The following is a 72,089-nucleotide window of genomic DNA, read 5'->3' as shown; positions in this document are numbered from 1 at the left end:
GCTCATAGTGAAAACAGTGATACTTTTGATTAATTGTTACAACTGGTGCAAAAGATAAATAATTCCTTATTAATTCTTGAGCAAAGTCACTTTTTTTCGTGCTGCTTTCAGATGCCTTTCACAAGTATGAAAACCTAAAAAAGATGACGTGACTTTCAGTTTTTCATTGCCGTCTGCATGCTCTACCTTTTATTCTGTTGTGTGACGTATAACAGCAGTGTTCCGAGGGATTGATATCTCCTCAAGCAAGGATGGAGCAAAATTTCATTAATTATGTAATACATAGCAATTACATATTCTTTGGTAAGTAGACTAAAACCCTAAAGAATATGGAAGTGGGACACATGCTGTAACATAAAGCCATACACAGTTTTTTAATGAGCCAATCCTTGATTAATGACCGTGGCACAATTGATCGCTATTTACAAGGGACAATCCCACTGCAGCAATGAAGCTTCTGTGTTCAGCTTTAATTGTGAAAATGAGACCTCAAGTAATTTTTTACTCCATCTACAATATGATATAAAATGCTATAATGTAGGGGGGAATCCTACTCTTATGTTTCAACTTCCCAGAGTAATCAATAAAAATAAAATAAAATAAAAAAGGCTGAAGGCTGAGAGGCTGAGCAGTTATCTAATCACTTGATTAACGGAGCTCAAGATCACAGTGAACTCACAGCCCCATCAACACAACAGCAACACACTTATTTGATTTATCTTGCCTTTTTATTTCTCCACTGTAGATGTTTCTTCATGTCCCTGTAAATTCTGGAGTTTTAAATTAATTGTCTCTCGCTTGTCAAAAAGTCTACCCTGTGTTTAGTGTTCTGTGTTCTGTGTTATGTGTGTGTGTTATGTTGTTATATATTTGCTTATTAATGTTGAGTCATGTTTGTGTGCATATTAACCTACATTTATATGAGGTTTCACAAATGTGTGTGTGTGTGTGTGTGTGTGTGTGTGTGTGTGTGTGAGGGAGAGAGAGAGAGAGAGAGAGTGTACTGTATGTACATGAGCAAGTTTTCCAAGAAGTGTGGGTGCCCTTGCTTGCATAAGTGTGTTTAATGGTCTCTTAGTCTCTGAGCAACAGCCGATAGAGTTTGTTATGTACTGCGTAGAAACTAAAAGGCGGGAGGTAAGTGAGGACAAGTTCATTAGTGATTTCTTTTCAGCCTTCTGATGTCAGATGCAATTGGCCAATCAAAGGACTCACACATTGCCCTGACAGATGTCTCTGAACTAGTTAAAACTCTGCTGTGGGAAGGCGCTGGACATTATTTTAAAAAGATTCTGAAGGCAATAAATTGTTACACTGTTGTACTGAAGTTTGGCATTAACATCATTATCATGCTGCAGTTTTTTACTAATATTAGGAACGCCATTTGGAAATGGCTGTACTGGAAGGAATGTGCAGCAAAACAGCAAAAGAAACTTTTTCATGCCCTATACTATACTATTTTTGACATGATGAAGCTTTAGCAAGGATCTGACTTAAGCTTAATTAAGATTAGTTGCCTAAACATGTGGGAGAATGGACATTATTTAAAGGTTTGCTATGCAGGATTGATGGTAAGTGGAAACACACGCATCAGCAAAAGTGAAAGAAAAGAAGAGTTGGTCGTGAGAATGTGTTGACCTGGTTGCTACCTTTTTAAAAAAGCCCTGACTTCACCTGAGCTTTTTGGAGGTACATGCCCATAAATGTCCGGATCACTGAAAATAAGAAAAAATTAAGAAAATACAGGCAGAGGGCAAAATCTCTGCTAAAAAAATGCTCCGCCACACATTTTTAGTTGGTCATAAATAGTGATTAAGAGGGATTATTTCTGTATTAATCTATACATATTTTTTAGGTAAAATACAGCTTCATATATATTTACAACATTTCCACTAATTCCAAGAATTATGAAGGCCATAATTGAATTATAGCAACACTTAGAGGGCTTTTAAGCCAGCAGCTACTCCCATCAATTTCCTTTTTATCACAAAGTCTTGTTTGATGAGACAAATTATTATTTTCCATCCTCAAATTGCAGTATGTTTTATTTAAAAAAAAAAAAAACACACAAATTATCACCATCCCCACAGACAACAGCGTAAGCCTCTATTTTCACCCTTTTAGCCCAGTACTATTCAATTCAGATATTAGTCAAGCACTGACTAAAGCCACTCTACGTTGATAAATTTGAAAGTGCTTTTCACGCGTCAAAAGCTTTCAGGCCAGACTTAGCGCATAAAACAGTGGTTTGATTGAGGGTCATAAATGCTACCTGCCAACAAAGACCAGTCATTTCTGGCCTATTAGTGCCCAAACCCTTAATCAAAAAGCTTTTTTAATGCCTGTACTGTGTAAAGCAGCCATTCTGACATTCAAAATAAAGTGACTTCCTGCTTTTTGGCAGTGTACCTTTTTTTTAGGAAACCAAGCAGTACATAATTTTAAGGACATGGTGTGTGATTAATAGGAAAAAAAGAAATATGGTTTCAGGTGATATGAGTGGGTGGAAGTATGAACCACATGGAACTCACGACTTGCATGTCAGAGAAAGCTGTATAATTAAAGATAGCACTAGAATGCTAAAATGGGAAATTGTTCAAAAATGTTGTTTTGATTTATGCATGCCAGTAAGGGGTTCACTAGAATAGACACGATGCAACTCTGAGATTGACATTATATCCAGGACATGCATAATGGCAACTGACTAGTAGTTCTCTAATATGAAACAGTTCATTTGTACCCAACTGGTGACCAATGTGCTCAGTGTAAGCTATAGCACTGGCATTGCCCTGCATTCAAAATCTCATTTACCCATTCTTATTCTGAGCAGGCAGGTTGGAGCCTCTCTCAGTACATCCTGGTCTGGCTGCTAGTCCAACACAGAGACAAACACAATGCCAATCACACCTACAGGCAAGTTATTATAGAGTTTTCACTTCACTTATGAGAGGAAGCAAGAGCACCTGGAGGAAACTGACACCAACATAGGGAGAGCATGCTAATTCCGAACCCGATAAAGATCCAGATGGGCAATGGATTTGAGCCAAAGAACATCTTTTGCTGAACACTAAGCCCCACTAATCATCTCAACGCTGCAGTCTGTATCGTTGTTAAGAAAAGCTAGGCCTAAACTGGTATCCTGCTGGTATTAGTTGCTTGGCTGTACATTAGATGCAAAGGGCATAGGATCCTAGATTATTAAAGTTCACTTCCTGAATGACTATCTGTCTGTTAATCACTTACCCAGTGTCACATTGAATTTGTGAAGAAAACTTTGTTTTTATCTTCAATAATTGACAAATCCAAAAAATATAGAAAATTCTTGATGAATTGAAGTCCTAGGCACCTGCATTTAAAAAGAGCAAAACTATATTAAAACATCCATTTACAAACTCTTACTCAAATCATGCAGTAAATCCATGCCATATTTATCCATTCACTGAGTGCTTTACAAACAGACAGTCTGCCTATCTCTGCTGTCTTCAAAGCAAAACAAATAAAAACAGTCAATCTTTCTTGATGAATGCCTGAGCTGCTGGTTGAACACTCCCTCCATCAGTCATTTGTTTGTGTTATTGTGTTACTTGGCTGTTTTTGATCAAACCCTTTCAAGCAGCAAAGTTTCATGATAACACAAACAAACTCATTTTGTAAAGAGCTTCTACATTTGTAAGAGGATGCTTGATATTGTTTTGCTGTTGTTAAACATGGACCCCTATAAAAAAATTCATCAAGAACTTTTTCCGGTGTAGGATTCTTAGTTCACCAAAGGCATGCAGCTACATAACAATTTTTCTTGATAAATTCAATGCAACGCAGGGTGAGACACTACAACTAAGGAAATCTATATGGCGGCCCCTGGCCCTGTCAGTGCTGAGTCAAGCTGTCGCTTGTTTTCACTTTGCAGGCTGCCTGCAGGTGGAGATAGGTGGAGCCATTTACTTAATCATTTCCACCTGGGCACACTGGGCCGAGGTTGTTTTGACTGGCTCCTTATTTTGTGTTTCTCTTGCAATACTTACTACCCTTTTTGTTTGGTTTCCTTACTTGTTTTGCATTCACAACACTACATATACATTCTACATGACAAAAACCGCTGACTTACAGATTCAGTTTCCATCTTATGGTTTTAAGTTTCAAATAAAAAATATTGCTTAAATTACTTTTATCTTGTGTGATCTCCCGCTTTATCAAGCTCATAGAGCCTTGGCTGTGACAAAATGAGATTTTGGATGAACAACCATTTTGTCAAAGCCCACGCTCAATGGAAAAGAAGCAGCACCAGCCTGCATGAGGAGCACTGACAGGGTCAGGGACTGTCTCACCTACTTTCAAGTCACGCTGTGTAAACTCTGTGGGATCATGTTGAGAGTTAGTGCAAGTAATAAGGGCTTCAGGGTTCCCGCAGTCCCTGAAAGGTATTTAAAGGCACTGAATTCATTTCTCTAAAAATAAGGCCTTAATTAGTACTAAACTGTCTTAAATCAATTTATCAAATGGCTTTAAAATGCGAAGACATTGGAAGTACAATTTAGTATTTTATAAATGTAATTTACGGAATCCCTTGTCTTGGAATTAAAGCAGTGGAAGTGGGACACACAAAATCGATAATAACACTCAACTTTCTGACTGGACCAAAAATGTAATTGTTTATGTTACAGTAACTGTTTGGGTAAAATTGTCCTTAATCCTATGTAAAAAAATTTTAAAAATGAATAAGAAAAAAAAAGTAGTATTCAGACTTCAAACTTACTTGAGAATATGAAAAACACAGTGGAAGCCATGTTTTGTTTGCATTGAACATCTTTGCTGTGTGTGTCAGTGTCTAACTACGTATGTTGTCTAAATATGGTTAATGCTTTCCTACATGCAATATTAACAAAGCCTTGAATGTTTTGAACCTTTTTAATTCCATTGTTTATAACCTGTGTTGTTACAGTTTCAGTCTGCTTGTATTAACATTGCGGGACTAAATCCAAACTCAGGTTTCAGTCATGTAGAGAGACGAAGCATCTAGGTGTTCTCACTCTGTCTTTTTACTTTCTCCTTCACTCCTCACTGCTTTCATGGACTATTCTACCACCTCAGCTCTGATGCAAAGGTCAGCCAAACAACTCCATTCCAAACAGTGGAAAATAACTCCACTACTGCATCTTCTGGCCAGTGCACCTCAGCAGAAGGCACTATCAGAGTCATGGTAACAAGGATGGGTTGTACGTATAGGTTTTGTTTGACAGTAGTATCTAAGACCTAAGATTTTCATTCCAATCTCATTAGATAATGATGAATGAAAATGTGTTACTATTTCTGTTTTAGCAATATTTCAAACTCATCCTCTGGAAATTGGCTTATAATGACTGAAATATGGTTGCCAGTACAGGAGCAAGAATGGCAATTAAACTGAGCTTGTCGTCAGCCAGCACCGTGCCAACTCACACCTCTCGTGTGGATTTCGTTGTGACTCCTGGCCTTACCACCTGAGCTAAATCATGCATTATGCAGCAGGAATTCTCACTGGCTCATTGTGTTTACAGTTGTGTCTTGTTGAGGCAGCTTAAGTGGAAGGCTTAGATTGTGAGTTTGTAGCAGTTAATGAAGCAACTGCGATTAAAACCACTGAACACTTAGTAGCAGGATTAAAACACTGAAGCATCAACAAAACAAGAATGGACGGGTACAAATTGGTCCGCAATTTTAAATGCCAGTGGTCGGGCACACATGCCTATTGTCCACAGTTGTTAAGAAAGACTTAATTCAGGCTGTTTTCTTGACATATGCAGGCACACACCCATTGTTTGTTGCAGAATATAATTCCAGTTCACTGTCCTTCAGTTTGCGTATAATTACATCAAGCATCAAAATGTTTCCTTAGATTTTTTCCCTGCGCATTATGCTGCTCTCTTGATGCTTTTGCTGGCATAAACACACAAGTATATGAACACATCAAATAGCTTCGTCTCAGCCATGTTATGTTGTTCCCAGGAGTGGAGGTGAGATATTGCATCTGAGCTTGCATCTGTCCTGGGACATAAACATTGATAGATCCACCCCCAGGATGACAGACGGACAAAAACGCACTCACGCACACACACACACACACACCTGGTTTACCCTTTTAACACTCCCTGTTTACCCACAGAGGTTCTTAACTCCTGCAAACAGAGAGGGCACCGTCTAGACTAAAACTAAACAGGCGTACAGAGCACTGAACACAAATCCCCCTCTGAGAATAACAAAAAGACGCTGATGACTTAGAGAGATCTAGGTAAGTAGCCTGCTCATTAACAGATATCCTTCAACTGTTCTGTTTACTGTTCCTGGCATCCACTACGGCACCAAAGGCTATGGTAAACACAAATAAACAAGTGGGCAGTTGGCAGTGGTGCAATCTAATTTAAGAGAAAGCAGATAGCTTTCCCTGGACAAAGCTCTCTTTAAACTTTTCTGGGTATCACAACGTTGGCTTTAATAAGTGTCCCTGAAACGCGTGCAAAGCTGTTAGCTATTTTAATCTGGTGATAGTCATATTTCTTTAAGACAGGCCTTGGTAAAAGCTGTATGTGATAAAGCTATTCCAGTAAAAGAACAGGGATTGTATGATTTCTTTGTGATTTAAGATGGATTTCTACTTCTGATGTGCCAAGGCTCCATCGCTCTGCAGGAGGTTAACAGCATAGATATTGTTTCCTTCTACTTATTTCCAGTGCTCAATATCACTTGTAGTACAGTTGGCACAATTTAAAGACAGTTTCATTTTCTACTTTTTTTCTACTGCTCCAGTTACGAAAAAGACACATTTACAGCAATTTATTGTAATCAAGCAAACAAAATTGCTTTGAGCATATAGTGATCGACTGCTCATCAATCATCTCCTTTGAAATTGCTTGAAAGAAATTGTGTTTTGGGATCACAGCAAACACATTTCTATTGCAAACAAGCCTTATGTCACAAAGTGAATGAAAGAATGTAAACACAATTACTTTAGGTATGTAATCAAGAAAAGCAAGACATGACCTGACAACATGTGCAACATCCATTTATGATGGAGGTGATGTTGTGATGGCATCAACAGGCTAAATCCAGAGATTAGAATTCAATTGTTATGCCATCTGTGGCACGACTGACAGAAGACCTCCGCAGAGACACATAAATTACACAAACAACACCAACAGCAAGTAGAGTAGTCTCAAACTCCTTTTTATTCCCTTTCATTGTTTTTCAGTTAAAATGTCAATCTGCTGATCACCCTCTAAAGTCTGTTATCATAGGTGAAGAATGGAAGAGAGAATGATCATTAAGCCAGACATTTTGCTTTATGACTCTGGATTTACAACATTTGCAGGTAAAAAGGCAATTTATCTTACAACATGTTTAATCTGCATCTGTGTGTAAGACCATAAAACACTTTAACTCCTCTACGTGGGAAAGTTTTGCAACCAGAGCTGGCAATGACCAAATATTTGAGAGAGCATAACTGTACATGTAGATGATGGTGAATTGTAATATAAAGTATTTTGATATAAAGGTGAATTTTATAGAAAGAATTGTGATATGATTTCTTCTTTTTTCAAAAACATTAATTAAGATATGTTTGATGTTTTGTAATATGGCCTTGGCATCTTTCTCTATATACATCTTATCGGTATTCCCTATGTAATTTATAAGTTAATGTGGTCAAGATGGTTAACCACACCTGCCACCATAGAGCTCTTCAGCCTGTTGGTGTACAGTATGTATAAATATAGTTGGGGTTTAATCTTTTCAAACATTTTGACATGACAAAGGTCTAAGTAGGATCGAAACATTGTCTTCATTAAACTTGTGTGCAGACATTACTTTATTCCTCATTAACCAAATACTTTCCATCACTGAATCAAACTTTTTAACAATTTTGGCAAAATATGAAGGTCATCCATTATTTTGACAGATATGAACACCGAGGACAACCTACCATAACGCATTCGCAACTCTACCCAAGTGGCGGCATATGCATTCTATTTAGCTATTGTCTGATTTTGTCCTATGTCCTCTAGGCGTTTTTAGCCATTGCATTAGTCGCTTAACTTACTACATATTATGGCAACCTATTCTCATAGAACAGTTCGTATGATATCCAACGAAAATACACACTCAACAGTTCAAATTATATTGGAATTGGCACCTCACAAATGATATTGCATCCTTAATGCACAGTCACATAAATAATACTATTACAGAGGTAAGGTTTTTCTCTGTCCATCAAAATGACGGACAATAAGACAGTCTAACACAACCTGTGGTCACGCCTTACCTTAAGGGCATAACGTTTGGAGAACCACTAACCATTTCAAAGTGATCATTTTATCCAAGCAGTGTCACCCTCTAAAGCACTATCAAGGTCACAATTCAGTCACACCAAAAGCATCATTGTCTTTTGCACAGTGAAAGAACTCAGTGTCATTAAGCGATATACACTCCAGGTATTGGAGATCCTTTTCCGGGATTCAGCACTTTAAATTTGACACAGTGCCAAGAATGTTACTGTACTCATTACGAGTGTAACGGGCCCATATGGCTCGCAGCGGCGGCAATGGCACCCTCACCTCCTGAATGATACCTTGAGGAATGCAGTCATAGTCATGGAGAACTGACTGATCAACTTTACAATGCCTAAATTACAGCGCCTCAGAGAGTGTAATAGGAGGTTGTTTAAATGTTTGAAAAAGTAGTTTCCCTCTCATTCTGAACATCAGCTCAGAAGGCAGAAAATGATTTCACACATAAACGTCTCTGAATATATCAAATACATGTGCAAGTTTTGTTGACAGTTAAACCACTCACCAATCAGCCCCCAGCAGCTGGATTGCTTTAATTAATCACCTCAGAGTTTAAGCTGAAAGACTTGCAACACCTCCCAGAGATACATTCAATTTTGCCTGAAGCATAAGTAATTGATTTCTTGCAGGAAAGACATAACTCTCTCTTATGGATGTTCTGTCTAAAACTTGCTTCATCTTCAGTGCTCACATGGGGCCTTTTAAGTACACACAGAGAAGCAAATCATCACAGTAGTACCTTTCATATTGCTAATGCCTCAACACAGCAGCGATTGAACCTAAAGCGAAATGTGAATTCATCATGTCTTCAGACCGCAGAGCACAACAAAGAATGTGAGTCTGAACATTTCTGTCACATAACCGATTTGTGTACATTACATATATATAGAAGTGGCATGTATTGCCTAAACGGGAGTGCCACCTTAGGTAATACATGGATCCCCTACGGCCACTCATTATATAATCAAAGCAGATATTTCATATTCAATTTCATATTGTCATTTAACCCTTTGAAAGATGAGCAAGTTGGCTTGATTTATTTTAAAAACATGGGAAGAAGGCAATGAGCAACGAAAGAAGAAATGACCTCAAAATTTGCAAGAAATTAGTAAAACGTACAAAGAAAATCTCCCCCAAAAATCATAAATATATATTTTTCCTAGCTTTTTTGTCCTTTTTTCCCCAGACATTTTCTTTATCTTTTTTGAGTATTTTTCTAAATCTAGTAAGTTCTTGCAATTTGTTGAACATAACTTACCAAGTTGCTCATTGCCTTTTTTTCCATGTTTCTGAAAGAAATCCCATCATTTTTGCTCAGGGTTCAATGGTTTCAATACTTGAGAAGGGCATCTAAAAGCAGTTCAAGCAAAGTGATGCAGCTCCAGGTTTCAAGGGGTAAAGGGGAAAAGCCTTTAATGTAACAGGTGAAACCCATTTATTCAAGCAATGTTTCTTTTTGAGTTCATGATTTAATTTTGCCAGATAATCCGGACAATTGAACAAGTCCCCTTTCAAATTATTTTTTCTCTATCTTAATTGACCCTGTAAGTTTAACCTCAAACAGTCCAAGACTCACCATTCAACTTAAGCACCGATACAGTAGCAAATTAACTCACATTTGATGCAATGTCACATCCAAGTAGAATACCCCTTTAGTTTCAGTTCCAGTTCAGTATCTCGCTTTAATTAGCTCAGCTCTAAGAGAAAGGAAAAAGTCAAAAGTCAAACTGTACAATTAACCAAAGAAGTATACCATTTCACTCTGCTTTACTCTCCACTTTAAAAAGTTCACTTAAAATGGCGGGTGTGGGGCTTTTTTTTCCCCCTTCTGCCTTCTACAGGCTCTTTAAAGGCCCAGACACACCACACTAACAGCCAACTAGCATGCATGCTCTCTGCCTGCTCTCTATACCAGCAGGCTGTTTTTATCATTCAAAAAAAGGAAGCTTGAAGACCAACTGGATGGATTCATGACACTATTTAGCACATTAACAGATAATTTCAATGTTGATAGAGCAAAGCATATTTATTGTGTGCCAGCACACAATAACACAATTACAAACCATAAGTTATAAGTTTGTTTTCAATTTCATGCCCTCTTGACTTTAGCTGTGTGTTTGCTTTCCTCACTTCTGTGTCCCATCTCATGCACTGAGCTAAAACGCCAATCTTTATAGTTAGTCAATTTATGCAAATAAACTCATAAAATGTCAAGAAATGAAAATATTCTAACACCTATTTTCCATAAGGAAAAGTTTTGTTAGAACAGGTAGGCAAAATCTGAGCAAAATGTCTTGATTTCTCTTATAAACATGGGAACCCCCCCAATAAAAAAATATTACCTGAAAAAAAAGAGGAAAGAAGTTTAGAAAACAACAAAGATAAAAAAGTAAAAAAAAAATTGGACTTTTTTTAATGTCTACTAATTTCTTGCAATTTGCAGAACATAGCCTAACCTTTTCCCTATAATTTCAAAAGAAAGCAAACCAGCTTGCTCTGGATCAAGAGGTTTAAATATTTGTGAGAGGTATCTGAATGCAACACAAGAAAAGTGATGCGGCTCCAGGTTTCAAATGGTTAAATAAAATAATACAACTTTATTAACTTTCTTAAGTTTCTCTCTTTTCCCTTTTTCTAACCTATTGTAAAACTTGAGTATAACCAACAGAATGATTAGTGATTTTATCATGGAATAAATATTTTTTTCTATTTATTGTTATTTCAATCTCTGTTGCTCTTTTGTTGTCTGGGTTATACAAGTAGTCATGTATTTTGTTCATTCATTAATTTTTCGATGCACTGGTGGGACCTCAACAATGGTCATGCTTTTCAAGAAAACCATCAACCGTGTCAGAAGAGAAACTCGCCTCTGCTTTATTTTATATTTTAATGAAAGCTGCTCCCATAAGGAGGTGAAGCCAGAGTTCAAGACAACGCAGTAATTATTGCACTCCACTTATTTCCAGAATGACACTTCTGTGTGGTTTTTTTGTGTTTTAAAGTCTGAATTTCAAGAAACAAGCAGCGAAAACTGATCCCATGTCTAGGGAAGAAAGGCTATTGTTTCTCTTCTTCATTTAATTCTTATTCATTCGGGGCCTCATTAGTTGCTGATAATAGCAAAACACAAGTATCCAAACTACAAGTCTCTAATTAAAACTTTTACTACAACAACTTTCTCAAATAGTAACAAGAAATGATGACAAATACAACCATACATTTATGACTTTGTTCATGGCAAAGTGTTGCTCCCTCAGTCTAAGGTTTGGTAAACTCATGAGCCTATTTAATGACCTTATCCACAAGAGTCTGGTTTAACCAACCAGCACGTTCTCATCCCAACTCGTCACATATTACAAGTTAAGTATTCTTCTGTGTCTACTATTTCCGATATTTATATGCACATGGGGAGATGACGCTGCATGTGCTCATGTTTAAGCAACAACAGCACGTGGCAATGCCTCACACACACACACACAGACGCACACAAACACAAAACAGAAAGTTAAAAACACACAAACAAACAAAAAATAACAACAAAATTGCTAGTAAAAAAAGAGTGCTAAAAAAGTAATATTCTGGTAGCATAATTTAAAATACGACTATGATAATTATTAACAAACATTTTTTGGACATTTTTCCCTAGCTTTTTAGATATAACTTTCTTTATCAAGTAATTTCTTTCGGTTTGTGGTTAATTCTTTGGCAAGTTGCTCTTTGCCTTTTTTTTTCCCCTAATTTTTTCAAAAGGATTCAAACCAAATTTGCTCAGGGTTCAAATGTTTTGGTTTAAATATCTGTGAAAGTGTGTCAATCCAGGTTTCAAAGGGTTAATCAGAGACAGGGCTTACATCTTCCAACCTGTCTATACAGTATGATAACCTCATTTTATGTGTCTGAAGTTTCATACTTAGGTCAAGTGCTGACAACTGGGCCATCTCTACAACATTCGCAAGACAGTGACATGGGATTGAAAGTTCCAGGAACAAATCAGAAATGGACCACTAACATAACTGTTTTCAGAGTGAATTTTTATGCTATAAAACACATGTCACTGTGCCTCCCCAGCCAAGAATATGGCATAGATTACTTTCTTTATTGTAATTGATAGATAATACTTCTGCTCTCTGTCTGAATATTTTCAACAGATGTGTTAGTGTGTTCTAGAAAACCCTGTGAGTATATTTATATGATCTAAAGAAACAAGAAAACAAGAAAAATATTTGATTACATGCAAAGGAGCATTTACAGGTAGACATCACTTTACAACAAAATACGCCTCTCAATTTACTTCCCCCCTTTTATTGCTGTGCTTCATGCTGCACATTAAACCTCCATGGCAGCAACATCATTAAATCAAAAGTCTACCAGGGACTGAGGGGGAGGCGAATAACCTGAAACAAGAAAAGGCAATTTCACAACCTTCACAGACAGAGTGTCCTGATACAAGGTTACTAGTAGAAGCTTCAAGCAGAGAGCCAACATACCCAGGAACAATAAGAAGAGAAAGAGAAAACAGCAACAACTTGGGGTGCTCTTAAGTAATGGATTCCATTACCCGCACTACATTGGGTGACATGTCATTGTTTGAACGTGTTGAATAATTTAAGTGTGTTCAGAGGAGCTGTGTGATGAGGTGGGCGGGATGTGCTGATGGATCGTGGTCTGGGGTGGCTGATTTGGCTCCCCAGAGATAACCTAGATATAAAACAGATCTGTCACTCTGTGACAATGATGAAGCGCTTCTTTAAAGTCGCATATTGAAGCAGATTCATATATATTAGCATGTGAGTTGATTGAAAGGAGGGTCACCTCTTGTGGATGTAAAGCTTTTCACCAAACGTGTACTGTTACTATCTTTTAGTTAAAAGCAAAGGTTTACCTCTTCATTACATGCATATGTGATATTTACAAAAGAACACATTTTATCACATTTTAAATGTGCATAAGCCTGCTGGCAGCCTGCTAAATTGTCAAATACCCTCGCTTGGTCAGTGAATTTGGACATCAGACACTGACACAAAAAGGCAACTTTTGTGGCAGTATGATATACCACCGATTATCATAACTTTATAACGCCGCCCGAACAACATCAGTTTGATATTGACATGTCTGGTCAAGTTACTATAATGTTTTTTTTTTCTAGTTTTCATTATTTAGTTTTATTTCCTGTTTCATTCACTCACCCCTCCTCTTGTTTCAGTTCCCCACTTCCTGCCCTGTTTTTTCCCACTTCTGTGATTGTCTGCCCCACCCTAATGTGTTTCACCTGTGCCCAATTACCCCACCCTCCTATTTAGTCAGTGTGCATCCTGCTCTCTGTGCCAGTTTGCCTTGGTGCTTTGTGTTTAGCATTCTAGTTTTCTTCCTTGTGTTAGTTTTCCTGTTATTTAGATCCTCGCTCATGTTTTTAGATGACACATTTTTCCCAGCCTTTTTTGCCTACCTGTATACCAAACCATAGAGTACAGATTTTTGATTTTGTATTGAACCTGTCCCCTGTGTAATGCACTTGAGTCCACATCTCTGTGAACCAGTCTTGTCATGTATAGGAACTGAAAAGTCCCTACAGGATGGGTGGGAGTGGATGTGGATGGGTCCAACAAACCTTGGACTTTCACCCGGGAGCCTGTGGTTTGCTTCCTGTACGATTGTTGAGCCAAACCATGTGCTTTTGTTGCACAAGGAAATAAATATGAACATTATAATTTTATTTTGAAAAAAAAACTGAATGCATCCAACAAGCATAAACTGCCATGGTATCCCAGAACGTCAACAACAGAAGCAGGAATATACCTATCACGTATATGTATATGTGAAAGTCCACAGACAAGTGGCAATATTTAGGACAACTTGGGATGAGAATGTATTGCCCCTGGGTATTCATCTCAAGCACCCAACTTCTTCAAAAAAGTTTTCACACTTGCTATTGAGACAGTACGTTGTTGTGTTTTGTCTAGTCGTATTGGTGTAACTTGGCATATTTCAAGATGTTGCAGACCAGGGCACTGCAAGTAGCTGCAACTTCCATCTTATCTCACTGAAAATCTTAAATCTGAAAAGGGTAGCAACATTTTTGTTAGAAAAAAGTTGCAGAACCAAGTGAGACAGTGATTTTTGAGAATATTTTAGAACTATCAACCCACAAAGGTCAAAATTAACCTACAGAAAATATGAATTACACGTTTTTTCAAAACAGTTTTATACAAATACACTTTTTTCCCCAAAAAGTCAGAGACTTATAATTCCAACGAAATGAGATTTCCACAATCAGTAATTACCTTTATTAAATCAAAAATTGGCTTAAATCTCTTAAATCAGTACAAAGTGATAGAGACATGGAGTGTGCTGATATAAGGATCGTCTCATTTGTATCAGCCTTAAATACCCTATGTAGTTTGAATATGCTAATGATTTATGGAAATGAAAACAAGTTTCAGATTGGCCTAAAACAGTCTACGATCAAAACTCCTCAATCCCTTTTAGCATACAAATCCCCCACGGTGATTTGGTAATTAAAACTTTAATTAATTCAATATGATTGTAGGGGTCTTGTATAAACGCATTGAGCTCATTATGCAGTAATTACGTGCAATTTGAAGTCTATTTCACAGTTGAGCAGGCTACTGAACTTTGTCTCTCTGCTTGCTGTTAGCTGTTTACAGCATGGTGGAGAGCACTGAAGTCTGGGTAAAACTGAGTGGGACTGGCGCAAATGTTCATTACCAGGTCCGACTTTAGTTTAGCTGGAGGGATGAGGGGTGCCCAGGTCTGAGTTTGGCCTGGGCCGTTTGCTATATATCATTTTCTTTTCTCTCCTGCCTTTACTCTCTCTCTCTCTCTCTCTCTCTCTCTCTCTCTCTCTCCCTCTGTTATACCAAACAAAATCTCGGTGGAGAGAGTTTAAAGTCTAAATATGTGCTCTGTTAAACATCAGCTGCCTGTTGCAATGACTACAACGTCATAAGCAACAGGTTAATTCTTCTCTGTATCAGATGGTGTATTTCAATACTAAGTAAAATAATGAAGAGGAGGGAAAACAACATGGTATTTTTAAGGTGAAGGTGACAGACACAGTGTTTGTAATCAAACATAAATTGAAATGGCATCCGTAATAACCTTGTGCAGGAGGGCGTATATGGCTGTTTTTGTGTGTGAATGCTTTGAATGTGTGTACACTGTGCAGATGAGCGTACACGTGTGACGAATTGATGAAAGGTGGTGCTGTCATTTTAGATTAAGTGGAGTGGCAGGCCTCGATGCTTCATCTTACAGGAGATCCCATTTGATCAAAACTCCCACATACCTGCCAATTTTATACCTCAGTGCCTTTCAAACCGTGCAGAGATGTGTTTTACAGCATTCTGTGGTTTTACAGCCTATATTGAAATTTGGTTTTTTTCCCCAATATAATTTACACAAAATAAATGATCTCTGCAAACTGATAACATAGTTTTATAAATGTTTTTTTTTTGCCTGTATTAAAAGTCAAATAATGTTAATATAATACCATAACATCACTCATGTTGTATAAAAAGCTCAAAAAGCATTTTTTTATTATGAAAAATAAAGCAGGCTACCAGAATACATGTATTTAATTCCACCTTTCCTGTCTTTGTGTATTTTCTTGCCTTACTGTTTATCTGTCCTGCTCTCATCAGTTTTACCTGCCCCTCATTAGTTCAACAGTCCACTCACCTGGGCTGCGTTCAGCCAAAACAAATGCAGCAAAGCATTTAGATAAACACTCTTTTGTGGTTATGTCAGTGCATGCTTTTTAATAGTGTTGGGTTTATTCTATTAATTTTAAAAGGGCTTTATCTGCATGAGAAAAGTTAAATCTACACTACCAAAGCAAGTGTGAAATAAAAACAAAAAAATCCATGTACAATTAGTAAAGACACTATTTTGAGGAAACATGTTGTTGAATTCAGAATCCGTAGAAAACAATGCAAAATGTTTTGAGACTGAGCATCCCCCCGTCCTCACTTTCCCTCATGGTTTTTCCTTTGTTCTTAGTTCTTCCTGCCTGTGTCTGTTTCGCTCCTGTTTTCTGTCTCACCTGTCTTTTATATGTCTCATTTGTCCCTCCCTGATCCCAGAGTCTTCCTGCACCTGTTCTGTTTCAGTCGTGTTTGCTCCACCTCTGTGTCCCATGCCACACCCTCATTAGTCAATCCCGGTGTTTCCATTCTTTTACCCGTGTCCACCTGTGTCTTGTTCTTTGATTAGTTTCCCATGTATAAATATATATATCTATATCTATCTATATCTATATCTATATATATATCTATATCTATAGATATATATATACATACCTCTGTGGTTCCCTGTATTCCTTCTCAATTTGTCTGTAGTCATCATTGTGTTCTTCCCCATGTTCCTCATGACTCCCTGCTTGGTTTTAGTTTAGTTTTGATTCATATTTCTCTTGTACTTTGAGTTTTGTTACCATCTTGTTTTTAGAGATTTTACATCAGCATTAAAGTTTGCATTTCATTTCAACCATTTGTCTGCATTTTGTGCTGCATTTGGGTACACTTCTTGAACTAAATGCAACATTTTGTTTGCAATTAACTGCTTTACAAGATGTTAAAATCATACTTAGGATAATTGATGCAAGTTCTGTTTTTGATCTGCATATAAAAACCTTTGGCGATGACTGTTAAATTCGAGGGCAGAATCCATTAGCGCCATATGTTTTTACACTTGGTTTGGTGTATATGGCGATGGCAAGCCATTGTTGCAAAAGATGTTATGGATGAAGAAATAGATCCAAATAGTCCATTTAATCACAAAAGCCGATGAAATGGGAGGCTACACTGAGTTTTACTGAAAGGTAGAACTGAGTGTCATCAGCATAGCAGTGCATTCAGATGCCTTGCTCTTCAGTGACAGAAGCAATGAAAACTATACATACAGGTGACAAATTAAAGGAAAACTAACATAGAGTGTCTTATTACAGTGATGGGCCACTTCCAGCTGTCATAGCAGCTTTAATGCTCTTCAAGTCTCTGGATTTCTGCTGGAGGGATGAACAGCATTCTTCCAAAAATATACTCTCATTTGGTGTTTTATGATGGTGGAGGAAATGACATAAAATTGATACCTCTGGGGGAACCAATAATTGAAAAAGGCTGAGGAGAGGCATCAAGAGAGAAGGGCTGCAACATCTTGCAATTGAATCCAGTGAAACAATTACAGTCTCATAGCTTTAACTTGATTATATATTGTATTTATTTATTTAGGGCTATGTTATGATTTTGAAATTGTGTCCTCCATCCATGCTGATATTAAATAAATACATTTATCTGTCTGCAATAACAATCTATCAAAGTAAATACGCAACACCCCTGCCTTTCTGAAAACAATTACATAGACACAATGGTATTCAGTCATCCTGACAAAAAACTACACAGCTGGTAAAAACACAAGATCCTTTTTGTACTCACACACGTCTGCTTACGTTTCTGCTGTTGACAGCGTGGCACACAGCTTAAATGATGGAAGCACAGATGGAGAGTTACCTATTAAAAATAATTCACCAAGAGATCCCAAATTTACTGTCTTGTTAAACAAATCCAGAGGCATGATTGTCACCTGAAGTAAAACAGAGCTTGAGAAAGAAGAGCAGAATCTAGCACTCATGCAATCATGTGAGCAGGGGAGAAAAAATACAATTTGAAGGAGATTAGTTTGGGGAGATGAAAGCAACACAATCTTACCCAGAGTTGGAGGTTAATAATCAAGCCATGATGATGGTTTTAGTAAATTCTTAATATTCCTAGTTTCATTACAAGCTGTCATTGGTTGTCACTGGCAACGGCTCCAGAGCATCGACATGACTGCTGCAGACTTTGTAAAACACACTCAAATACACTGGATGTCTGAGAGGATGATGACGATGGAAATGAGTCTACAGGATCGTTTCAATCTTCTAGTTGATAGGTTTATGAAGTAGAAAGTCATGGGCTGAGTTGGCAAATAATGGCTTGTTATTCATCTAAATCTTGTTCCATTTATTTCCTGTGCGCATGTGTGTATTGCTGAGCAGTGGGGGTACAAGCAGCCAATCGTAAACAGATCTTTGAGTGTTGATATGAATTTTTCTCGCCTGGATATGGAGCTTTGAGAGTGCTGGAGACAGCAGTGACAGGGACAATGATAGGTGACACTAAACACTCACCACACACACCTGTCGCACACAGTAAACCAGGGATGACAGCCCTTCCATTATTGGTGAGACGACTGACAGAGTGACAGAGGGCACAAAGAAAAAATGAAGAGAAAAGAGTGAGATTAGGAGGAAAAAAGAGTGAAGAGAAAGAGGTGAATAAGGGTTGTAAACACTGAGTAAACACTTGCCTCATGTGAAATGGAAAGCAGAAAGCAGCTCCAACTGTGCATTAGTGACCCCATGAGAGTGTGGCTGTTGGATTCCGAGAGACACGCAGGTGATTGTACTTTCAGCAAACAATAACTCCGACTTATGCTGGGTCACCTACCCACTCTCAGTATTAAGCCATTTTGGTCTTTCAGCAAAGATGCATTTTGCATTTGTCTCTAAACCTATTTATAAACCTGTTTTTATGCAAATGTTTCATGCACAAGAATTGTTTCAAGAGTGTTATATTAAGTCTGTCAATGCTGTAGTGTTATTACCACAAGTCATATATCTCATTGAATCATGAGCCTGTAATTTGTTTGCAACTTACGTAGTCAGTAAGGCTGCAATCACATGACCAATGCGATGACATCTGTAAAGAACAAAGTGGTCCACACAAGGAGGCATAATGAGGTAGTGAATGGGTCACAAAACACAACACAGGAGTCTTTAACACAGAGACTGGTGCTAGAGAACATGTGAAACCAACTGAACTGGGTCATTTTGAAATATATCAACAGAACACCTTCTCATCCTGATTTCTCAAATATCATTGCTTGGTCAGTGGACTCTACCGTGGTCAAAAGAAAGCATGTGGTTAGGTTTCAGCAACAAAACACATGGAAATAAAACATGGTTTGGCTCAACATTCGTACAGGAATGGGTGAAGTCGTATAAGAACAGGCTAGTTGTCACCGTAAACCTAACTTAGGTCACTTTACTTCCCTAAACCTAACCTACATAACTTCACATTAAATATGTAACATTATTCACGGGGTGCTAATTTGTTGGATATCGTATGAACTGTCATTTGAGGATACATTGTGTATAGGCATTTTTTATCTTTTCTTTTTTGCATGTGTGTATGTATGTGATGTTGAAACATGATCTTTATTTCTGCATCTTTTACTGAGAATTCTGATCTCTGAATCAAGACAAACAAGCAGAGACCCTGGAGGGAACACTAAGGTGATTTATGACCCACATCACCTTTTTTATGGCCAATCTTGCATGCCTGTGGAGGGGAACACACACACACACACACACACACAAACACACACACACACACACGCACACACACACACACACACACACACACACACACTAATCTTTTAATTCATGAGATTGTATTCAGTGAGTGATGTCAAGTGTTTGGTACTCTTCTGCAGGTGAGAGAGCTTAATTTGCAAATATGGAAGCACTAAATATGTGGAGTAAACAATATTAATTCTAATTCTATGAAGAGGAAGAATCAGTCAAAGTGTTTAACTGACTGGAGTCTGTATTTTGTTGTTTGGAGTTATTAGTGTCTGAAGATTAAAGTCTGAGTACAAAAAGAAAAAAAAAAATGACTCTTTTATCTCTCTGATGGAGGATATGGAAAAGAGAAGACTTTCAGCCAACTACAACCAAAAAGAATGTAAGTAGATAGTAGAAACAATGCAGTATGTGAAATACAATAAATGTGTCAGGCAAAATATGTGCAAAATAAAGAGACAAGAGAGATAAACAGGAAATACACCAAGTGAGGCAGCAGAGGGAGAGATAAAGGAGATGAAAAGAAACTGACTAAGTATAGCAGAATAATTCAGCTGTCTCTCAGAGGAGAGATTACAGAACAGCAGACATTTTTTTTCTTTCTATCTTTGCTACTCGCCATCTTAGCAACCCTATTTTTTTAACCGTGCTAATTGTCTTCTGCCGCTTAATCAGCACATCAATTATGAACAATCAAGGCACATTTATTGCTAAAATCACTTGAAATGCGTAATAAAGAAATATAACGTGGTTTGTAATGGCATGCAGTCTAGCTGTTTCTGTACAGACAGTAAGTATGAATTCGTGAATTGATGGTTATTGTTTTTTAACTTGTTCATTGATATCAATATGCAATTCCTGTCCCTTGTTGTAAGGTTTGGCTTTGCTCAAAATCAGTAAATCTTAGCAAGTAGTAATTATTAGTGTTCTCTTGCTACTTGTAATTATGTTGTTGACAGCAGTTACCCTTTTCATTTTTATGCTGTCAATTTCATTACGAGACATTTTTAAGCAGTAATCCAGTAATATTGTTGGAATAAGAAATAGTAGAAGTGCAATTAGTGACTGTGGAATTAGTCAGTGATTAGAAAAGGTGTTGCCAGTAATTTGATTTAAATGAAATGTAAGATTTTTTAAAAAGTATTTGAAACATAGGCAAGCTACAAGAAAACCTCAGTATTTTTAACCTGGAACCTATTTTTTTCCATTTTCTTTGTTTCTTTTTTTTCTTGCTAAAGGAAAAGTGTTGTTCCTAGATCTCACATGAGGTGGCTTTGCAGGAAAAGCAACAGTGGAAACAGTAGTGAGAGATGAAGAGAGGAGTGCCAAGACAAGTTTCTTGCATTGGAGTACACAGTCTAAACTAGTGTTATCTAAAAGATTTTCAGCATCATGACTAAATAGCTGCTTTTAACGATGAAAAAAATTAAAAAAAGAGATAACAATCTGAGCATGGCAGTGGCAAAAAAAAGCACTTTCAGTGGATTTACATGTGTGAAAATGCCCCCTGGTTACATTTCAACTTGTTTTCGCCACTGCAGGTTGAGGCTCTTTCTAAATTCTGGACCTATTTAAAAAATAGTTGTCTTCATATAGGCTATGAAAATAGGGTCCAGTTTGAAAAAATATCAGCTTCTCTTTAACATAGTGGCTGATAGTTACTGATAGTGTAGATTTTAAGCAGTAACCGCAGCATAGAGTACTGACTAATAAATTGTCTGGCTTTATATTGAAACCTGTCATCACTGCTCCCTGACAGAAGGCTGATGCCACAACTTCCATTGCAAAGCTGAGTATTTTCAATATAACGACTGGCTTGTGATATGCAGTGGCCTAAGGGGTTTGAGTGGAAAGTTTGTTTAGTTCCTATGTAAAGATTGAAGACCCAGTAAGTAACCAGAGAAATTTCACTTTCTCATTGTTTTTCTTACATCAGAACTTCTCAAAAGGCATCATCTACTGTAAGTTTAAGCCTGACAAAAAGACATTTGAACCGTTTTTCAAAAAGTTGAATGTTTTTGCACTCTTTCTAATTACATCATTTTTCACATATAGAAGGCTGTCTGACATTGAGAATCCCCAACAGCCACCTAAGACTTTCGATTAAAATAAACCAAAAACTGTAATTTAAATCTGATAAATACATGCTAATAAAAACATGAAGTTCATCAACGGGGCAAATCTTGACGGTGGCAGGGGAAGCACGCTTTGGAGCCGCAGGGAAGTAAAACAGAGCAATGAGAGTCTTTGATAATAATGGTATTTATCTCAGCTGCTGACATTACAGCGCTCCCCTTCACAGAGATAAAGAATCCTCAGGAGAGGTATGGATGGGGAGGCTTCTGTTTTACAGTTAAAGAGTTTAACGAGGAATCTGTGTCAAAGTTCTCCTTTCACTCTTTTGCACTTAATTATGTACACGTGTGAGAGAAGACGACAGAAGCTTAGTTTTTCAAATGAGTTACTCATAAAGCAATTTATAATTGACACAATACGTCCTCTAGAACTCGTGTGACATTTTAGCAGCGCAGCTACTAATGAATCTCTTCTGCATCCGCTTGCACGACAAGCAGATTGAGGGGACGGCAACGAAGCATGTCTGCCAAAAGTCAGCAATTTCTGTTGGTGTTTGGGAAGAGAGTGAGGAAACAACAATGCTTGGGCCTTGTCAATTCACCTAATGATGATAAACACAAAACCCAAAATGACAGCCTGTCTTCCATCAATGTAGCAGAATCAGACAGCCATCTGTGAGGAGGAATGCAGTCCGCCTGGGCCCTGCTCCCTGCTAGTTACTCTTCTGCTCAGCTATTTATTGTATTTCAAAGTGAAGAGGAAAGTGCATAGTCATCCAGCATCTGCTCTTTTGGAAATTATATCAGGAGAGAGATAAGCTTGTTTGAATTTTTCTCACCCACCATAACTGAAAACACTAATTTGATTTGCTCCGGTGTGCGCAAACACTATAAATTTTGCATTTAAATTTCAGATTCTCAGCAGTAAGAGCTAGTTTGAGGCAAAATGACATTAAAGTGAGCCACAGTCTTTAGTAAAAAGGCATTTGATATCACGACCCCGGTCTTTGCTTCCTGTATAAATGTAGAGTCAAACCGTGAAGATTTTTTTTTTCCTGCACCAGCTCCATGCTTCTGATGCCTAAATCTAACCATGTGCTTTTGCTGACATTCCCATTAATTGTGGCATTGCGGGACATCAACAGCAGACACAAAGGACACCCAGAGTGTAAAATGTAGACACAAAAGTCCACTGAAAAAGCTGCCATATGTGACGACTTGGGATGAGAACATGTTGGTTTTGACAATGCTGAGGTTAAAGAATTGTTAGGTTTAGGACCTTGACGTTAAGTTTATTGATTTATTTGTACATTGCTTGTATTTTTGTACCCGCAACTTTAGATTTTAAAGTTCATTATTCAATATCATTTACATTTGAGCCCTAATTTAAATTCAGTTTTCATTTGTTTCTACCTAGTATGCACCGCTGGGGTTGGCACAGTTTGTAATTCTGTTATGCTTTGGCACAATGACAATAAAGGTATTAACTCGATTTTCATTTGTGTAAATGACTTGTTCTTCACATGCAGATGTTTGTTTTATTCTAGTTTGGTGCAAGCTGCATGATAGAATCATCCACACGCCCACTTGCTTGCAGTGAAGTTTTAGGACAATGACCTGCTCTATTCACACACATGCTCAATGGGACATTTCAGACTTTGTACTAGGGAGCTTGCCGGATAAAATCCGTTGAATTTCCAATCCAACTTATTCAGACATTTGCATACTCACATATAACCTCTTCAGGTAATGTCTAGATAATTTCAGTTTTGCAGTGCATGCTCGAAATGGGCTCCTCATGCTTAAACCAAGAAAACCTAAATTCAACATTCAGTGCATTTAGCCTTCAGGTAAAAAGTGACAATTCACAATTCATAGTTTTGTGCAACTTTTTGGACTTTTGTTTTCAAAAAGTTGTATAAGTTCAGTCGATGAAGACACAGGGTGAATAAAAATGATTAATTTTATTGTCCACAAGAAAAATAAACAAGTCATTTATTAATCCTCTAACCTTTTTTATCTTGAAAAGGGCACAGCAGCATTTCTCCTTGTTTTTCTGTCAACAGTAATCTCCAAATTGTTGCTTTTTCAAACTTCACTTTTGTCTGTTATATGTTATTATTATTTTTCTATTCTGTTTTTAAGGCTCATTTGAAGCAATACTATAATTAACTTGATACTGCCAGGCACACATTATACCTTAGCAGTCTGCCTGCACTGGTGAACCTTAAATGGTCCCTGACTCAAACACAACTTCATCATACTGTACAGAAGGTGATAGCTGCACTCAGTGAGCATTCAGCACATGGATGGACAATCTTACTTTTAACTTTATGATTTCCTTTCCCCCTCATCTCTTCTTGTTCCCTCCCTCTGCACATCTCTCCCCCTCACATTACCTTGACCCTTCTTATCATTCAGACATTCAGTTTTATTGGATTTCACAGCCTTTTCATCCCGGCTGCTGACCTGCATGCAGCCAACAATACAGTTATCGATGCAGAGAAAGGAGGCATGCAGACATGCCAATGTGTATGCGGGGAGGGAAAAGACAGAAGTCAGTCAGAAAGAGTTCACACCCTGTGATTGTGCTCCCTGAGAACGACAGCAGTGTGGATTGCATCACTGTTGTCATTGCTCACAGCGTATTGTTTCCTACTGAGCTGATGAGGGTGGGTAGTCAGCACCAAGCTGAGAGCCAGCCAAGAATATCAAAGAAAATACAAAAGCCTTACGACTTGCATCTGTTGGTTCCGTAAAAAAGAAATACTTAAGCTTGTTTAGCCTGCTTTCAGTCTGTCGAACACTCAAATGGATTTGGGACCACCTCTGTTTCGACCTTTCACGAGGTGTGATTAGGAAGTTGTGTAAGCTATTATGCACTGTCAGTCAATATCAGCGGCCACAAAGGAGGTCCTGATTGTAAACACTTCATCAGCTCTGCAAAAGCTTTGACTTATTACCTTCTGTTAGCTTTGTGAAATCTCTAACCATGCACTAATATTGTACTACAGGCATAGAAAAGCTACAGTTTCTTAACCCTTTGAAACCTGAGCAATGAAGAAGAAAATTACCAGAAGAATTAAAAAAGTAAAATACAAATAAACAAGGAAGTTACCTGAAAAGAAGTTCTTTAAAAGCATCATTACAATATCTGAATTATGATAAATATATAGTTTTTCCCTAGCTTGTTCTTTTTACCTCCACACATTTTCCCCTTGCTTAAAAAAAAGAAAAAATAAAAAATCTAAATTTAAATTTCTAAATGTCTTGCAATTTGTAGAACATTTCCAAATAAGTTACTTATTGCCTTTTTCCTTATTTGACCAACTTGTTCAGGGTTCAAAGGTTTATGTAATCGTGAAATCATGTCGATCCAGGTTTCGGGGGGTTAAATCTGAATCTGAAATGGCTCTTGGTATTAAATTCCTACACATATTTTAGCTCCCTGCGGACAAAGAATGTTTTCCCTATTTTATTTTTTCAGGGCTGCAAATAATTTCATGCCTCTCTGCAAATTATCAGTGTGCTACTATTTCAGTGTTAACCCCAATGGAAGCAGCATTACTGTGCTGTAAATTGGATAATAAAAATTTCAAAGAGATGTAGGACTCTTAAAAAAACAAGTGGGGCTGATTCACTTCCTCTGCACTATTGTCTTTAAATAACTCAATATGCGTAGCGTGGCTTTATTTGGAAGCAGGGCTCCTAGAAAACATGTACAGCTGCAATTATTTTGTCACTTGTAACAAGTGTTGTCCTGTTTCTTGGTTTTAGTCTCAGATGAAGGAAACTTGCAATTTTCCTGCCTGTCACCACTAAAAAACCTCTCTCAAAAATACAGATCTCATTTTATTGTCTTGTTGATTTGCTTCTCAGAAAAATGAATATATGCAGTAGGTGTAGAGGCTCTTTCTCTGTTATCAGTACTTTTCAAAGGGTCTCTGCTTTGGCCACTGATTTTGAAGTGGAGCTTGTCTCACAGTCAAGTTGAAGCTGCACAGCCCAGACCTCATGTAGGGACGCATGAAAACAAAAGACATGACTGAATATATACACCTGGAGGGGAAAGAGGGAGAGAGGAGGAAAGGAGGATCTTGTCATCTGTAGTTGACATAAGCACAGAGAGAAAACACTTCCAGAGGGAGAGTGGTGATGATGCTTTAGTCAAAGTATGACATTGAACACGGCCCAGATCTCTAACCTGTCCCATCGCCATGGTGACAGGAATAGTAATGAGAAACTTGACTGGTTTGTCAGCGAGAGTCCTGCAATGGACCACTACCTTGACGACAAAAATAGGAGAATATAACTGTTTAAATATGTTAGATACAATTATCTTGTCATCTGTTCAATTCCACTTAGCCTGCCATACACAAGAAGACTTTAATAATACCTCTTAAAGACTCAAGTCTGACACCGTCTCACGTCTCAAGTCAGTGTGACATTTTAGTCACACACTGTAAGATTTTACAAAGATGGGATCTTGCAGGGTCACTATTTGCAAGACTACAGCTGAATTCCTTTTGAGATTATTTCCCATCGCTCTCCTAGTAAAAAAATTACACCACATTCCGTTTAAGAAATCTGCCATATTAACAATTCCTTAAACATCCACAAAGACACATAGCTGTAAGAAACACAAGATACAAGGTATCATTTGTCAAGAGTATTTTTATTAATTTGGCATCAATGTAATCCAAAAACCAAACTGCATTGCACTTAGCTGTGTTGCTATTCTTAGAATTACATGTATTTTTATTTAGTATGTACACATTTATATTAGTTTTGTAACTTTTTTTTTAATTGATTCTATTGTTTTTAATATGCTTATTCTTGATACAGTGTCAGAAATTATTTTTTTTTATATCTGCAAATGCATCATTTATAGTTCTATCGTGCAAATGTAAATGAGCATAGACATAACACTATCTTGTTAATTCTTCATTTTCATTCTCTAAAAATATTTAAGAACAAAAACCGTTTTGCAAGATCTAATGAAGGCAGCAAGATATACAAATATGAAGACATACATATCTGAACCAAGTGTCTGCTTTATAATTCTCCTCCATGTTACAGTTACAGTGAAGAGCAAGTCGAGCCTGACTTGATGAGTCCTTTGTTAGATCTCTGATGCAGTTGTCTGCACACATCACTTCTGCAATAATAATGTTCCATGTCATTAAGTCTGAAAGACTCCCTGGGCGCAACAGGTGGAACGCTGACTATCTTAGATCAATTTAACTTGTTAAATCATTGCAATATCCTAACACTGCATTACAGCATTTTCCAAATCACTAGCTGAATATGAATCCCCTTGCCAACACTGTAGTGGGATTATTTTGTCATTTCCTGCCGCAGTTCGATGTTCTGTGTGTACGTTTGTGGTTTGTACTGCATTGTTTTGAGTCTCTCTTCCAGACAATCCTCTGCAGACTTTGGTTTTCATAATAAATGTATTTCATGTCATTCAGTCTGAGAGACTCTCTTGTGAAATAAATACCAAAGCACAGTGTCTATTCATAGCTCATTAAAGATAATATAATAGTTACATAAACAGCCAGACAGAGCTTGACAACATCATTTTGAATGTTCATTAGAAGAATGTAATCAAAACAGTCAGTTAATTGGCTTGACTACTGTATTAGCATCAGTTTGTTATTACGAATCAGCTCTTGCTTTGGTCACTAATGACAGTCACTGCAAAAACACAATAAACAAGATGTGTGTTGCTGTTAGTTGTAGTGTGTGTGTGTGTGTGTGTGTGTGTGTGTGAGTGAGTGCACTGATCCCTATAAATACAGTAGGCACAATAGTGTTTGTGTGAGTGTGTGTGCATATAGGCTTGCTTTCTGCCAGCTCATTTAAATGTCTGAGTTGAGTACTTGGATCCAGACATGATTTTGAAAGGCAAAAGCCTGAGCCAGCTTGCTTTGATGTCTGATTTCGTGTTGTATGATGTTTAAGCCTCGCCTTAAGGCACCTGTTCAATACATGAAGCACAAAAAACACAAATAGAAACACACAAGAAAGAAAAAAAAACTAAAATTACATGTTAAATCAGAGCCCCAATACATGCAAAGTAAAGCCTCCTTTCATCTGAGCACCAAAGTTAATAGGATAGTGGAATTATTGTTGATTAGTAGGTGGTCAACAGCCAAGGAATTTGCATTCAAATAGTATTTACTTACCGGTTTAGTCTTGGAAGACGCACAAGATGGTTTATTAATTCTATTTTGCTCTTCAGTCTGTAAACAGCTCCGGGCCATTAAATGAGACAGTAATGGCAGTTTGCTTTGTGTTGCCCTCAACTGTTGCTTCTTCTAATGACTTTTAATTTAAGTTCTGTCTATCATCAAAGGGAAAACCCAGTCATGTCCTCTGTGTTTTCCAAAGACAAGCTCCTTAGGCATCTGTCATATATTCGTTTGGAAAAAATATTCTTACTAATTCAAAGTCCTGTAAAATGTTTGGTATTTTTGTGAGTGCAAAAACAAATTCAGTGCATAAAGCCATGTGTGAAAAACACAGTACTGTAAGTTCTTATGAACAGCCTCCATGTATTACTGATTTTATTGTTGCTTCTACGCCTGTCTTCCTCCTATGTTTTAGGCTGAGTCCCAGCTCTCCTCCTTTGGATGACACCCTCAGAGCGAGCTTGTTTATTACCACTTATGACTCATCACAACCTGGCAGTCGACAGGTGACAAGTGGAACAACATAAAGACAATCAATAAAGGTGTCTGGCACAATTGTCCAGACTGAAATATCTCAAAAACTAATGGATGGTTGCTTTGAAATTTGGTACACTCATTCATGGTCCTATATGGATGAATCTCGTCGATTTTGGTGATCCTTCATTTTTTCTCCATGTATATGAGGTAGATATTTATTTGGAGGGTTGACTTAAAATTTTGTACTTTATCAACTTATCCCCAGAATAAATGACTGTAGTCTACATTCTGCAAATCATGGATATGTAACATCTTTACATTTTCAGGTAGCAGTTTTGTTTAAATGAATGTTTCTACAATACAGGCGCAAAACCACTTGCTTCTGTGTAGAAAAAAGTCATGCTCAGATATATGGTTTTGGTGCCATAATATCATGCTCAAAAACAGCTGGTTGTGTTGTTTGTTGGTCTCAAATGGTGGTCTGCATCTAAAGAAAAGACTAAAGGAAGAAATAAAAGTACAAAATTTATTCAAAAGAAGCTCTATGCAAATGATAGACATTGCTGACATGAACAATTCCAAATAAAAGTTAAAAAAATCTTGACTGTCCCCAGATTGACCACTTTGTGTATGTTCCTCGTGCATTTCATCATGTAATTCAGGTTACATAAAGGCAGCATAATGTTATAAAACAATCAGTTCATATTCACCAGTCTGAAGTATGAGAAGCAGAATGTGATGCTGACAGCGGGAGAAAGGCAGACATTAGATGTCATGTTTTTATAGCTCTCGTCTTCACACACATATGGATGGTGCCGACCCTACAGCAAGACTGAACAGCACTGGACTCTATTTTTTCATCTGTTCTTATCAGTGTTGCTAGACTTGCTGCAGACCCACAGGGTGACTGGCCCACCGGGAAAACTCCAGTCTGTCCAGATGGTCAGTCCACCGCAAAGTGTGGAAAATGGTGGAGTAGATATTGTAACATTGTGTAGAGTTAGTGCATGTGGAGTGACTTGGAGGTAGCAGTAAATTTGGATGGATATTAACATATCAATGTGAAATGTGCTTTGGATTGAATTACATAATAATGCAATGTTTTAATTTTGATTTGAGTGAAAAAACTTACATTAGATCTCTTGAAGCACAGCACAACAATGCTTAGTACATATTTAATTGTGTATCACAGTGACGAATCGATTTTGTGAATTGTGGATTCACCAGCATGAAATAAAAAGGTTCCCAAATCCCCAAATCAAATTCTGCTTAAAGCCCCCATTCGGCCTTGGGCTGCACTGTTGTCCTTATCATTTATCAGAGGGGACATGTGTGTGTGGTAAAGGTTCACCGAAATACAACTCCTCCCTGATTTGTAAGCATCAATACTGCCACCAACAGGTCTTTATACAGAAAAATTTCCTGTCCTCTTCATCCACTATATCCTCTTCAACTGCAAAAGATTTGCTGTAAGCCCACATATTGTGAGCTTCTTCCACAGTATGTTTTGTTTTTCTTTCCCCTCTCTCTCTCTCTCTCTCTCTCTCTGAAGAGAAAATGAAGATGTGATTGTCTTGATGTGCACACTGAGCGTGGCAGCAGGAAAAAACTGAGAGCAAAACAAATGCAAGATGAGCAACCAGAGATGAACATAAGAGACAATCAGAGAAAGGCATGATAATAGTTGCCGAAATAAGATATGACAGCAAAAAGGGAACATTATCAGTAGGCTATGATCACTCTGAGACCTGAGGGGGAGAAAACAGCATGGCAGGTAGACATATAAGCCAGTCAGGGAGTGTAAATCCGATGTGGCTTTTTTTATTCGCTTGTTACTCCTACTGCATCAAATATTAGGCTATCTCTCAGCCTTTAAGTGTTATTGAGATTCTTTTATTGGTATCAGAACGTATATTTCTCAGAGGGGATCTCAGAATGTATTTTTCTTTGTAAAAAGAAGTTAACTTCTATAAAATAAAGAAATAAATAAAGCTGCTGGAGCAGAGGATCGAAGATATAGGCAAGAGTTACATAACACCTGCACAGCATCTTCTTTCAAGAAATTGCATCTAAATATCTGCAAGACTCAGAGGAAATGCCAAGGACAGGAAGAGGACAGAGAAGGATCAGGTAACAGAGCAACAGCAGACAAAAATCAAAAGGGCACAGATGCTACATGCACAAGAGCCAATTAAAAAGAAGGGAACTGAATGAAAAGTAGAAAACAATCTGAGAAATGGACACTGTTAAAGGTATTTTCAAGAGAGGCACTGACAATAATAATCTGTTATGTGTTCTCTGTTGGGAAGTTAAAGTCTGCATTATCTGCATCGTGATTAGCATAATAATGGTATCTCTTCACAAAAATCTTTAATTTTTTTTTTTTTTTTTTTTTTTTGCAAACAAACAATTTATTTTTTCATTTATGTCTGTGCTGATTTTGAAAAGCCCCAGATGAAAGCTCATATCTGGATTTGTTGACTGAAACAGGGGCAAATTTTTTGCAGGCACCATCATTTCTGGGAAGGCCGAAAAACTCATAATATTTTGAATTGTAAGCAATTTCCCTGCTAATGAAATACATCCACATGAGTGCTGATAGACTGAGGCAAATCAGTTCTTTGTTACATTCTTCAGGAACCGCTAGGGTTTCAATCCATTACAGTTTCCATTATCAAACCTCTCAGAGTTTACAATGAGGGTATATTAAGTGTTATGCTGCTCTGTTTTTAAGGTTTCAGCTCAGCCCAAAGATTGCCCACTGTAGCTTCTTTTTACCATTATTCTGAAGAGTCTGTTGGATAATTGAGTAGACCGGGAAATACTGAATATGTTCTACATTCAGTGTTGGTTACAGCCAAAAAGCATGTGATTACTGTGACAGATTCTCATTGTGTTTGGAGGTTAAAAACAAATACCAGGTTGTTCCCCTTTGTACGTGTTCATGAACCACAATGTGTCCTGTGAATGCATCCCAAAGGATCTTTCTGCCGAGGCTGGATCACCAATCAGGCTGCTTCAGGGCCTCCAGGTTCACTGTGTTATTTCGTTTTTGCTTATTTGACTAATTGGAATTTTGTTTTTCAATTTTTACCACTGAAAAACAACATCAACTTAGGTAACCTTATCTTTCAACCAATTTTGCATCATCTGGTGGTCCTGTGAGTCAGAATTTTATTATTTAAGCATGCATTGTTCACACATAGTGCATTTATTTTCCTTAATTCTGTTTTATAAACTAGCTGACTGAGAAAGTTCAAGGAGCACTCAAGCATAACAGCACTTGTTTGTTTCTGTGGATCTAAGAAAAATATAATGAAGGTACCACTTTTAGCTATGATTGAGTCTGCAGGGTCATACTAAATGCACAGTGGGTATGGAGATAGGAGTCAGTGGCAGCCCAGAAGTACAGTATATTAATGCAGGGATCCCTAACAAGTTAATCATTAAGTCATGGTCCCTGCTCAGGGCCACTATTGTCTATTTGAGTGCTCTAAGCATAATAGCTTTTGTGGTGCAATGTTTTTGTAAGTTATTAATAACTTACCTTGAATTCTGCTTCATCACTGTTTGATATGCCCATGTGAACCACTCTCCCCAGTGCTGAATGGAGGAGGAAAAATAGACATAACGCGTCACTTGGGTTTAGCCTTACTTGCTTTCCATGGTTGTTTGTGAACAAATTTCAGCCCAAATTCTCCTTTTTTTGAATTAGAACAATCCACAGAATACATGCAAGAATATGACGGAGAGAGAGAGAGAGTAAGTGAGAGAGAGCTGCATGGCATGAGCAGAAAGAAATTCAAAATGATCTTTTTTTCTTTTATTTTAACTGAATGACACTGACGCATAATTTATTATAGTCTATTGTAATCATGCTTCATTTTATATTTAAATAGCTCATCTTTACAGTTATGACTGATTATCATTGGTGCCCTCTCAAGCACTTACACACAGTGTGTGAGGTACGTGTATGCAGCCGCAGCGACAGCGATTGCCCTACTAACTGCTCTCACACTTGACGCTGAAGATGAGCATTGGATACAAACAAAGTTAGTCAAAAATAGTTGCAGTTTTTGGAAACAACTACTAAAAGTACCTGATGTGCCAACCAATTGCCTACTTGCTAAAAAGGCTCATAATGCCACAGGATGGTGTCATCAGCATAAAAGAGCAGACCTCTACGTGCTCCTAAACGTGATTTCAAAGCAAAACTGGAGGCTTGAAATTGAAATAAGCATTTTATGTTTTTTGAGTAAATGTATATGTTTTAAATGTCATAATATTTCCTGCTGTTTTGTAAACTTAAAATTAAATTACTCCTGTCCTCTCTACCTATGCGTAAAACATGTAAAGCATTTCCTTTTTCTCACATGCCTACAACAGATACACAACTTTTCACTTTGTTGCAGTGAAGCACAGGTGTACTCCCGTACCTGATAACATCACTGTTGGATGTGGTTACTGGCTTAACCACACTTATTAGTAATCCTGGGTATGAATCAGAGGTAAAACAGGCTTTAAACCTTCAGCGAGAACAGCAATTTTAAGGTAATGGTGGCAGACAACAGACATAAAGTGCACTACACAGTATGTGGATTATTTATCTGCAGTACAAAGTCAGTGTGTGATTGTTTGTGAGAGCAACCTCCAAATTTAAACTTTGAATAATTTCTTTCCAAGAAAAGCAATAAAGGAACAGAAGAGGACTGTTGGATAGCATTTCTGACTGACTTCTTTTCATTTGAAACCTTAAACCTTTTCACAACCTTTGAAATTCAAAACAGACATCTGTCTTGATGCCTAAATTTCTGCTCACACAAACACCCACAACAACTGCACGAACTTTAATATTCCAGACAGAGACTTCAGGATGAAGCTTGGGACAATCAGAAGCTGATAAGAATCTGGAGCGAGGTAAACACGACTTCAATCACCAAACAACAGCAATTACAGTGATTGTTACAAAACAAAATTCAGCTTTTCAGGAGAAAACAAAACTTCTCTGTGTCAAACTGCCATCTAGTGTTAAAATATTACCTTTGACTTGTTGGAGAAAAGCAAAAAACTCTTTTCTTCTCTGTCATGGATCAGTGTTCTATATAGTCTTCTTAAGATTCAGGACAGAGGTAGCCATACCTGTTCCAAGGGGTACTATATGTATCAGCTCCGACATGCACCTCCATATCTCCTTTTCCCGGTGTCAGTCTTCTTCCTCCCTCTCCAGCACTGTCATGCCTGTGATCAGCAATGCTTCCAGAAGTCGATGAGGTTCATGTGCTCCGGCTTTGCCTTGTCAGTGTCAGTTATTGGAGCGTCACTCTTGAATACCAGAGGAGCCCCAAGCTGCAGCACGAGGGTCAATCATCTGGCTTGCCCTGCAGCAAAATCAGGCCTAATAAAGGATGTGTGGATACGCAGCAACTGATTAAGCTATTAAAAATAACTTCTTTGGATTGATGGGATTATCGGTTGCTCTTTTTTGAGTCTGTCCAACATGAGCTGAATATTTCATAGTTAATACAGTGTTGCTTTTTTAATGAGATTTTCAGGACAGAGTAACTTCAGACATTATATTCCCCATCCTCATAAAATTATCACGGAGCATTTTTTAGGTCTCCAGACAGAGTCAGTCTGTCAAGGAGAGGGTAAAAGCTCAAATCCTCTTCATTGTCAAGTGCAGAAAATGAGGCTTAACACATAAATCCATTATATGAGTTACTCATTTTGAGCTCTTAAAACTGTTTTAATGATGTCAGTGGTGTGCTGCTAATAAAATTACTTTCTCATATTGAACATTAACTTTCAAAGTCTTAATTATATTTAAAAAAAAATTCCGCCATTGCCAATTTATTTGTATGAATAGATTTTATTTCTGGCAATGATATTTTTTGCTACATCTTCACAGTAAACAATACTTTGCATAGTTTTCAGCAGCCTTGGGATCCAAACCAGTCCAGGAAAGGTCACATCTCTCTATCTCGCTATTTGCGATCCTCCTCTGGGTTTCTTTTGGCTGCTATCTGTCGGTTGGGAGTTTCAAATTGCCATGCTGCATTTAGATGAATATTCTCCTCAACATGACAGTTGGATTTCCATGAAAACATGATGAGATCTATTCATGGTAAGCCCGGATGGACAAAAGAACTGTACTTGGAGTGTGTCCCTTTCCAGTCCTTCTGAAACCAAGATGAAAGCCCAGAAAAACAATGTTCTTTTTGTGCTGAATGAGTGCGTGACACGCCACTGTGAGATGCAATCATGAGCTATTTACACGGAGCAGTGATGGCAGCTTATTAGGAGAAGTAACAAAACAGTGGACACTCATTTTAACAGAGAAGCTTTTAGTTGAAATTAGTGTGAATAACTGAGATGGGAGCGCGGTTGAGAATGCAAAACATGCTTTTTTAAATCACAAAGGGAAAATATAGTACTTTTCAATGACATATGCTCATCTTGTTGGAGCCAAAACACTTCAAAATGACAAATAACTGCATGTATTCAGCTCATACACATTCACAACGGTATTGAAAGAAGCAATAAAAAGTGGCAACTTTTCATTCTGTGTTTGTCTGCCTCAGTAATGTTGCACCAAAAGGCCAAGGAGAGAGACGGAAGCAGAAATTAAAGGAAATAATTCAATAGCAGGCTTCACTTTAATTGCTGTCTCAACAGGCCATCGTCTGACACGCAGGTAAACATCAAGACTATTAATTTGCCTTAGAGCACTGTCTCAGGCCAACATAACATTTGGCTGAGGTGTTTTTGTTTACTTGTTATGATCACATTCAAAGTGTGGAAATTTAAAGACCAAGGTTTTATGTTAACACGCCATATTTGGCAGAGGGAGGTCTCAACACAGGAAACTCAACTGCAGACTAACTTTTGTCAGTTCAACCTCCAACAGCTTTGGAAATGTATCCTATTCTATGAGACTTTTCAGGAGGAACCCCTATATTTACAGGTGTTTTTTTGTGGAGGGGGTGATATTTCACAGTTTCATTTCAGAGAGTTTTCTGCCACTTTTTCACAGCCTGACTTGAAATTGATCTTGGCAGGGTGAGAAGCCATTCCCAGGTGCTTTATATTCAATAATGTTATCTCCAGTTGCTCGGAAAGAACCTGAGGTGAGGAGACAGGAAACTTGGAGAGACTTCACACTCACATTTGAGAGGTGGAAAGAATGGTTAGGAATTTTCAGAGGCGATGGTAGCACTGCCATCCGTCTTTCAAAAGAGTGACCGATTCAGCCCAAAGGAAAGAGCTGAAACGTCTCAAGAAAGGCTGATGAAGGTTTGATACTTGATCCTTGTGTGACAGGAAGCATTTTGCTTCCTTCTCCAGAATCTAAGTCCCAAAACATGCAGTTAACTAGACTTACTGACCATTTTAATGAACATTGTTGTCTCCGGCTGAAGGATTACAAACAGTAAACTCGGAAAAACATTAACTTGCAATGAGAATCATTTTCTAATGTATCCCATCAAATTATAATACTTGGTGAAATGTAGCATGCTTAATGATTGTTTGAGTTGAAAGTGTGTCTGGAATTTGAATTTTACAATGCAACCTATCCTAATGATTATTCCCATCAGTTTGGCTGCTTTTTTTTTGTCTAAATCTTGGATAGGGAGGTGGATGCTAAAGAAATTCACTGTAGCTGAACTCTGTTAGAGCAGTTGTGTGCAAAAAGAAAACCAACAACTTTTACTTTGAATGAGTCTCCCAATCAGTAACAAAATATAAAATAAAAATATTAAGCATTAAACAACCATTTTAGTTATTAAATGGATGCTGTGTTTTTAAAGCAAAAAAAATGTTTCAAATATCCATAACTATCATAAACTACCTATATAAATAGACTAGGTGTAATTAAAAATATTTTTTTAGATGTGATATTATAATGTGTTATAATAAATATATAGTATATAATATATTATTTATGCCATGAGCATATCCTAGGGAGAATCAGAAATAAGAAAAAGAACCAGAATAAACGTAGGATAATATGAGTCAGAGGCCCTAGAAATTAATATATAAGCTATAATAAAAGGATATGTCTACAAGGAGGGCTTAATATCAAAGTTCTCATTCGAGGGGACAAGGTGTTGAGGGAGTAGATCCAATAATTCTCCCGCTGCAAGAGCTCTTCATTGTGATCAGCTGCCCGAGGCAGGATATCAACTTTTTCAATGCCCAGATATTTCAGAGTGGATACAATAACAGACCAGCTAGACAGCTGTATAAATGAAAGAAAATCTTCGAATGAGATAAGATGAATTCATGATACCCTCCTGCCCACAGGTGGACGAGAAGGCATAATTTAAATTTGTATGGCAGCTTATATGACTCACTGTTATAAAGATCAACAAAACCACCAGGAAAACCAACACAAACTCGTCCGTACCTGCTGTTGTTAATGCTACCAAAGTACTTGGTAATTGGTGCAAATAATGACGAAAAGAAAAAAAAAAAGAAACATGGAATTGTAGTTTGTTTTATGAGTCTTCCTCCATTTTCTTTTTACCCTATAAAACCTGGAGCAACTTCACCTTTATTGTGTAGCTTTCCAGTGCCTTTGGCAAGTGTTTAAATCTTTTTTCTTTCAATGCTCATGCATTTTTCCCTTGTTTTTTTAAGCAATCAAGCCAATTTTGCCTTGGTTTCAAAGGGATAAAAGACAGTGAAAACATATTTTTTAACAAAGCCATGCCAAAGCTTGGTTTTGAGTGACGGCCTGTCTGTGAATGAGTCTGAGGCGCTAAACAGTCAGACCCTAGCAGCTCCATCTTCAGTATCTATGGCTGTTTACAGTATGTTTTGTTTCTGGGGTTCTGAGCAAAGGCAACAACCCTGCAGGGATTAACAAAGTTCACGGGTGGTAGAGTGAGTCCCATTAAAAGTTCAGGTATGAATAGGATAAGAGTTAGACTTATCAGCTGAGCTGCTATAAAGATGAGCAAGACCTCAATCCCTGCCTGTGCCTCCATGCTGCAGGGCTGTAAATATCCACCGGGTTAATGAGGTGTTCCATGTGTAGGAGTGTACATTTACTCACCAATAAACTCCTGCTTGGGACAACATCACTCCTCATTTCTTATAATGGCATTTTAATAGATAGTCATTTAAAAACACGGCTGCAAAATCAGTGCAAAGGAAGGCGTCAGGTGTGGGGGGAGGAAAAGGCAGGAGAGCATGTGTGTTTGCATGGCCGTGTGTATGCGAGTGCTGAGTACCGCAAATGGAAGGATAGAAGGGAAAATGACAAAAAAAAGGGCACACAGGAGACAGATTAATAAACATTTTAAAAACAATAGTGTTTTCTGAAAAGAACCCAAACATACAGTTTCCTTCCTCTTCTGCATTTACACTTTGAGCTATAAATCTAGGATGCTAACAGGCAGGTGGCTGTCTGCTTCTTCAGAGCTGCCACTGGACCGTTTGCTGTGTTTACATCAATTCATAAAGTTTCTTTTCCAGTCATACATCAAACAATTAAACAAGGTTAGAGTGGATGACTACAAATTGTGAATTACAGTAAGAAAGATAGCTGCAGTTTCAAATAATTCCCCACTCAAGTGGGGGAGTTTTGGGCAAACATAATGCTGCAGATTACATACCAGCTGATTTGAATACACTACAGATTATGATTAGATTATGGATGAATTAATTATATTTGCCTATTAAGAGCAGTGTGATCATTACAATCCATCCGAGAAAAGAAAAGATGTGGAGAAATCCCCTGCAGCAACAGGAAATGAAAATAATATTTCTAAAAGTTAGTAAATAAGACAAGTACTTGCGCATTTAATATAGCCTGTATTAACTGTGCTGTTCAAAGCTGTATCGTTGACTTTTCTGCCAGGGTAACACAATTTAGTTAGAAATGACCATATATATGCTGCTTGTGTCTCAGATGGGTCAAGCACATATTTTTAATAATATTATCTTTGACATTATAGTTTGTGTGTTAATACCTTCCAACCTGTTCACAGTACTTTGTTAAAGACAAATATGAGCCAAGGATACTGGTGGAGTTTTTTTTTTTTTTTTTTTTTAATCTTGTCCAACTTTTCTTGTGCGCTCTTTATCTTTATCTTTCAACTACTGTGAGGGTAATACATCTCACAAATAGAGAGTCAGATTTGTGATAAAAAAGAAAAATGCATTATGTTATGGTTGTTGTAGTTACCTCAGAAAAAGTGTAATGCCCACACATGCTGCAACCCAGTTGATTTCAGTGGGTTACTCTCTTGCACACAGTCTTGTTTTTATTTTTTACATTGAAAAGTTAATTCTGACCTGTTGCACATCGTAGACTACATACACCTGCAAACAGGTAACGGCATTGCTTCATATCCTGATATGCTATGAACATATTCATAGAAAAAAAATCTAATCAAATCATAGGGTGCCTTTAAAAAAAAAAAAAAAAAAAAAAAAAAAACTCTTGATGGCGGAGTGAGTATCGCGAGAACCGGACGGTGAGATCGCACATGGCGGCGTCCTGTCTTCACATGTAAACAGAAAGAGCAGCAGAGTGTAAAAGAAGTTACATTAAATTTCATCTACAACTAGAACTGCACTTCCCCCCTCTTTTTTTCATCTGCGTTTCACTCGAAACAGATTGATTTCACGGTGGAGTATTTTTTGGACTTTCATGAGCTTTCATTGACCGGCACTACTACCAGCAGCACAACATGGAAACCAACGTCGCCTGAAGGAAAAAAACAAGATTCATCCACAGCGACAGAGGACTTGAAGACAACAACAATCGGGGTCAGTTTTCTCTCCAGTATCAATTAAAAACCTTCGACCTTGTCATCTCACTTCACGAAGAAATAAAACAGCTAAAATCAAGCCTGGAAGTCGCCCACAGTCACATCACATCTGTTGAAAGGGTTAACGCCGCACTACGGTCATCCGGTAAAACACTCATCGAACAAATATAAATCTTCACCAAAGAAAACAAAGCCACAAAAGAGACTATCCTGGACCTACACTCTAAGAAATGAAATGTTGGATTTACTTAATTTACTTATGTCAACCGGTCCGATGAAACTGGAATGACTAACTGGGAAACAGACCGGGAAATTGAGTATTACTACATGCTGCAAAGTCTGTCTCAAGTAAATTCAGTAACTTTATGATGTAGTAATAAACTGACATACTTAAGGTGACTTTACTTAATAATGTTAAATTTACTTGAGACTATTATGTTGTGGTTATGTTGCAGGATTTTGTTGATTGGACTTAACTTGTCTGTTTTCTCTTTGCTAAACCAATGTGAGCTCAAATAAATACAATTCACCTCTGTATACTTCACCTGACTTTAATTAAAAAAAAAAAAACAGGTCACGGAGAAAAATGTGTTGAACACCTTGAGTAAACATGTCCCTATTTGTCTGTTCAAACCTTTTTTAATATTGACTTCAGCTAAAAAGTCAGACTTAAGATCATTGTGTAAAATTACACAGTTAAGCCCAGCCAACTAAAGAATACTCAACTTTTGTGAAAACTTTTTACCTCAAAAAAAGGAGGTCAACTGATGTGATGTTTAGGTTAACAACACTATTAAAGGATTTGAATATGTTATCAAAAACAACATACAGTTAATAATAATATATATTTAAAAAAAAGAGACATGTAAGTTTAATTCAACTCTTAAGTTTCAAATACATATACATTTTAAAAATGAGGTCAACTAAAATGATTACTTAAAGGTAATCAATTTCAACAAAGTTTTGAGTCTCATGAATGTTTACTTTTTCAGTGCAAAAAACATCTGTTTGACCTTTAAATGAGGACATATTAAAAAATATTTAAAATTCCAGCTGCTGACATATTTTAGTATTAGGTTTGGTTGTATATTTGCATTATTTATAAAAAAGAAAACAGTATGCTTAACATGCTTAACATGCGTAACACAGTGTTGGCACAATTTGGGAGAACTGATAGCATTTTGTTAAACAAACCTTTGAAGGACCATGTCACCTATTGTCATATAGAAAACTTGGAGGGAACAAATAACAGCTATGTAACCTCTGCCCAAAGACCTGTCACTTCTCTTTTTTTTTCATCAATTAATATGATATTTTTCTCAAGTGATTGTCTGCTGTCACACAAGTGAAAAACATACCTGAGCGTGGAGTCCAGAGGAAAATGTTGCAAAAAATGTTGCAAATGTTGCGTTAATTGAATTTTATTTCTATTAATTACATTTTAGGAAGTAACATAATGTATTTGTTTGAAAAGAACAAAATACACATCATCTGATATAGTAAGTGTGCCACTATAATTCATATCACTTAATAATCCATGAAATTGAAGGATGATAAAGGATGAGGCAAAGCATTCAGAAACACATTTTGAGCACTGGGCAGCCACTGAAATGGATGTCCTCACACTAAGCATGTGAGGGAAAGTATGGAAAAAGCACCAGTTTTAATTCAGGTTAACACAAGCAGTGTGTTTTAAGCTTAAGCTTGGTTGCTTAAATGCAGCGTAACACACTATTGTAAATCCAAATCCCCTTGCTATTACAATAATGCAATGGAAATCTGTTGTTTTATTTGCAAAAAATGCACATCTTCAGTAGTTTCACACTCATAAAGAGTTATGTAATGCAAACAACACCTGTCCTTGTTTCATTTCTTAGAGTGTACAAACCCAAAGTATGCGCAACAATCTCATCTTCTCCAGCATTCCCGAAACTACACCCGACAGCTAGTAGTGTAAAGATCCATCGATCTGCATCGATATATCGATTGAATAAGCAACGATCATGTAACATCGATGCAAAATGTAAACATCGATCCATATCATCCTCGTTCAGCCGTTATTGAGTTTTATACATTAGTGAAGGTCTTGTTGTTAATCCACGTTTTAAGGACACACACAAATTAACTACACACAGAGATCAAACAATTAACAAAGGCCCACTCACACTAACATAACACAAACACTCAACGTAATTACATGGAATGTGCGCGGCATTCACACTCAGACTAAAGGGACAAAAATATTCAATGAAACAATATATTCAATACAAAACTTGTGATTGTTTCATTTCAATCGTACACTTAACCACAATCACACGCGCACACACAGATATTCTGTTATTTAATTTCCACTGTCTCTTTTTACTGTTTCTTTAGCTGTAATGCATTTTCTCCTGTTAGGCAATGGGGATGTGACACGGGGCCTGGCTGGTTAGCATGGTGGGGGGCTGTGGTGGTCATGCGGCTGTGCAGCCTGGGCTCAGGCGGGAGGTTGAGGTAGGCCGTGGCTGCCGGGGCTTACTACCCTCTCTCTAAAAAGAAGAGGAACAAAATTTAAAAATCTGAAATATGAATACAGTCAAAGGAAACAGTTGCTCTGCACTGGACAAACTCCCTCCTAAGTAGTCTGGAAGTGGTCAAGCACCTACCTGCAGAAGTCTTCTGTTAAAATAAAAATGTGACCTAAAGTAATCACAAAACCAACAACACAGCTGGTATTTAAGAAGGGCAAAAAAAGAGAGAGGGAGAGTTTGTGGGGTGCCCTTTGCACCCCCTCCCTCCTGGATATGTCTCACTGGGGCATTCGGTCGTGGTGCTGTGGGGTTTTGGGTGGGGGTGGTCCCACGCTTGCCTCCCCTCTGCACTTGTCAGGTCTTGCTCCTCATCCCCGTGTCTTTGCACATTTTATCACAATTTTTGTTGTTGTTTATTTGAATTTTTAAATTTTTTTTTAACCCTCTCTCTGCCACATACCCCACAATCAACCTATCCAGAATCAAACACAGACACATAGCACTCCTCACATACAATAATCAAAACATGGACACACACTCACACACTACCCACATATACCCTTCCTAAAATATTCTAATATATAATCTCTATTGGACTCCTGCCAATACACATTACACATCTGCTTCATCTCATTATACATGTTGTATGTTGTATGTATGTATGTATGAATGTGTGAATGTGTGTTTGTATGTATCTGTGTATCTATGTATGTATCTTTGTATTGCCCTCTCGATATGTCACTCCTTGTCATTATTTCACACAAAAAAACCTCACCAAAAAAACCAAAGCTGTGTAGTGTGAAAAATTTCATAAAAATGTCATAATATGTCATGAAAATGTTGAATAATGTTATAGCATGGTATTAAAATGTAATGGAAAAGTATAGTGTGCCATATAATATATTGTATATAGAGTCATCGTATAGTTTGTCACAAAAACTGTAAAAAGCATCATTGTAGATTATTTGCAGTCAAATTCATAATCATAATATAAAAGAAATCATAATATAGTATGCCATCAAATGTAATGAAAAAGTTGCAGAATAGTGTACCATGAAACATAATATATTATGTCATGAAAAAGGGTCACAATATAGTATACCATGACAAATATAAAATTAAAGTAACTATAGTTCGACATTTAAAAAATACATAATATAGTATATCATAAACTCATATCTTCATTATGCTATGTCATGAAGATGTCATTTAAAAAGGTGTAGTGTAATATGCCATAAAATGTCATTAAAAAAGTTATAGTATAGTTTGCAAAAAAGACTTTGTTGGGTCATCAAAAGCCAATCACGATGTTCATCAGTGCTGCATCATCTAAAGAGGACGGCATTAGAGCCACATCCCTATTCTTAATCCCTAATCCGTAATTTGTGTTGAAACTTGGGTTAAAGTAAACATATTTCTTAAGCATATCGAAAAAATCCAATGAAAAATGAATAGCTTTCACTGAGGATTTGAAAAAAAAAATTAGACATCCAGTAGAATGTACAGTGGATCTGAGTGTCATAAGGGAAAAAACTGTTTAATTAGAGAAATAATGGTTTGATTTGATTTTCTAATGACACCATTATCTTATACCGCATCCTATTAATAATGTTCACAAAATTATAATAATAAGGCCAAAAACAACATCCTATAGCATATCAAAAAAATTGAGAAAAAACTGAATAGTATAATATGGCAAAAAAAACGTCAAATTTTGACATGTCGAAAAAAGACTGACAACGACATATTATAGCTTGTACAGTCGCGTACATAGCATGCAATATCAAATAAAAGGCCAAAAACATGACAATATAGGATTTTTTAAAAAAATGGCCATAAACCGCATGCTATGTACTGGCAAAAAATTTCAAATTTAGACTTTTCCAAAAAATGGCTGAAAACAGCTTATTGTAGTTCATAGAGATGCGTCATAGTATAGCATGTGGAAGAAAAGGGTCCAAAAAGGCCACAAACATCATAATATAACATGTCATAAAACTGGCCAAAAAACGCATGCTATAGTATGGCAAAAAACCTCAAATCCTGACTTTTCAAAAAAATGGCTGAAAACGGCCTATTATAGCTCGTAGAGGCGCATCATGGTATAGCATGTAGAAAAAAGGGTCCTCCTTATTTTGATTAGTAGTGATGCTTCATAGCATAGCTTATCAGAAAAACGGCTAAAAAAAGGCAAAAAAATCATAATTTAGCATTTCCAAAAATTGGCCGAAAAACTTTGACCGCTCCTAAAAAATGGCTGAAAACCACTTAGAATAACTCATAGAGACGCATCATAGCATAGAAAGTGGGAATAAAAGCCATAAAGGGCCAAAAACCTCATATTTTAGCGTGTCCAAAAAAATATGGTCGACAACGCAATAGTATAGTATGGCGAAAAAAGTCAAATTTTGACCCCTCCTAAGAATGGCTGAAAACCACTTAGCATAACTCGTAGAGACGTGTTATACCATAAAAAGTGAAAATAAAAGCCAAAAAAGGCCAAAAACCTCATATTTTAGCGTGTCAAAAAAAATGGTCAGCAAGGCAATAGTACAGTGTGGCGAAAAAAGTCAAATTTTGACACCTCTTAAAAATGGCTGAAAACCACTTAGAATAACTCGTAGAGACGTGTTATAGCATACAAAGTGGAAATAATGGCCAAAAAAGGCCAAAAACCTCATATTTTAGCATGTCCAAAAAAAAACGATCAACAAGGCAATAGTATAGTATGGCGAAAAAAGTCAAATTTTGACCCCTCCTAAAAATGGCTGAAAACCACTTAGAATAACTCGTAGAGACGTGTCATAGCATACAAAGTGGAAATAAAGGCCAAAAAAGGCCAAAAACCTCATATTTTAGCATGTCCAAAAAAAAAAATGGTCAACAAGGCAATAGTATAGTATGGCAAAAAAGTCAAATGTTGACCCCTCTTAAAATGGCTGAAAAAACCACTTAGTATAACTCGTAGAGACGTGTTATACCATTCCAAAGTGGAAATAAAGCCCAAAAAAGGCCAAAAACCTCATATTTTAGCGTGTCCAAAAAAAAAAGGTCAACAAGGCAATAGTATAGTATGGCGAAAAAGTCTGAAAAATTAGAATTGACACCTCTTAAAAAGCAAGGCCTGAAAACCACTTCCAAAAAACCTCACAAGGCAATAGTATACCACCCTACGGAGGAAAATTTCGCGCTTTGTAGAGTGAAAACCACGTCATAGCATAACAAAGTGGAAATAAAGGCCAAAAAAGGCCAAAAACCTCATATATTTTAGCATGTCCAAAAAAATGGTCGACAAGGCAATAGTATAGTATGGCGAAAAAGTCAAATTTTGACCCCTTCTAAAAATGGCTGGAAACCACTTAGAATAACTCGTAGAGACGTGTTATAGCATACAAAGTGGAAATAAGGCCAAAAAAGGCCAAAAACCTCATATTTTAGCATGTCCAAAAAAATGGTTGACAAGGCAATAGTATAGTATGGCGAAAAAGTCAAATTTTGACCCTCTCTAAAAATGGCTGAAAACCACTTAGAATAACTCGTAGAGACACGTCATAGCATACAAAGTGGAAATAAAGGCCAAAAAAGGCCAAAACCTCATATTTTAGCATGTCCAAAAAAAATGGTTGACAAGGCAATAGTATAGTATGGCGAAAAAGTCAAATTTTGCCCCTCTTAAGTTTGGCTGAAAACCACTTAGAATAACTCGTAGAGACATTTCATAGCATACAAAGTGGAAATAAAGTCGAAAAAAAAACGCCAAAACCTCATATTTTAGCATGTCCAAAAAAAAAGTTCGACAAGGCAATAGTATAGTATGGCGAAAAAGTCACATTTTGACCCCTCTTAAAATTGGCTGAAAACCACTTAGAATAACTCGTAGAGACGTGTCATAGCATACAAAGTGGAAATAAAGGCCAAAAAAGGCCAAAAACCTCATATTTTAGCATGTCCAAAAAAAAAACGTTCAACAAGGCAATAGTATAGTATGGCGAAAAAGTCAAATTTTGACCCCCCTCTTAAAAATGGCTGAAAACCACTTAGAATAACTCGTAGAGACGTGTTATAGCATAAAAAAGTGGAAATAAAGGCCAAAAAAGGCCAAAAACCTCATATTTTAGCATGTCCAAAAAAAAATGGTCAACAAGGCAATAGTATAGTATGGCGAAAAAGTCAAATTTTGACCCCCTCTTAAAAATTGGCTGAAAACCACTTAGAATAACTCGTAGAGACGTGTTATAGCATACAAAGTGGAAATAAAAGGCCAAAAAAGGCCAAAAACCTCATATTTTAGCGTGTCCAAAAAAAAAATGGTCAACAAGGCAATAGTATAGTATGGCGAAAAAGTCAAATTTTGACTCCTTCTAAAAATGGTTGAAACCACTTAGAATAACTCGTAGAGACGTGTTATAGCATACAAAGTGGAAATAAAGGCAAAAAAGGCCAAAAACCTCACATTTTAGCATGTCCAAAAAAAAATGGTTGACAAGGCAATAGTATAGTATGGCGAAAAAGTCAAATTTTGACACCTCTTAAAAATGGCTGAAAACCACTTAGAATAACTCGTAGACACACGTCATAGCATACAAACTGGAAATAAAGGCCAAAAAAGGCCAAAAACCTCATATTTTAACATGTCCAAAAAAGTGGTCGACCCTTATAGGGTCGGGTCGCGGGCAGCAGCCTAAGCAGGGAAACCCAGACTTCCCTCTCCCCGGCCACTTCATCCAGCTCTTCCCGGGGGACCCCGAGGCATTCCCAGGCCAGCTGAGAGAATAAGTCTCTCCAGCGTGTCCTGGGTCTTCCCCGGGGCCTCTTACCGGTGGGACGTGCCCTGAACACCTCACCAGGGAGCGTCCTGGAGGCATCCTAATTAGATGCCCGAGCCACCTCATCTGGCTCTTCTCAATGCGGAGGAGCAGCGGCTCTATTCCGAGCTCCTCCCGATGACCGAGCTTCTCACCCTATCTCTAAGGGAGAGCCCAGCCACCCTATAGGATGGGAAACTCATTTCGGCCGCCCCTCCTAAAAATGGTGATCTTGTTCTTTCGTCACTACCCAAAGCTCATGACAAAGGTGAAGGTAGGAACGAAGATCGACTGGTAAATCGAGAGCTTTGCCTTTCAGCTCAGCTCCCTCTTCACCAAGAGGCAATAGTATAGTATGGCGAAAAAAGTCAAATTTTGACTCCTCCTAAAAATGGCTAAAAACCACTTACAATAACTCGTAGAGGCACGTCGTAGCATACAAAGTGGAAATAAAGGCCAAAAAAGGCCAAAAACCTCATAAAGCATGTCCAAAAAAAACAAGGCCTAGTATTATGGCGAAAAAAGTCATATTGCCCCCTTTAAATGGCTGCATGAATAACTCAAAATAAAAAAAATCAAAAAAGCAATAGGATAGTATGTATGAAAAAGTCACATTTTGATCCCTCTTAAAAATGGCTGAAAACCACTTAGAATAACTCATAGAGACGTGTTTATACCATAAAAAGTGGAAATAAAAGCCAAAAAAGGCCAAAAACCTCATATTTTAGCGTGTCCAAAAAAATGATCAGCAAGGCAATAGTACAGTATGGCGAAAAAAGTCAAACTTTGACTCCCCTAAAAATGGTTGGAAACCACTTAGAATAACTGGTAGAGACGTGTTATAGCATACAAAGTGGAAATAAAGGCCAAAAAAGGCCAAAAACCTCATATTTTAGCATGTCCAAAAAAAATGGTCGACAAGGCAATAGTATAGTATGGCGAAAAAAGTCAAGTTTTTGACCTCCTCCTAAAAATGGCTGAAAACCACTTAGAATAACTCGTAGAGACGCGTCATAGCATACAAAGTGGAAATAAAGGCCAAAAAAGGCAAAAACCTCATATTTTAGCATGTGTCCCAAAAAAAAAATGTCGACAAGGCAATAGTATAGTAAAAAAAAGTCAAGTTTTGACTCCTCCTAAAAATGGCTGAAAACCACTTACAAATAACTCGTAGAGACGCGTCATAGCATACAAAGTGGAAATAAAAAAAAAGGTCAAAACCTCATATTTTAGTGTGTCCAAAAATAAAAATGGTCAACAAGGCAATAGTATAGTTTTTAGCAAAAAAGTCAAATGTTGACCCTCTTAAAATTGGCTGAAAACCACTTAAAATAACTCGTAGAAGTGTGTCATAGCATACAAAGTGGAAATAAAGTCCAAAAAAGGCCAAAAACCTCATATTTAGCATGTCCAAAAACATGGTCGAAAAGGCAATACTATAGTATGACGAAAAAAGTCAAATTTTGACCCCTCCTAAAAATGGCTGAAAACCACTTAGAATAACTCATAGAGACGTGTTATAGCATGCAAAGTGGAAATAAAGGCCAAAAACCTCATATTTTAGCTTGTCCAAAAAAATGGTCAACAAGGCAATAGTATAGTATGGCGAAAAAAGTCCAATTTTGACCCCTCCTAAAAATGGCTGAAAACCACTTAGAATAACTCGTAGACACACGTCATAGCATAGAAAGTGGTAATAAAGGCCAAAAAGGGGGAAAAAAACTCACAATTAAGCATGTCCAAAAAATGGCCGAAAAGGCAATAGTATAGTATGGCGACAAAAGTCAAATTTGGCGAAAGTTCTCAAATTTTGACTTTTCAATAAATGGCTGTAAACGGTTTTGAATAGCTCTTAGGGACGTTTTATAGCACAGCATTTCGAAACAACGGTCAAAACTTGCCAAAAATATCATAATATAGCATGTCCAATAATTGGCCGAACCACATGCTATGGTATGGCGAAAGATCTCAAATTTTCATTTTTCTAAAAATACCTGAAAATGGGTTATTATAGCTCGTATGAGACGCGTCATAGCATAGCATGTCCAAAATCAGGCCAAAAACCGCATAGTATTGCATGCCAAAAATCTCAAATTTTGACTTTTCACAAAATACCTGAAAATGACTTATTATAGCTCGTAGAGACGCGTCATAGCATAGCATGTCCAAAAAATGTCCAAAAAACGCCATGCTATAGTATGGCGACAGTTCTCAAATTTTGACTTTTCAATAAATGGCAGTAAACAGCTTATTATAGCTCGTAGAGATGCATCATAGCATAGGATGCTGAAAAAAGGGTCAAAAATGGGGGAAAAAATGGCTAAAAAAGACATACCATAGCTTGTCAAGATACGTCTTTGTTGAAAGAAATGCCAAAAACAACATAATTTAGCATGTCAAAAAAATGGCTCAAAACGACATAGTATAGTATGTCGAAATAGTCATATTTTGACATCACAACAAAAACACCTAAAATATGACATATTATAGCTTGTCGAAACACGTCATTGTGTAGCATGTTAAAAAAAACACTAAAAACATCACAATATAGCATGTTGAAAAATTGGCTGTAAACGACAAGAGTATATTGTGTCAGAAAAATGTCAACTTTTGACATGTCAAATAAATGGCTGAAAAAGACATATTTAAGCTTGTTGAGACAAGTATAGTATGTCATTCAAAATATAATGTTATAAGAAGAAATCTTTCAATTGCTGATGTTACCATGTATCCTCATGGCTCTGTGTTTGGTCCTCTAGATGACCCAGACAATGCGCTCTCTGAAGCGTCAGCTGAACAAGGCCGAGGAAGAGGCGAGTAGGAGAGAGGCACAATACCACCACACTCAGAGCTGGCTGGCTGAGGAGAGGGAGACGAATGGATTTCCTCAGAGGCAGCTTCTCGACCAACACCTACAGACACAGTAAGCATAAATGAGAAGGGATATTTTCAGTAAATTGTGAAATTTGTGGCGGGGTTGTAGCCATGACACAGTGTAAACCACAATGTCTTTCTGACAGGCGTAAGGAAACTGACAATCCGTCAGACCCTGGATAACCTGAGGTTGGACCTGAGTGTTAAGGATGAAGCTGATCATCAGCTGGTAGAGCCGCAAAAAAACAATGTCACAAAAGTCTGAACCCTCACACTCCACACACTCTCTTATTACAGAACATAACAGGCTGCATCTTTACACTAAGGTGACATTTTCTAAACCTGCCAAAAACACCTTTTAATACACTACAGCATACTGCACTTATAGCGGTGCAGAGAGAAGCTAACTTTCAGTGTGACATGGATATGCCTTTCAATGATAAAGACAAATGCCTCTTTTGACCTGGTTTCTGTTTTTCTGTCACATAGAATATTAAGAAGAATGTTTGCTTGGTGCAGAGAGACGGATGACGGGAAAACTTAACAGTGACAAAAAAAAGAGATCATTTATAGTGAACATGTTTTTTATGTTTTGTTTTTATGATTTGAAGATTGTCTTTATTTGCAATTGCTTGTTGGGCACCCAATAATGTTAGAGGATATGTATATTTTAAATTTCACTTTAAGGTATTTTGGGGGGTTTTGCTACAGCGTTGATGTTACTGTATCTGTTTGTATAATAATTGTGTTTTATCCAAATTAACCACACAAAATTTTAAGAAGTGTTTACTCAAAATACAGCTAAGTAAAAGTAAAGGAAAATGGGGTAGAGGCCAACAGAAAGAAGAACAAATATCAGACTGATCATTCCTATATAGCTAATCCGTCATGTTTACCTTTGTTAGCCTCTTGTGCTTTTTTGGAAACAGAAACATAACTCAAAAAATGTTTGGATATCAGCTGTTGGGAATGTTTGCTGGCTATTTTTTTTTTTTTGTCTTTAGGTTATCATTCTCATGATGGGGTGTCTGAAGAAATATAAATATAAATAGATTTTTTTTACTTATTTTTGTAAGAACACTTCAAATTCTACTGGTTCTGCTATTCTTAGGTATTTATTTTTCACATTGTCTCTTTCTTTCGAATAAATTATTTTCCACTGTTAATTCTGGACGTTGGTTTTTTTTTACGACACGGTATACTATGATGTTTTTGTGCCATTTTGGGTCATTTTGGATTTGTCATTTTTTGACATGTTAAAAAAATGCCCCAAAACATAATATAGCATATCATAAAAATGTCAGAAAACATCATAGTATACTATGGCAAAAAAGGTTATCTGTGTAATAAATGCGAGAGAGAATTCTCAATTATAATTCTTGGTTCAGTCTATTAAAACACATACTCATAAACCACAAGAGTGAAAGATCAAGTTCAAGTTTCCCTTTAGCTGACAACACAGTAAGTGTCAGGAGTTTTGGTTCAGTGTGTAAGTCAGGCTGTTAGCATGCCTGAGGTTGCTGGTTCAAGTCTCATCTCAGACAGATGACTTTTGAAGAATGCTGTCCAAAGCACAGAGCTAAAGGGAGCACTGACAACACAGTAAATGTTAGGAGGTTTGGTTCAGTGGGTAAGTCAGGCTGTTAGCATGCCTGAGGTTGCTGGTTCAAGTCTCATCTCAGACAGATGACTTTTGAAGAATGCTGTCCAAAGCACAGAGCTAAAGGGACGCTGACAACACAGTAAGTGTCAGGAGTTTTGGTTCAGTGTGTAAGTCAGGCTGTTAGCATGCCTGAGGTTGCTGGTTCAAGTCTCATCTCAGACAGATGACTTTTGAAGAATGCTGTCCAAAGCACAGAGCTAAAGGGAGCACTGACAACACAGTAAATGTCAGGAGGTTTCGTTCAGTGGGTAAGTCAGGCTGTTAGTGTGCAGGAGGTTGCTGGGTCAAGTCTTATCTCGGACAGATGACTTTTGAAGAATGCTGTTCAAAGCACAAAGTTAAAGGGAGCGCTGACAACACTGTAAGTATCAGGAGGTTTCTCCTGAATTTTCATATACTGAATACTGAATTTTTAATTTTTAGTGGCCTGACTCATATCAAGTTGTATGACGGAAAATTCAGTATCGGCTGTAATTTCTATTTCAACACCATATGAGTCTTATACCAGCAGAGTAGACACATATATCAGCCGATATTTTATTTTATTTATGCCAAAAAATATCATTCCGCTGTAGATTCATACAGTTTAGACACTGATTATGATATTGCAAAACAATCAAGGCACGTAAGGTTGAGCAATATAGCGTTTTGGACGAAAAATCAGGTGAAGTGGTCCCGAAACAGGTAATACCAGTATTGGCAGTGACGTCTGTCGAAATCAAGGAATATCGGCCTGACTCATGTATCAGTCGTGTTTTCAACAGATGTTGAAAACTGATACTTAATTTTCCATTTCAACATACGTCTTGCCGATGTCGGCCCAATATATTAAGTTACATCTTTAAGACATAGCATGGAGAGCGCTTGTTTATTGCCACTATGTCGCCGAGACATCTGCATTAATCAAAAATGCCCACCAGACAATGTCAGAACAATTAATCAAAACTGTGGCACCCTGCCATTTTACAGAAGGCTTTGTCAACAACGACCTTTATTTACTTAGGTTGGACCTTTCAAATTGAAAATATTTTAAATACAATGTGAAAAATAATTCTGACATTAAAATGCTGCTACCTAATTTTGTGTGTGTATGTACAATGAAGTGACAAAATTGAAGTGTGCAAACTTTATTCAATGAACTCAGTGAATACCACAAACACATCAAGGTCGATCCATCAGCCGTCTGTTTCTCCTGCCAGCCTACAAGAGGGAGAAAAAAAACAATGAGCACATGTTAAAGAAAAAAAACCTAAATCACTTAACAGGAATATACAGGAACATACACAGGAGCGCAAAATGCTTGCATTTCTAAACTACTGCCCCTGTCGTCCCATGCAGGCTGTCACACAGATTTATTTTGTGTTTTACCGGTTTAATGACCAGGTCCATTTGTTTTGGACAGGAGGACATCTATGCAGATTATTCGGTTACCTACAAAACCTTGTGTGTATGAAAATTAAACTCCTAAACTAAAAATAAACTGAGCTAACTATTAGAAGCAGGTCAGCAGCCCGTCCCACTGAGAAAAGCCCTGAATGGTTATAGCTGATGAGGAAATTGACAAAAGGCTTAACTTAGAAAAAAAAAACCCAAACAAAACAAAAAAAACAGATGCTTTTATCATTTTAGAGTATTTTCATGAGTGTACAGTAGTCCATCTTGCTATAAAATGTAAATGCAAGATAGAAAAATTTGAAAAATAATGCAGTCTTAAAAATGTGTGATGAAATTTACTGCACACTGCTGCGCAGTAGGACTGCAAAGTGACAAACCCCTCTATTTTTAGATGTTGCAAAAGTGATACTGTAGTATGGTATTTTGTAGGTATTTTTGTTGCAAAAAATTTTCATAGTATGTGTTGTTCAAAGTAGCATTAATAGTCATTGTATAGCATGTCCTTAGTCCTTGAAAAAATTGCAAGTATAGTAATTCATCCAAAATAGCATGGAAAAGTTACAGTATAGTGTGTTATTCAAAATTATGTGAACTCATTGAATCATATATACTTCAAAATAGCATAACAATGCATGGTATTTTGTGAAAAAAAAATAAAATCATTTTAGCATCACTGGATAGTTTTTCATCAAAAATAGTATAGCAAACAATTTCATAAAAACTTCATTGAGCTGTGACATAAAAAACGTATTAAAAAATGATAGAATATAGTAAGTCATATAAAATGTCAAAGTATGTCTAAATAACATATTCAAAATTGTTATTGTATACTGTTTTGTGAAAAAAAATTGCAGTATGTTACAAATAAGTGATAGCAGTATGTCATAGTAAAATATCATAATATGCCGTCATAAATAATGTAATAAAATGTCATAGTATAGCATAGTAAAGCATGTCTTAAAAAGTGTAATGAATATATCATCATATAAGTCGCTTAAAAAAATCATGTGATCTTATTGTATGTAAGAAAAAACTGATTGAAAATTTCATCATATTTCATGTACTTTGTATGTACTGTGACATATTGTATGTAATATTTTTTTATATAATGTCTAACAAACATTTTCATGGGGTCAAAAAAGCCCAATTTCTGTATTTCCTCCATCTCTCTGTTGATTTTTCTGAGCCTGTAGTCTGGTCAAGGATTGGGGAAATCTGTCAATTTGTGAAATTACAGAAGCTATCCAACAAAATACAACACTAAAAATATACAACTGAATCAAGAAGCAGTCGTCTGTTACGTACCTTGGTCAGGATGAGGAAGCAGCAAAAGCTTGATCGGTCAAGAGATCTCATGGAGAGCGGTCCATCAACTGAAGCACAGTACCACGACTCACCACCAGAGAGAAGCATTGCACATAACTTCATTACAAGTGCTTTGTCTAAAACCCCGGGAGATGTACTGAGTCCCTTGAGATTCCTGTGACAAGAAATAAACATAACAACCATCATTATACTGACCTGACAGATGTTTCTATCATTTCAATTGTACACATGCAACAACAACAATGACAATCTTTCACAGCCATTACCATATTTGATATTTGTCATCTTCTTCATCTGCTTCGTCTGCTTCTTCATCTTCGCGTTCTTCTTTGTCTTTGCCTACTTCTTCTTGGTCTTCTTTGTCTACTTCTTTTTCTTCGTCTTCTTCTTTGACTTCATCTTTTTAATCTACTTTTTATTTGTCTTCTCCGTCTTCATCTTCTTTGTCTTCTTTCTCGGTGTCATTCTTCAACACAATTTAACCTTTTATAAGTCATGCTGATGCTCTGTAGCTGGGAGGTGTACAAACTATCAAATGTTGGTGCTGATCCAATAACAATGCAAAGATAAACAAAGCAACAGTTGACAATTAATTGATACCAGATAATGTAAATTACAGAATTCATTGAAAACAATTTGAAAGTGTTTGAGTTGGCACAGAGCAAAGCAAGTTTAAAGCAAATGTGTGTAATTTTTGCTGAGTGGGGCAACTGGGCGTTAAGTGTGATGTAACATTTATGTAAAAGCCACACAATTATCCGTAAATATGAGTGACTGTGCACTGTATGATTCTGACAGAACAGGTTTCTTAATTATCTCTTTTTAGTTAGACATCATGACCTTTCGGCATAAGTTTTTTTCCCTCCCAGCGACTGTGTTGACCTTGAACAAACATTCCTGGAACTGAGGGGGGTAACTTAAGAGTTAGAGTATAGCTATTAGGGGTGAAAATGGATATCAATCAACTAAACCACTCAAAATCTGCATGTATGGGTTACGCTGGACAAGGCTAGCCTATTGCAATATGTCAAAATGTCTGCTGTGAAAAGGAGGTGAGGCCTTATAAGTGATTTACACAACAACCTTTCAGATACAAAGGCAGAATGTTGGTTTCAATGGTTATTTTAGGTATTTTTGTGTCCTTTTTGGACCCCCAGTAGCAGGGATTTTCAACTTGTTTTACTTGGGGACCACTTCTGCAAAGCCCTGGACTCCTGTCACAGCAGCTTTTCGATTTAGTGCAATTCCCAGATTTTAGGACATTTCTATAATTTTAGCATGTTTCTAGGATTTTTAGGGCATTTTGTTGGATTTTCGTACACTTGAAGGATTTTAGGACATTTTAAATTTTTTTTTTTATTATTTTAATTATAGGATGTTTCTCAAATTTTAGGATGTTTCAAGGACTTAAGGACATTTCTCAAATAGGAGGTTTTCGGGGTTTTCAAAACCAATTTTAGGATTTCAGGAGTTTCTAGGATATTAGGACATTTCCCGGATATTAGGACATTTACAGGATATTAGGACATTTCCAGGATTTTAGCAAGTTTCTATGATTTTAGGACATTTATAGGATTTAATAAGGGTTCTAGGATTTTTATCCAGCTCTAGGATTTTAGGACATTTCAAGAATTTTAGGACGTTTCTAGGATTTCAGGTTCTTTTCAGGATTTTAAGACATTTCTGGGGTTTGAGCAACTTTCAAATATTTTAGGACATTTATAGGATTTTAAGAGCTTGCTATGATTTTCGTACATTAATAAGGGTTTTAAGACATTTCAAGTATTTTAGGACATTACTTGCATTTTAGGAAATTAGGGGCTTAGCTAGGACCTGCACTAGATTTGGCCCTTGGGCAGTAAATTGAGTATCACTGCCCTATGGTTTTAACAACCAGTTAATCTCAAAAGAAACTGCTGCTATAAATAAGGAAAATAATAATTAGCTGGGAGACTTTTTGAGAAAGTTGTCAACTGTCTATCAAGACTGCAGAGAGGTTGAAGAATTAGGAGAGATGAAACAGAGTGAGAGAGGCAGGCAGAGACTGAACAAAAGATCGAATAAAAAAAAAGCGATGACAGAACATGCATACACACGTGCTCTGTGTTAAAATGTTGACAGACAATCCGAGGAAAGAGTGTCTTCTAATACGGAGAAATCCTGTTGTTTACATTATGAGCTCCCACTGGTCAAAGCTCAAACCTGCATTGATAACATATTATACATAACCCCCGAGGAGATTTACTATATAAATATACAGAGGACTCAACAGAGCACTTATTACCACGGGTCTCAGTCAGCACACTGCCATGACTCTTTTAGACTGATGCAGTGATGCAGTAATAATAGTCACACTGAGACTTACTCTACACATGTTGGCTTATTTGTGCAAGACTGTGAGGGATTGACCAGTGATACATCACGTAAACAATAACATGTTAGGCTTGTTTTAACAATGGGAAAGTGATTTGACCTTGTGGCTCAAAATGTAAAGAGGTACTGGCTGTATATATGAAGTGTAAATGGGTGAACGAATTTTTCAGTGCATTGTTAATAATGGCTGAAATGATGTCTTCACAATAAAAAGGTAACTTTAACTGATTAATCTGGATCAATTGCAGGAACATGTCCATCAAGTAGTAAATTTGTGTTTCTATTCTCTAAAATACTTATTTATGTATTTTTATTGCAGTGTCTCTTTTTAACATGAAAAATTGTCAAATAAAACAAAATAAGTCATTTTACAGTACACGCGTTCTGCCTCATTAAACGCAGCCCTGCATCACAAGGTGTGATTTTCCTATTTTTCACCAGGGACCTGATATTTTTAATGAGGTCTTTAGTCATACTGGCAGGCAGCAATGAATAGGGGACGACTCCAGCTTTTTCCAGAATTATTCAGAGGATATAAACTACCTAAAATTTTCAATGCTATGTCTTTATTTTTGTGCTCCACAGGAAACAGACGTCTGCATGGACATCTGCTTTCAATTCCTACAGGTTTACTTTGTCCAATCTGGCAACCCACCACCAGTCCAATGTGGTGTGTTTTCCTAAGAACCGTTTTCTTATTTGATTGTGTTTTAAAGGGTAGATGTCTGTCAGGAGCATATTTATTTCATACAAATGTGATGAATGAAGGGATAATGAGAGGAGAAACCTCACAAGCTAAAGTGTAGGAACAGATCCTTAAAAGAAATTTAAAAATTGAAGAAAAAAGGTTCTGTTATATGATGGATCTGATTTAATGTCTAAGATTCACCTGTTTTTATAGATATTACTTTTGTTACAATTTTGTTTGTGTGTGCAAAGGTGAATCAATTAGTTCTAGTTGAAATACTACACTAATTCATGTCTATCATGTGTGCAGGCAATGGACTCCTGGATCGGAGGAGCCTGGAATTAGACTGGCCTGTTATCAGCACACAGGTTTTGCAAGTTAAAATTAAAATATATTATTTGAGGCAAAGTAATTGTCTACTGTTCAGTGATTTCTATTTTAATCTGAAATGCAGAAGTTATTATGTGTTGTCTAATTTTAGATTTATTTATTTATATTTAAAAATCTAAAAATATTTATTTATATATTTTTAGATTTATCTAATTTTTTTTTAAAAAAATCTATTCATTTAACTTTTCTATTTATTTGTGTATTAAATTGGACTTGTGCATTTATTTATTTATCTATTCATTCATTGATTCATTCATATATTTATTTGTTCATGTATATAATAATTTAAATATGACAGACTGACTGACTGACTGACTGACTGACTGACTTGTTGAATAAATATGATTCACTGGAATGGAGTTTTTATTTTAAGGTCAACTCTTACATGCTCTTACTGTAATGCCTATCATATACAAGAACCACAAAAAAAAGTAGCAGCTAGTTATACCATCGTTTTCTAAGTGAACGTTGGGTTGACTGCAGTAAAATACACTACCATTTTAGCTCATTTTCCAACATCTCTAAATGGCTGATTCCAGTAACCATAGACTGTATAAAATCATCTCTGTGCATTACTATTATGTGTCCTCTGAAAACACTTCTGCTGTGTTGCAATGTATCATAGCGCATTTTCGTAATGTGTTTTGTTGTGGGATTTGCAGCACGTTCTCTTAATGTGTTATGGGATTTGAAGTGTGTTCTCTAAATTCTGCGCATGTGTATTCAAATTGATACGGATGTTTAATTTGCTTGTATTTTGTCTATTTGCAGCACGGTTGCTCCTGTTGACCACCTTAGTATTCTCTCCTATATATTACAATGGCTTTTAGGTTGGTAAGTGGGTATGCTGTAAGCAACCAAAAAAAGAATTGGGTATACACCTTATACCTGCATATATCCTCCACTACACAACTAGGCTTAATCTTGATCTCAGGTTCATGTCTAGCCTGAGCATACTCAGTTTGATTTATGGAATTCACATCGTTCTTTATACAATGTTTCTGATGGTAAATGAGCTGTAACATCTGTCAGCAAAAGCACTCAACAGAAGGCAATTAGCAGAGTGACCTGCACCTTTGTTTGTTTCTTCTTTTACGGAATGACTGAGTGACCTACAAGGTCTGTTGTTTGGACAGTTTCGAGTTACACGAAGCAGAGGAATGATCTCGTTTAGAGTCACATACTGTTTTTAACCTGATGTGATTTTAATGTTTTTTGTGCAGTTTGCATTGGCTACAGTTATGACTTCAGCTACAAAATCAGTTTTTTTTTTTGCACAATTTTATCTCCAGCACACAAGCATACGATGAAAGTTACAGATGTGCCACGTGTGCATTTAAACATAGGATTAAAAGGAAAAAAGTTAGAGGTTTAATTTGTTGGAGGGACAAATTACAAATGCAGGTAAAGGCCTTAATGATTCATAGAGGGGAGACCAGATGCTGTTTGAGTTAAATTTGATAAGTCTGTGATGGCCTTTGCATTCTAGCTGTAAGTTAGCAATCAAGTGACATAATTTACCTTTATGTTGCTGTCAAGCTCAATTATTGATTTCACTGCATTTACTGGAATTCCTTTCACTAAGCTAAATGCCTGGACTCTAATGGAACTCCTCCTCTCTTAGTGGAGGAAAAAATAGATAAAGAAATTAACTGTATTACGAGGTGCATCCCGAAAAATGTAAGAAATGAAACAAAGCTGAAAAGGTCAGATACATCTCAGTAAGTACTTTGAGGTTGGAATCACTTACTTCTCATTCTTCACACTGTTTATCCATGTAATTTTTGTGCTTCCTGTCACAGCATCGCTCGTACACAGCAGTTATACTCGGACCTCTTTGACCTCCTCTGGCACACGGTCACTCCAAAATCAAAGCACAAACCAACAAGTCAATTAGCTTTCTTTTCCTGTTGATATAACAAATCAATTAACTCTCATTTCCTGTACATCTAAAGAGTCCGTTACCTCTGGTTTCCTGTTTGTTTCCTTCAAGATCGACATGGGCTGGTGGAGCAGCTGCCTTGTTTGTGTCGGACCACATGCACACATCAAACAGCTTCTAATAGCAGCCTTATCACAGCACATTAACCTCACATAAACATGCCATGAACCCTGGGTCAGGACAGGAGGGCAGCATGTGTGTGTATATACACCCACTCACACAGAACAGCCAGAACCCACAACCAGTGTAATGCTGTAGTGATCCCACACCAGTGTATGAACAATTAATAATCTGCCCCAAAGTGCCTTGAGACATATTCCATTTTAATGTGATGCGTGCATTTACCTCTGATGATGTAAATATGTGAGATAAACATCATGCCTAATTACACGAGTCTCCCAGAGGTGCAAGATTCAAACACTTGTATTGTAATTCAACCTTCTACTCAATGAGACCATTTTTTAAAGGAATACTTCACCTCCCCAGTGATCATTCATTTATCAATTACTCACCCCACATTACGTTGAAGTCCTGAGGAAAACTTTGTTTTTCTTGAAAGCCTCCAGTGAACAAAGAGCCAAAAAAGGGATAAATTTAAGTGATTGGGGTCCAAGTTCAACAACAGTAAACCTATATCGAAACATCTGTTGAAAGTGAAACTTATCTATACTCTCTTCAAAGCTGGACTCCATTGACAAAAACATTGTCATTTTACCTCTCTGAACACAGGCGCTGCTGGTGTACCGCTGCATTGGCAGTTTGTTACTGATTTCTAACTAATTTGTTTGTTGTGAAGTATTAAAGATGAATCAGATTTAATCTAGATAAATATTTTATTGCCGTGAAGGTAATACTATTGCAATCAACTCATGTAATAAGTGAAATAGGAAAGACCTAAAGCACTATGCTGCAGGCGGTCTCCCTGTGTAGACAGGTTAATGTATTTAAAACTGAAATATTCTTATTACCATTATATGCATTTGGAATCATACTTGTCAACATTTGAAATAACACATTTGGACATCATAGTGACTCCAAAAAATATAAAAAAAAACAAACACTGGAAATGTTTCATGAGGCCTACAACAAAACTATAGTAGTTAAATAAATTAAACAAATGATCTCTATATGAAAAAAAACAACGCGAAACCTTTCAGCAGACGCATACAACAAAGCGAGTGATAACACTGATACATAAAGTACAATACAATAGCATGTCCCTTTCGAAAATGTAGTTTCAGTGAGACACACTGGGCTATGGTGGTTAGTTCCTCATTTTCTTTTTTAAAAATATACTGCATATCTATTTATATATTTATATAAACAACAACAAAACTTTTGATAATTCTCACTGTTTTATAATTCTAAAATACATCTATATAGAAACAATATGTACAATTTCCCCCAAAGTAAAACATTAAACAAATTCTTCTAAAATGGAAGAATAAATTAAGGCCTGCTGAGGAACACCTGTTTTTAAGGCCACGGGGGGTTAAGAGCTAATAGACTTTGTTTGTCTCACACAAACGCATGCGCGAGCACACACACACACACATGCACACACACACACGCGCACACACACACACACACACACACACGCACACAAAGGCCATATGGTTCCAGTTGTACAGTTGTACTTTCTAAAGGTATTTGATATTCAGCAATGTTCTTGTGTTCATTCGCTGAACAGTCACTTGAGATCTCATATTCTGAGAGGTTTAAATGTTGAATGTCTATTGTAACACTGTAATCCATAAGGGAACTGACATGTTGTGTAATGTCAGCGAGACATCCGATAACACTTCCTGTTTGTGAGCTTTCACTTTTCTCTCCTGCTGCGTTCTGTGTATTCGCTCCTGCTGAGTCTGTGTAAAATAACTGAAACCTTATGAAACCTTTATGCTCCCGAAAACCAAACGTTCATGCTCAACAAGGCCTCACTTTGTAAGAGGCACGCTCTATTGACATGATTTACCATTCAACACAAACGTTATCTCACCTAACATCCATGGAGTGTACTGTTACCTGACAGCTAGGGCTGATTTCACATCCTTTCTCCATGCTTGTTTTTTGTGCACAGTCTCCTGGAATCGCCACACTCCCTTGCAGCCTCCTCTAGGTCTCATGATAAACCTTCAGACCTCGCTTTACATGAGCTGATACATGAAACCACATGTGAGAGTTTACACTCATGAAGAGTCAACTCATGCTCTACTAGAGAAGCGCAGTCCATGTCTGTAGGATCACTGTCAGCAATGTGCAGAGGAAGACAAGTAAGAATGGTGAGGACGAGGAGGTGGTTGGTCCTGAAGATGTGTGATGGTAGTTGTAGTGGCTGTGGACTCGGTCAGGTGGCTGCACTGTGATGTAACCATTGATAATGCGAACCAACGGGGGAGGTGGAGACTGGACAATGGTGCTGTGGGGAAAAGACAAGAGCATAAAAAGGACAAATTGCATTTAAAAATCTTTATACATCTTTTTAAAGACTAAGTAAACCCCCAAACTATTTTTTCCAGTTGAAAAGCAATATGTATCGGTATATAGTAGTGCTGTTGATTGATGAGAAAAATTATACATATTTTGTATAAATATGGTGACTGTCCTCTTAAGGCTGAAACGTGGCTATCTCAATCGAATTTTGCTATTGGCTGATTCTGGTAGAAGAAGCCTGATTTCATCACCAACCGAGCCCCCTGCTGCCACTGTCTCACCACCCTCTCACCAACTGACTACTTTGTGTGTGTGCTGGGGTGCAGGGAGGAGCTGTGGATCGAGAGGTGGCACGATTGGGTGACTGGGCATGTCTTATCCCTCTCCCAGCCCTGCCAATTTTTTTGGCTTTTTTCATATTCCAGGGAGGAGGCACTCAAGCCAAAAGTGGGGGGTTTAGTTACTCTTTTAAGTGCCTCCTCACAAATATTCTCTACATCCTACATGAAAACAATTTTCTGCCAAACATAGTAGAAGTGTTTTGGTTAATTCATGTAAGATTTAAAGTGGCTGGGACTCAGTTGGGAAATACAGGTGATGTCATGTACTTTCATGCATGACTATGCAATTTATTTTAACGTGTAATTTAATATGAAAACTGAGGTTTATTTTGAAAAGGCACAGTGTACATATTAAGCGTAAATTAAAAAGCAATCCATAACTGACGTTGGAGGGGTACCCAGAGCATAGAGCAGAAGTATATGTTTGAAAAGTTGGGAGTGAGAATGTGTTTTCCTGGGGGGCTTGTGTAAAACTTAAGGATGTGTTTTTTCCCCAGTTTTAAACTGGATTATTGCTTTTTTACACATGGTTAGTATAGAAAAACTTTAAGAAAAATTTTAGTGCAGAAGTGGGTGTCCTGTTTGCAATAACATGTTTTTAAGAAGAGCTGAGACAGTCCAAACAAGCTGTGTGTAATCATTTTTCTGGGATCAAATAAAAAAATAAAAAAAAACAGTCTGAGGAAAGCCTTATTATTTCCAGACTAATTTCCACATATATCCTTTTTTTATCAAGCCGCCTTCTGTTCTATGTTTGCATTGCTAAGCCTCTACACTGTTTTTGGAATTGAAAGGAAAATCATGGAGTAATCTGCCTTTCTCTACATCCCCATACCATCCACAATTGCCAGAGAAAATATGCAGACTGCACGACAAAAAAACAATGGAAATATTAATGATGGTGAGGCTACAAAGGAAAATTTCTCGACAAAGGAATTCACTGCTACAGCACCAACCAATCAGCAGAGATTTTACAAATACAAAACTCCTGGGTGTGCAACACATTGATCAGCTCATGGCCAAAAACCAACAGCCAATCAGCCTGCCCGCTTCTACTCTCTTTTTCTTTCTCTTCCAATAACATCCTGTCTGTCTCTCTGTATCTGTCCTTTTCTAAACAAGTCTGGCAATTAAATAATTTCTGCTCTCCCGTTTGATGCCGAGACTGCAGTGCTTGTGTGGTTTTGACTGGGAGGAGGCCAGGCAAAACAAACACACAAGTTCCTGAAGTCGGGATCTCCTCATACCAGTGGGCTGCAGCAGCAGTTTGGCACAGCATTGTAACATTCAATATTAAAGAAAAGCGATTGCAAGATTTTCCGTTGTGAAAATCACAGGATTAATGTTTTATTGGGAACGATTTTTTGACAAGTAAAAAATGGAGAAAAATTAGTCTATCATCATTTCAAAAGAGAAATTAAATTATGTCCAAGCCCTAAATTTCTGTCATTAGTCCTAATTCTGGCTTCGCCTGCGGACAAATAAGAGTATGCTTAGACAGATTGTTGATTGAAGTGCAACTCTTTGGCTGAAGTAAGGACACAGTTGGAAAAGTTTGGAGAGTTAAGTGCCAGTCCATATAAGATGGCCAAAATATGCTGTGTTAGAGTCAGTGATGGATGAGAGAACAACCACACAAATAGGCAACAGCAGATCGAACCCAGTGATGTGCCAAAGCAGGAACCATCCACTTCAAAATCAAACAGAAACTTGTTAGCAGATTAAACTCTGTTTGATATAAATCACTTTGAAAGGCTTATCTTACAAAATTTCCCTCTCAAATTAACCTCAATTGATAATTTTTCAATCACTCAAAGATAATTGGACTTAATATTCTGAATTGCATGGCCCAAGGCTGTTCTACATGCACCTTTATGGGCCTTTTCCATTTCCTTTTCCACTTTTGGCCACGCCAAGTACAACCATGCTGCAGTAATTCGCACTTCCTATGTCAGTTTAAAATGCCAAGCCACGCTAGAGATGGACCTTCTCTGGAGTAGGGCCAAGAAGGCACCTGAGCGGCCTCCAAGTAGGTAGCAGTGATGACTTGCTGACTGCAGCCAACCCCCAATGACACACCCTTCTCCCCCTGAAACAAGCATGTGAGTTGCGTGACTCCACTCACCTCTGTCTGTGCAGGAGACCAGAGAGAGAGGCATTTTTAAAAGTCTCTGTGAATTCAGCTCTCGGTACTTTCAGGTTTTAACTAAATCTCTGTAGATTGGAATTATAGTTTCTCTCATGCATCCCATTTTTATTCTCAGAAATCTGCTTTATTTTACTGTGTAGTTTACTTTATACTTGTTAAACCAAACTAAACCAAGCCAACCTATGAGTGTGGAAAAGAGGTATTAGGCATTTGCTATTTGCTGGTACATACATCTTATTATGGAAGATTATTCAGATAAAGCAGAGAGCTCAACATTTAACTGCTACCCTATAGGCAATATTTATTTCCCTTGAGTTAATGTAAATTATTGAATCAGATATTAATAACTCCAGAGAAGCAGTAGGCATTTTTAAAGAAGTTTCCAATAGGTATACTTTAGTTTCAGGGCCAGAGGTGCAGGGAAACCAGGTGACAAACATCAGTCTGTGGCTAAACATCAAACAACGGGTGGCGCTGTAGCTGCCTCTGCTTTTTGGACTCCCCTCTCCTTACCTTTCTCACTCAGCCACCTTTTCAGACATTCAAATATACAAAGGCTTGTACCGTGTACACTTTGTAACATGTGTACACAAACAGTCTGTTTCCTTTCCGTTGAAAATACAGGGTCTCTCAGAAAGCGAGCAGAAAGAGAGAAAACATTTCTGCAGACATAATGTACACAAACGTTCACAAACCCCTTCTGTTCCCGCAAAGAACAGACGCTACATGGTTGGAGTTTTCTTTCCATCTCTAATTTGGAATAGTGTATACTGTACATGGAAAAATACATGGTCATACAGAGGTAAAAATCACTAGATGCCTAAGAGCAGAGTCCTGCAAGGTCCAATTCTCCAAACCATTACCTGCCGCAATTATGGAAATCACTGGCATCGCTACAAGAAAAAAATAAAAATAAAAAGTATGCAACATCAAACTTTATTTCCTCTTTTTCCTAATTTCTCATGTTTCTTTCACGTGTGGCCCACCCACAGTGCTGGATTCACAGAACACTGTGCTGTTTCTGTGCAACTCATCATCTCCTATTATAGGACACATCTCAGATTTGCTAGAACTGTTGAGTCCATCATGCACACCGGGGGGGGGGGGGGGGGCTTGACAGGTTGCCAGTTGATCAGATTAAAAACATACAGAGAAATGTGCTCACACCACAATGTATGGTTTAGATTCTCCCATTCACCTGATGTGTCTTTGGACTGTAGGAGTAAACTGCAGCACCCAAAGAAAAATTAAACCAGATGTAGAGAGAATTTGAAGTTATCGTAATAACCACAGATTGTATAAAAACAATGGATTGGACCCATTGATTTGTGGACTCGGGCCTCGGGTCATCACTGTAGTTGTCGCCATCTGAAATTTTGGGAGCCAGAAGTGAGCTTATTTGCACGAAAGGGTGGAGCTGTGGAGGAGCGAGGGCTGGATCTGACTGAGAGTCCGAGGACACTATATGCAGACAGCCTCACATTAAATGTGGCCTGCCCTTAATTACATTTTCCCAAGTAATTCTAAGAGAGATAGGATTCTCATCTTTGTCTTTAGGTCGACAATCGTGCAGTTAATTCAATTTATTGAATTTGAGTTTGTTTAATGTAACACATAGCTGTAAAATATACACTTCAAAACATTAGTCAGTGAGGGACTGGCAAGGTGGATCAGTGGTTTGCTCTGGCTCCTCCCAGAAAAAAGGTCCTTGGGACTATTTCTGTGACACTGTTCTCGTGTTTGAGTGGGTTTCCTTCAGGTGCTGCAGTTTTCTCCCAAAGTCCTAAGATGTGCAGGTCAGGTGAACTGAAACCTCTAAACTGCCTGAAGGTGTCAATGTGGTCGTCTGACTATACGTGTTGTATACACTGAGATATCCTCAAACTCTGAGCAGGGTACATGAGTGTAGGAAATGTATATAGATTTCAAATTTACCTTTTTGCTTCCTGTCCACATGTACAATTTTATCTATGACAATATAAAATTCCGCCTTTACAAAAAACTAAAATAAGTTTCAACACGGCAGACCACACCTTGTGCAGAGGTCTCCTTTTTGTATGAAAGGTGAGCTTGTTTTGTTGTCCGGTTAGTCCCTGCCTGGAGCTACTGTGAGACCAAAACCGGATACTTAGTAGGAATTCCCAGGCTGCTATATTCACATCCAAGACACTTAAACCAGCTAAGAACTAGTCTGGACTCATGCCACATTGCAGGTTGTGTGTGTGTGTGTGTATGTGTGTGTGTGTGTGTGTGTGTGTGTAGTGAAGTGTGTGCAGACTGCATGAAGAGTATAGTGATGTGATACGGTGGCTGTTTGAGCCTGCGGCATCACACCAGGAAGTGTCAGCTCTATTCTATAGACAGGTGGAAAGACTGCGTTACACATTCCCAATTTCCCCTCTCTCCTCTAACATCCTCTCTCTTTCTTCTCTCACCCTTTCTTGTTATACACTTTTCTTTTTCCCATCTGTGACCCTTTATTTCACCTTTTCTGTATTTCTTCTCATTCCCTTTTCACAGCAAGAGAGACAATAATTTATGACAGATGTATATTAGAAACAAGATCCCACACACGCTCGTGTTTTCACCCCCCTTTCTGTCTTCTTACCTCTCCTCGATGCGAACCCAAAGGTCATTAAAATGCCGGTGTCTCTGTTTCTTCTGCTTGTTCCTCCTCTTTTTCTTCAGCATTTTCCTCTCTGCCTTCTCCAGCAGCTCCAGGCTATCCGATGGCAGAAGCATGTGGGGTAACAAATCGTCCTCCAGGGGACGCCCCTGATCGTCCTCTTTGTGGGGAAGCTCATGGAGGAAAGGCTCCAGAAGAGGGGACTCGTCGTGGTGGTCTTCTGACCCTGAAGAGTCAGGCCTGGATGATGATCTTCTAGAGGGTTCACATCACAGGAATATAGGACACTTAAAAAAAGCTGATTGTTGCCAAAGCATGCTCCGTTTACACTTGATTAAATGTAACACTTAATGTCAGCAGACGGAATATGACCTATCTCTAACTACGAAAGTAGGACCTGCAAAGGCGTTTAAGGTCAGGAAAGTCTGTAGAGTTGTGTTGTTTGCAAGCAAATAACTGCGATTAAATGCGAGGCTTGGCAAAACTTGTTTTCCTCTTTGTTTTGTAATGCATGTCATGTTCAGTGGGGTGCATAGTAATCGAAAGATTGCAAAATACCAACATGGGCCGAATTCATGCCAATGCATAATAAAGTTTCGTTGGAAGGACACGCTAAGACACCTCAGGTGGAACCTTCCAGATATCAGCTGCCTGAGAGTATTAGATCCTGAACAAATGGATTAATGGCGGAGAAACTGATTATGCGGCAGGAGTGGTTTCTGTTGATGTTGTGATATATTTTGTCATGTTTCCTTTTTTTGCCATGACTTCCAAATTCACTGTTACTGTTGTGAATCCAGCCTGACTATAGTTGCCATTGTCCTGGAAGTGGCAAGCTCTACAACATCTACAGAGCAACAGTCAGGCTGGGCAAGATATCGATAGTATATTATACTTGTTAGTGGGAGTAGATAATGTCTTAGATTTTGGATTTTGAAATATTTTCAAGGTCCAATATGTAGGATTTAGTGGCATCTATTGGTGAGGCTGCAAACTGAGACTGAGACTGAAACTTGTGTCAAGCACGTAGAACTATGTTGGCCGATAACAAAACACAAATGACACAAACGGCCTTATCTTAAGGCATTGTTTGGTTTGTCCTTTGGTAGATTCCATGGGAGAGGACCTATTCCATACTAAAATATAAACAGCTCATTCTAAGACGAACGAAAACACAACAATTTGTAGTTTCAGATGATTGTACACTAATGAAAACAGTTATACCAGGTTATACCTGGTTTTAAAGGCTGCATTACAGTTAAGTGATGTTATTTTCTAAACCCACCAGACTTTTCAAGCTGTTCTGTGCTATTTGCCTTTACCCATTTAGTTATTAAAAATCTCAGTGCATAAATATTTTATGAAAACACTAATAATCAACCCTACAATATTGCCAAAATATCAATATTGAGGCAATTAGTCAAAAGTATTGTGGTATTTTTTTTATTTATTTATTTTTATATCACCCACCACGAAGCTACAGTTGCTGAAATTATTGATTTCCTTAAATGCAATATGGTAAAAGCAGATGTCCCACTGAAATTTTGTCACATCCAGTGTAGAACAGACATGGTCAAATAAAATTAAAGAAGAGGGAAAAAAAGAGAAATTCCTGCCATGTAAGAGCAGGTTGTTGCTGACTTTCCAAGAACCAATATGCAGTCTAATATATAACATATCCACAGATATTCTGGAAAAACAAATTAAGTAATCAAGTGTGAAAGCAAGTCTTTTACTCATCTTTAAAGACAAGCTTGGCTCTGATGAGCTGCTGGCCATATCTAATAAGATTAAAAACTGTTTTCAACAATAATCACGGATGCTGAAGTTTAGCAGATATGTGCATTGCAGATTCACAACTTGTGTGAATGCTTAATTCCAGGGGTTAACCTATGACAGCGGTCTAGTGTGATTGCTTCTAATCACGGTTCATCTCAGGCTCATAATCCTGCATCAAATGCAGAGTCTGTGTGTGAAAGTAGATTCACACAGACAAACACGTAGATTCTCTCTCTCTCTCTCTCTCTCTCACACACACACACACACACACACAGATCTGTACTGAGATAGCCACCCGCACAGTGTGCTATGGTAGAGTGAACTACATGCCTCACAGCAGGAGGTATGGGGTCTGTTTAGGTTGGCCTTTTCAACAACACGTCACTGGTGGCCGTTGGGGATTTTGTCAGATTTATCTTCACTACAATCTACATAGTGGAAAAAATAAAAAAGCTCAGGTGAATAAGGGACATCATTGAGCTTTTTTTTTCTTAGAATTGAAAAAACGAGATCCCTAAGCTATCCTGCCACCGCAACACACTACTTGACTCCAAGTTCTCAATTACATGAAAGGGACTGCAGCTCTGTCTGTAAGACTTCCTTTAGAAAAAAAACTCTACGTTGGTTTATGATCAGTGTAATACAAACAATATCTGGGTACAGAAAATAATTTAGAAATGTTTATAGTTATTTATGGCTGTAGTTGGTAGCTTACAAAAATAAGTTCTGTCATATTTGATGAAACTATCATCACATCCACTTAGCAAAACATGAGACAGATGATCTATGGAAAAACCGTTTTTTTGCCTCCTCCTGCTGCTCCTACTTTTTGCAAGAATGCACCGTCTGGATGAAAACAACCACCGCCTGTGAACTGTGAGTCAACTGACAACAGTTGAGCCAAAACCAAGTAACTGTCAGAATGAAGTTTTTCACTCAAAATCTTGATCTATGTTTCTTTAAATAATTCAAACTTTTAAACGCTACTTAAAAAAGTATCAAAGACTATTTGATTCCATTAAAATCTTAGGGATTATAACTTTAAATCTTATTACTAATGGATAAAGTTAATAGCTTTCCTGTTCCAGACTAATAATGATAGTTCAAACCAATGGTGACAACTTAAGGCAAATTAATATTAAGCTGACTGATGGTGACTCCAATAAAGTGTATGACTGTAGTGTTGAACGTTTACAGCCGATGAAGGTCCTTGTTATCTACCACAATAACAACAGTACTCTGAATTGAGCTATTTCTTTTCTATAATCACCAACTTCCACACCAAAGCGAGGTTGTGGTTCATTGCCAGTAAATAAATAGTGAAGTAGTAGTGAAGGTAAATTAATAAAACTTACAGATGAGGTGATGAAATGAATGCGCCTTTTAGGGGCACTTGGAGAGGGTGACTTCTCAAAATACAAGAATCACTCCATGGATGACTATTTAGAGCAGTTTTTCATTATTTGCAGACAACGCACTTCTTACAAGGGCCGAAGCAGAACTTGAACATCTGTTTTGGGTCTACAAATGAACCAACTACGGAGTTTGTGCTTACTTGGAAAATGATTTCCCATTTGAAATGCAGTCAGTGAAAAAGTTGAAAGAAATATATATTCCTGTCAGGGCCATGAGGCAGCGGTTGCCCTGTAAAATGTGGCCGAGACATGAAACCTTACACCCATTTAAGTGATAAAATATGGGCCTTGGAGTTTTACAGACTCATGTTTTCAGAATAAATCATAATGTGCAACAACTATGGCGAAACATAATATTTTCTGCCTTGTTCTCTATCCGCCATCTACGTATTTCTCACATTCTCAGCTATTTTCTTTGCCGGTCTCTTCTGTCTTCTCTTGTTTCTCAGACATTTCATCTGCTTTTTATGGAAAATTATTATTTAAAACAATTGCTGGAACAGAAAAAAAGCCCTGAATAAACTACTATTTTATCTTTGTCTTTCTAAACTACTTTACTTTTTTCAATATGTATTTCATAATAAATTCTAAAGTCAATTTTTAAGATTTTTAGCGATAGCGTGAAAAATGTCAAGTTCACAATAAATATAAAGCAATTTTGGCGGTTTAACTCATAAACAGAAAAAAAGCATTGCAAAAAAAGTCAAATCATAATAAAAAACATCATTTTGATTTCGGGTGAATAAACTGCAGTGATTTTGAAAAGTTTGAAGCTCTAAAATATTAAGGGACTAGTTAAATATGCACATGTATTTTCATGATGAATCACAAAAATGCAGCGTTAAATGTGCCACTAGATGATGTGCGTAAGTGTGTGAGTGTGTGTGTGTGTGTGTGTTTAAGGGCATTTGAGCAGTAAATTTACCTGTTTACGGGCTGCCCAGCAGGGGTGTGCTCCACCTCGTATCCCTGGCGACGAAGCACATCAATGACTGTATTGTTGCCGAGAAAGTGACCTGCGACCCAAAAAAAAAAAAAAAAGAACAGTGATGACCTCCACTTTCAAATGCTTATAATGAGGTACTTCAAGCAAACTGAAACAAGAAATCCACTGCCGTTCTAACTGCACTATTTAAAAAGGTCATAGGCAAAGTGTTATGAAGTCCTTTTCATGACTTAAATACAGACACAAAGGTGACAGACATGTGTGTGTTAACTGTGAAAATGGAGCTAAAGGTCATATTCTGGCTTAGCATACATATAAGCATAGCAACAAGTTGATAAATGAGCTTTGAAGTTGTCAAAACATTTAATTTTGGACTTTGGACAGAGCCAGATCTTAGTATAAAGACTTAAGTCTTTATGCTAAGATGTGCTAATCACCTTAAGGTTCAGCTCTATATTTACCAGACACGTGACAATTATATCAATCATATACATCTCATCATCTAAGGCCAACCATGCACAACAAGAATCGTGGTTTACCTTCTTCATAAAAGAATTGTGAGATTGAGAAAATCATGATGAGGAGATATTCTGAAGGAACTGATCCAGAGGGAAATGTTTTGGATACACATACTATGGCACCAAACAGACTTAATGATGTTTTCAAATATAGATGTAAATTGCTTTTTCAGTTGAGGGTATCACTTAAGGATGTGTCTCTTTATTCGTAGGAATAGTGTTTTGTGAAGCATCATGTTGTTTGTAACGTGGTAATCTGTGACTGGTCTTTGTATCTAGAAGCACGAGAAAAGGAAAGCGATTGGATCCTAAATAACTGGGTCCAAACCCCAGCTGAGTGCTTTCTCTTAGTGACGTGAGCCAAAAAAATAAGTGAAATGTGAATATTTTGTCCTAATTGACTTTAAGACTTGAGATGTGCTACCTTTTCTTCTTCTTTTTGGAATAAATATACAGAACAAGACTTTGAAATGATTTTAAGACAGAAGACTAAAGACTAAATTCTGAAGACCTTTCACATCTAAAAACAATGTGAGTTTTTAGTCACCAATTATTTTATTTTTCAAAGGCCGGGGATCTTGCAAGGTCACTATTTGAAAGACTACAAATCGATTCCTTTTGAGATTATTTCCCATCCTGCTCCTGG

At 37.4% G+C, this 72,089-nt stretch overlaps 1 protein-coding gene and 1 long non-coding RNA gene across 2 annotated transcripts in view; one reads left to right on the top strand and one right to left on the bottom strand.

The window, feature by feature from the left end:
- The first annotated feature begins 38,960 nt into the window (after positions 1-38,960).
- Positions 38,961-50,033, top strand: LOC121960159. The gene is made up of 3 exons (XR_006106947.1): positions 38,961-39,265; positions 49,345-49,508; positions 49,606-50,033. It is a non-coding gene; the product is annotated as an uncharacterized LOC121960159 (long non-coding RNA).
- Positions 50,034-61,346: 11,313 nt separating this feature from the next.
- trabd2a (TraB domain containing 2A) overlaps positions 61,347-72,089 on the bottom strand; it is a 66,898-nt gene continuing 56,155 nt past the window's right edge. Inside the window, exons 5-7 of the mRNA XM_042509478.1 lie at positions 70,905-70,995; positions 66,768-67,040; positions 61,347-61,655 (exon numbers count right to left, since the gene is read on the bottom strand). Coding sequence (XP_042365412.1) covers positions 61,451-61,655; positions 66,768-67,040; positions 70,905-70,995 — 569 coding nt within the window. The 3' untranslated portion in view covers positions 61,347-61,450. The remainder of the gene's footprint in view (positions 61,656-66,767; positions 67,041-70,904; positions 70,996-72,089) is intronic.

Source organism: Plectropomus leopardus, chromosome 20, assembly GCF_008729295.1.
Source record: "Plectropomus leopardus isolate mb chromosome 20, YSFRI_Pleo_2.0, whole genome shotgun sequence".
Taxonomy (NCBI): domain Eukaryota; kingdom Metazoa; phylum Chordata; class Actinopteri; order Perciformes; family Serranidae; genus Plectropomus; species Plectropomus leopardus.
This window is presented reverse-complemented; position numbering and strand designations above follow the sequence as displayed.